At 41.2% G+C, this 72,089-nt stretch overlaps 1 protein-coding gene and 1 long non-coding RNA gene across 2 annotated transcripts; one reads left to right on the top strand and one right to left on the bottom strand.

The window, feature by feature from the left end:
* Positions 1-35,403: 35,403 nt before the first annotated feature.
* On the bottom strand, positions 35,404-45,465 carry LOC134401141 (uncharacterized). Its single transcript, XR_010025638.1, has 3 exons — positions 45,378-45,465; positions 37,102-37,125; positions 35,404-35,505 (listed from the first exon to the last, which is right to left on the bottom strand). It is a non-coding gene; the product is annotated as an uncharacterized LOC134401141 (long non-coding RNA).
* A 1,211-nt stretch (positions 45,466-46,676) lies between these two features.
* PEX2 (peroxisomal biogenesis factor 2) lies at positions 46,677-63,816 on the top strand. Its single transcript, XM_063129873.1, has 2 exons — positions 46,677-46,820; positions 62,642-63,816. The coding sequence occupies exon 2, from the start codon at positions 62,650-62,652 to the stop codon at positions 63,574-63,576; it is 927 nt and encodes a 308-aa protein (XP_062985943.1). The 5' UTR covers positions 46,677-46,820; positions 62,642-62,649; the 3' UTR covers positions 63,577-63,816.
* The last annotated feature ends 8,273 nt before the right edge of the window (positions 63,817-72,089 follow it).

The following is a 72,089-nucleotide window of genomic DNA, read 5'->3' as shown; positions in this document are numbered from 1 at the left end:
GCATGGCCACCCTGGAAGGCACACAAACCAAAGGCTCATTCACATCACATTAAAACCATATAGGTTAGGGTGAAGTGTAAATATCTCTTCTCCTAGTTGAGACTAGCAGGCTAGAGAGAATGGAGAAACAGATGAGCACTAGCAAGTCCAAGAGGGTTTCAAATGGTGCATAATGTACAATTAAACTACTTATTCATTCATTAATTTATTTAAACATTTACATACTGCCTTTCCATCAGAGACTCCTGAGGCTGGTTCAGTGCTTGAAGTGGGGAAAATAGGAAGCGGAATGGTCTCATTTCAAATTAAGCAAAATTCAATTTGGCCTGTGATCCATTCACCATCTTTATAACTGTGTAACCTATTTGTATAAATTAGTACATTCCCACCTTGAAATAATTGGAGGTATCAATCAATCAATCAATATCTATAAAATCAGAATAATCATAAAGTCACAGTGCAATTGCAATAACAATTGTAAAGTACTCAAAGAAAATAATATTCATTACTATTATTAGTAAAGAAGTTAGTATCCATTGCTTTTATTTACTGGTATAGCAAATACACAAACAGCTGTCCATTCAACCATGTTAACCCTACGCCCTTTTTTTTAACCAAAAAAACCCTGAAAAGTGGGAGGGAAAAAAGACATTTGCTTTGATGAAAAACTGGAGCAGGGAACACAATATTATACACCAGCTAGGAACAAGGTTACTACCTTTACCTGATACATTTCTTGACTCATAAATAAAACTTTCTGCAATTAAGTGTACCAAAGAGCACAAACCATGAGAAGTAGAAATACTTTTGAGAATAATTACATTAAACTTAATCAACATTTGTTATTATTTTTTGCTTAAGGCCAATATGTTTAGCGTCTTCCATGCATAAGAAATTGCATTAACTCCAGGCTAGTTCATGCTGTTTTGAAAGTAATTCACATGCTTTTCCCTTACAGCATGTACAAAAAAAAGGGGGGAAAGGAAAGGAAGTAATGGCCCAGGTTGAATTTGGCTAAGGCTGCAGTTCTGTGCACACTTACCTGGAAATAAGTACCATACAATTTAGTGAAAAATTCTTCAAATAAATGTACGTAAGATAGGGCTGTAAGGTTGTTGTTTTAATCCTTGAAAGTACACAACATTGTGTCCAGTGATAGTGTCAAGGGGCCCACTGACAAGAGAGCTCCCTGGAGTTGCTCCTCCTCTTCACCATGGCAACCAGTTTCTTCATCTACCTCTCACTTTGGACAAACAACAGTAGTGGTGAAGACAAAGAGCAGTAGATGCCCCTGACTACTTGTTCACTGGTTCTCTGCCTGTCAAGCAAGGAAGTAGCAGCAATGATGAGAAAAAGGAGGAGGAGGAGGAGGAGGAGGAGGAGGAGGAGGAGGAGCAATAACAGCTGGTGACCATGGTGGATCATGGAGAGTACCTTTCCCAGGGACCCTCAAAAGACTGGAGCTGGCACTGCCTGTGTCTACCAAAATGTCCCCTTTCAGAGTGACCTAGGGTGATTGGGGAAGAGAAATGAATCATGTTATCCTTGGACGAAAGTTGTGACTTCAGATGCTCAACATAAGTCTTTAAACCATACTTTGATTTCTTGCAAACCACAAAAGAACAAAACTTATGTTTGGCACCATATTTCTATGCCTGAAGTCATAAAATTACCCGCAAATATCCACAATTTTAGAGGACTCATAAATTAACTGAGTACTGTAGTCATATCATATGCACTCTGACCATAATCCTCCAGTATTTTACTACATAATTAAGTTGCACAAATGTTACCATTTAAATAATATCATGGACAGAACGTCTAAATGCTGGTTCGAAAATAGCTACTTGGAATGTATACTATTTAACCAACCGCGTTTGTTTTTAGCTATAATTGCATACAAACAAAATAAATGAACAAACACTTTTTTTTTGCTGATTCGGTATAAAAAGAAATGATCTGTCATGTGCTGTAAATCAAGGGTTACCACAGTGTTTGGTGTTGGGCAGAGGACACATTAAGAATACATCATAAGTTGGGAGAGCCAAAGTTAATTTGAGTGAGATCATATGATCCAGATAGCACCACCCTGAAAAGAGATGCAACGGCTGCATTTCGGTTAGCCATGTGTCCTACTTTTCAAAGGACAGTCCTCTGTTTGAAAGTGTCCTCTGTAGGAAGCGCTGTCCGGACAAAGTCTGGTTTAAAGCTAAAGATCCATGAGAGCAGAGGCTATGAAGATGCCCATCAACCTTAGCACCTGGTCAGCAACTGAGCAGGCACAAGGTCATGGTTTAACCCACTATTGTGAAATGTATTGCATTTGTCTTTAAGTGATAGTAATTATTTCTAAAATTATTTAGAAATCTATACATCTATACATATACATAAGAACATGCAAATTGTTTGCAAATCTGTGCCTTCTTTTGTCCTTTCTTTTGGTTATGCATTTCCTCATTTGGGGATGATACGTAAGCTGCCACATAATGTTGCACATGATGATGCTATGAGCCCTGCATATCCAGAAATGCAAAGAGCCAGGAGAGACTAGGTATTGATGGGAAGGCAGGTGGCAGTGATGGGCAGGTAGAAAGGGTTAGGGCGGTGTTGGCGGCAACTTATGCTCCTCTCCCTCAGCAGCAGTGGCGGCATATTCTCCTACCTCAGGAGTCAGGATGTCTTGCTCTGACCCTGCCAAGTTGTGAACCAAGTGAAGGTTTTGAAACATCTTCGGGTGCAGTTCAAGATACAACACATTTCAATACTGTATAGAAAGTGAGTTCCACTAAGAAGGCCACTTTTCAGTTAGACACCCAAAGGCCTGATCACCTGGATAAATTCAGTCTCCTATTGGTATGCAGGTTCATGTGGGTGAATGCAATTATATAGAAGAGAAATGGTCTTGCAGACCACAAGATATAGATCAATGATGGGTAGAAAGTAGATTTCCAGATGTTTTGGACTACAACTCCCACATTCCTGCCTATTGGCCATGCTGACAGGGGCTTCTGGAAGTTGAAGTCAAAAACATCTGGAGATCTACCTTCTGGTAGATACTGAGGAGTTATTTATTACAGTGCTGAGCCTTAACATCATCTAGTGGCTCAGGCACCATGGGATTGTGGGTTATCTGACCTGCATCCTTGGAAGAAGTGCGAGATCTGTACCAGTCTATGTTAAATCATTTCATGGATCCAATTGTAAATTTATTTGTATATTTGAAAACAGGAGGAAGAATCTCATAATTAAAAGGCACAAAGACTAACACTGGGAACTGAGGAAGAAACCAAATTTAAAGAGAAAGAAAGATGACAAAATAGCTTTGGTACAGAATATCCTGAAACCTCAACCTTAATTCAGACTTTTCAAATATATTCATTTTGTGATACAAAGAAACTGATTTCCAGTGGCATAAACTGATATTTTGGCACACATTCATCACCGCTCAAATATGACGTTGTTTTGCTCCCTCAGTATTCCCGGCTTCTTAAAAAGAAAGGGTTTCATTATGAAAATGCAGAAGCATTAACCAAAGCACTGCTTACAGGCCTCACTTTAATAAGGATTTCTCATCAACTCCTAGTTTATGCTGGATTAACATATGAGAGAGCTATTTAAACATTAAAATTAATACATCATAAAACAATAGCAATGCTTCATGCCGACATACTTTCATTTGAATCATAGCTACTAACAATGGCCATGAATATCCCCACTCAAATTGCTACCATGAATATTGTATAAAATTGAGAATAAACTAAAAGTAAAATTAGAATACATCTTTATAAATTACAATATGTCACGTTAACAAATGGTAGACTTGTCATATTGAGCAACTAAATGTCTAAATGATCAGTCAGCACTCATCGTGCAAGGGTGGGGGGGGGACACTAGCTTTGTTGGCTATAAAGCAGTTGCTCGATTTTTCATACTGTCATTCTGCTCTATTAGCAAAGCCTAACACAATTAGGTATGAATATGCAGTAATAACATGCAGATTGTTCCTTCACAATTGCCCCAAGGCAGCCTTCTCAGCCTTCTCGTGCCTGATTCCTTCTACATCATTACAGGCTTGGCATAATTCATCAGAGGGAGGCGGCGGGGGAAGGGGGAGGGAGGGAAATACCTCATCCTTTCTTGCATGTGGCCGGCTAGTAAAATCATTAGTTGTTGTTAACCATTCTCCCTCAGTAGGTTTGTTCGCGATGCTCCCCGGCTCCCCGCCACTCCTGCAGTTGTACGTGTTTCCCTTGGGTAATGTTAGACACTACATTTGAGCCTGCCAGAACAATTAACCCTACTGTTAATTAGAATGAAATGTCAGGCGCACAGATGGTACAAGCTGGCACCCTGCCATCCAGCCAACTGCTGCTGAAAGCAGCTACCCTACTGCTGACAGCTGTTCAGCCGTGTCCCAAACCAGCAGATGTCAGAACTTTCCAGCTGAGGAAAGCTTGGGAGGAGGGAGAAGAGAGAGAGAGAGAGAGAGAGAGAGAGAGAGGCAGGCAGGCAGGCAGAGAAGGAAAAGGAAAGAGGGTTCTAAGTCCCAGCAGTGATGATGACTGTTTTATCACCACTGTTATCTATTACCTGTTGTCATACTGTATCAGTCAAGCAGAGGTCTAACAAGCAGCATGATGCAAATTAAAAAGAATGACACTAATAGTCAGAACTAAAACAAACACACTGTGGCAGTAATTCTGCTGGAGCCTAACAAATGAAGACAACAATAAGTAAAAAAATACCAACCCTTCTAATCCCAGACCTTGCTCGCTATTTTGGGAAAATATGAGAAATCATTTTAAGACACAGGTTGTTTTGTTGCCAGAAACTCATCTGATTTTTTTTTATTATTATTATTTTTAATATGCTACACTGTTTGGCAAGACGTGGTAGTTCTTGTCCTTTTGGGGGATCTATTCTACAATCTTCAAGCAACAGCAGAAATGTTACAAGACAGTGGAATCCTGTGAACTTAATAAGTAATACTTGCTCAAACGACTACTGGTGCTTAGAAATTCCACTTTGGATGTATGTTGGGGATGGGGATGTTGTATTTATGCACTTGCTCTGCTTTTTAAAGTTGTTTTCTGAAGAAATGCTTCATTCCACCTCACAGACAAGGTGTAATTCTCCCTTTATAGCTCCAAATGGTATTTTAAAAATATGTGTGCATCTCAAAAGCACACCTACCAACCTTGATGGTGCGTCTCCTGCACAATTCCACAGGATTTCTATGAGTACCAAACCTCAGCACATCTTTAACAAGTAATCATGCTTATTTTTTATTACTCCTCAAACATACCAGACTTCTGTTTGCGAGCAGCCGAGATGAACTCATTGTAATTCAATGCATTTCACATCTGTATACCATATGGACCAGTGTGTTCCACACAATCTGTTTATATGCTGTAGGAAACTACCAGTAGTCTTAAGCTCCTATAGAACACAGTGTAAGCAAGCAAAAAATTCATCATCACAGAAGCATGTCTCTCACAAATAATGGGGAGTTCTGCAAATACCTGCAGCATACACATGTAAACCCATTGAAATCATTCATCACAGGTGGTATGTACCTATTTTATGGTGCAATCCTTTAGAGATCCACTCATATCCCATTGACTTCAGTAGGTCTTACTCCCATTTAAGCCAGTGTAAGTTTGCACCCTTAAATAAATAAAATAAATAAATATGCACAAGTCCCTGTTGAGTTTGATAGTATGTGATGAAGCAAGGGTAGCTATGTAAATCTGCCATAGCAAAAACAAAGTACCTTCAGATTGCAATGACATGCATAGTTTCCTGGGGGTAAGCCCCACTGAACGCAGCGGGATCTACTTTGCAGTAAATGGCCACAGGATCACTATGCTAAAGGCTAACAGGTATTGTTGCATTGCTGAGAAAATGCACCTGAAAACAGCAAATAATAATAATAATAATAATAATAATAATAATAATAATAATAATAAATGTTTATGATTATGATTATTAATAATAATTTCTCAACTGTATTTGTCATTGTTAGTACCAAGCTGGGACAATGGATGGGCACACCTGAAGGCATTAGCCAGCTTATAAACCCTGTGGCTGGATCCAGGGTTTTAACATGAAATACTTGAAAACTGGACTCTGAAAAAAACCGCCAGAAGGTACTGCTCTTAGGGTGGCTCCATGTCCTGCTTGACAGCGGACAGTCTTCCATTTGAAGTTCTCCTCTCTTTGAAGGCTAGAGAATCAGGAGCAGGGAGGCCAGGAGCCTTGAAGTTGCCAATCTATGATGAGCAGCTGGAGAGCAGACCGAGCAAGGCACACAGGTCACCTAGCCATGGTCATCCCCACTATGGTGAGATGTATTGCATTTCTATTTAAATTATGGTAATTCTAAATGTGCACCTCTATATATGCTGTAAGTCAACATCGGTAAATTTTATCTAGATCTATGTCACCCCACCCTTGTGCTCTTTTTAGGTGATGCCTAAGTGGCCATCCTAACTGCTTTGTTGACTAGACCAGAATTAAAAAAAACTAGGCTCAAAGTATTTTTTCCATGCCTAGCCAATCTAGAGGCTTCATGTTGCCCTCCAACAGCAGAGCCCAGTACTGCACACCCATATTCCACCCCATACCTAAAGGCCCAAGCATCCACAGTCCACTGTAGTTCATCACACTAGGTCTGCTGAGACCATGGCATTCCTACACTAGCGTTGGAATAGTCCCTCATTGTCATTATAATACAAAGTATTATATGAAAAAGTAATTTGCTTATTAAGCTAATTCAAAACCAGATTTGTATATCAGCCTGACATATCCCCAAAGAAGCACAGTATGGATGGAGATCACAATAATTAAAGATGAAGATCTCGTTTGCACTTAAACAAGCCATGGTAGCTTCTTTTTTTTTATCCATTTGCCTAATTACCCACCTGGGAGTGGCTTGCAGTGTATCCAAACCCGAGTGGCATGGCTTGTTTGAGGGTGAAACAGCCCTCACAAAATTCCAACAATAGACCATGGGTTATTGGTGGCTTGTTTCCCCCTCCAACAAGTCATGTTGCCTGGGTTCGCACAACAAGTCAAGCCATGCACAGGCATGTAATTCTGCAAGTGCCGCACAGCATAGGCCACAGCTTAAACAAACCAATATAGCTTGTTTAAGCTACTGTAATTGTGTGAACCAGAGGCATAGTTCACACAATTACAGCAGCTTAAACCTCATTGGGTAGAATCCAGTGCAATGCTAGAAGCTCTAATGTAAACTATGTTGCACTAGCATAAATGACTTCTAGCACAATGCCAATAGTGCTTGCTGGTGTGAAACGTTTTCTGGGAGAAACTGCTGCAGCAGCAAATACTATTGGTGTTGTGCTACTAGAGTTCATTTAGCCTAACGGAACTTAATTTATATGAGCAGCAGTGTCATACTGGGTTGTCCATGATCATTCCTTTGTCTGTTAAAGATTTAGTGATTTCAAAAGAAAGTTTGAACCATGTATGTCAAGGATTTTCTAAATGGAAGGGGGAAATAAATAAATATACATGTAAAATGTTCAGTAGTCTTATATGTCACCTATCATTTTAGTAATTACATTTTACATTAAATAGATTAGCAAGATACATCAGAACGACAGAAAAACTGCCATCGCTGTCTGAATGTAACACATGGAATCATAATTATCACTCGATAATCAGATTTCAGAATTCTAAAAAGGAAAGTTCAAGAGCAGATCAGTGATCTTTTATGAAACTGAATTGAATCACTCTTCAAAGATAAAGGGAAATACTGTTACCAGTTGGAAAAGAATTAAAACAACTGTGAAATTTGCAGTTTGTTCATTCAAAGCCATCTGCTCATTTCCTTCATCACAGAAAAATACTTAATATCAAGGAAAATGTCCTCCTCAAAAAGCAATCTGTTATCAAGATAAATTGTTTCAAGGACCATAATAATTCCACTCTAAGCATTAAATCGGTGTGCCACCCATAGAAAACACTGCTTCCTGAATCTCCAAATCTGCTCCAGTCAGTCCCATTGTGTTCAAGGGCAAAGTATATAGAGCCATTCCCACCATTTGCTAAAACTTTGGAATATTTGGAGGAACAATCAAAATAATATACCAATATTCATTCTGCAGCTATCTGGAAGGCAAGTGAGAGGAACCAGCCAATGCCAACGCAACCAGCAACTGTACGTTATCTTAAGAACAATCTACTGATAGAGGTTGTGAGTTCTCCATCTCTGGAGGTTTTTAAGAAGAGGCTAGGCAGCCTCCTCTCATGGATGGTTTAACTGGTTTTCCTGCACATTGCAGAGGGTTGGACTAGATGATCCTTGGGGTACCTTCCAAATCAAGGATTCTATGAGAACTGGACATGGACAGTGCTTCTAGGAAGTTGTTCATAACAGGAAACTACTGGGGCTGTAACTGAGGATAGACTATAGTATTGGGAGAGCTGAGCCAATAAACGCAGCGCATTCTGACTGAGTACTGCGTTGGCACAGGAACACGACAGCTTAACAGATAGCAAATTTAGCAGATAGAGGAATGTCCTGAGAGTCAGTGCAGACTGATACTAGCAGCAGGTGAAACAAGGAGCTAAGACACTTTCCGGCTGAGGAATCAGAGAATGGCCAATTCCATATGCGCTGGGCGTTCTGTTAAGTGCATTAGTTCATCCTTGGCCTTTTTTTAAATATTGAGTTTGTTCTGACTCTATACTGTTTAGCTTCACCCTACCCAGTGCCTGTTTACACTTCCCTGTGCCTGTTTGCATTCTCTTTCCCTCCTTATGGTTTACTACAACTTTATTAGATTGTAAGCCTATGCGGCAGGGTCTTGCTATTTACTGTGTAATCTGTACAGCACCATGTACATTGATGGTGCTATATAAATAAATTAATAATAATAATAATAATAATTAATCTGCAAAAGACAAGACTGCCAGATTCTGGATACTCATTTCCCAAAACCTTTAGCAGTAAAGAAGTGGTGGTTTCCATTTCTTATTTAAAAACAACTTTCTAGAACTGCTCACTCAGCTACAGGTGGCTTTTCTTTTTCATCCACCACCACCCCTGTTTCTCCAGTGGAGGGGTGCAGAATTTCTTTGAGCCTGAGGGCCGAATTCCATTCCAGAAAAGCGTTCAGGATTCACATTCCAGGGGTGGGCGGGGCCCAAGGCAAAAGGGGGTGGGGTCAAAAAATAACAGCATGTTTCAGCATAAAGCTCTTACTGTCAGCAACTAAGCCTTAGAAGAGGCATTTCGAGCTTTAAGAATGGAGAACAATTGCAGAAAAGCTGGGAAAACACTGAATGATAGGTGGTTAGAGGAAGGAGGTGGGGCCAGGGGAACCCTGAGGACCAGATTGGGACACCCATAAGGGCTGTGTTTGGCCCCAGGGTCTGAGCTTCTGCAACCATTCCAGCAGAATCAAACCCTGACTGCCATGATCAGTTTTTGAGGACTGGACCAGAAGCATCTGCCAAAGCAACAGAAATCTAGAAGTGTTTCTTTTGTGTTGTCAATACACCATCATCTTTGATATCCGGGGCATCACAAGAATATATTTTGGCCAAATTCCACCGAAGCCCGATTCATTTAATAGACTTTAGACCGTTTTTAACACATTCTTTGAAAGGGGGGAAATATTTCAATCCAGCAAATTTTATCCCACCTTTTACATGAAATGGCTTTGTAAAAAAAAACACTTCAATCACCATTAAGAAGAACATATTGAAGCCTCACAAAAAAAGTAGACCAAAAAGATGCAGCTGTACAACAGCTTTATTCTCTCTATTTTGAAGGACGAATAAATTGATTTTTAAAAAGGAGATACATTTTTCTTTCCCTGAACTAAGATACTTGAACTAGTGCCACCTCACAAACAACTGCAGGATGTTTCAAGCCCATATTAATCCTTGGGGCATTCAACACATTTATATGAATCAAGGACACTGGTTATGTGTCTTGGATTACAGGGCTGATTATATGCATACTGAATATATCTCAGACAAAAAGAATCTCATTTATGTTGTCAGGGCATACTGCTGCAGGCACAAAGCGAGGTATTTTCTCTGGGACAGCAGTCAATCTCCATAAACTCCCTGAAGTATAGTCTGATTTTGCAATGTATGTTCACTACATTTAAGTCGGTCTTCATGACTCTCACCAAAGTGTGTGCTTTGCTTCTGATCAAAGCACACACTTTGCAGCATGAAGACAGATGACTACATATAAATACAGAAGCCACCCTACAGAAGCCGTTTCAAACATGGTGCGATTCTCATGGCGGCAGTAGTCAGAGAAGATTAGTCATGCAATCCTCATTAATTACCATAGGGGTTTTTTCTTACCATGTGTGACACTTGTTAATTATCATGATTGAGTGGTTAATTGGGCAAACCATCAAAGCCAATGTTTTAGTTCAACACAGTGCCAACCACCCAATGCCAGACTACCATAGCAAAATGGCTCACAGTGATCCAAAAACATCATGTGTGACAAAACTGAGGATATTAAGCTGAAGCTACCAGGAGGGCTCATTAGGTCAGTCAGCAGCAAACCTGAACATTTTTAGAGTACCAGAAGGCAATGATTCCACTCCAGTCTCCTCTCCTGCAATACAAGAATAACAAGAACAATTTCTGCAATAATGTAGATGAAACATTTTGAATACTTCAACACATTTTGTATAAATGCTAAATATTATTATGTATGCCCTGTAATACCAGGAAATATAAAATGCAACTAAAGATAGATGGTGGAATCCCAATGTATTCATGGCAGTGGTGTAGTGGAGCGGGAACATGGGGAAACACAGCTCCGGGATTTTTTTCAGAGTAGGAGCCATGATGGTATCTGCCAGAGTGCCAGAGTATTTTTTTGCTCCAGCGAGTAAATGAGGTGATAACAAAGCTTTCCAGTTTTACAATTGTTTGTGACAGATTAGCATAGAGGAAGTCAGAAAATATGGAAAACAGCCAAGCAGACGTTTGAGCCTTCTTTCCTTTTCTTTGGTGGAGTCCCTACCTCATACAAGCAGTTTAAGTGATAACAGTTCTTTGCAGAAGTGTTTGCATTTCTAATTAAAAGCTAAAAGGTTGCTAAAAGATCTTTTGTAACAGCTCAGTGGGATTTACACGTTGAATGTAGAGTGCTATTTTTGGGCAGAAAGGTGGGATATAAATAAAATAAAACAAAACCTATGCAATGAATGAGGCATAAGCTCCACTGAGTTTGATGGAGCTTATTCCCAGGAAACTACACATAGGCATGCAGTTATGCTGATTCTAATAAACTGGACACTATGCTATGTACTGCTGTTCTTTAGGAGTGGGTGGGCGGGAGAAAAAGTTGTACATATAGCCTCATCCACAGTCATAAGATCCTGCACTTCAAAACTGATCACTGCACCACTGAATCAATATTTAATTGATAGCTAGGATATCATAAAAACATGCAGTGCTATTGCACCTGGGTTTTGATTTTCCCTTTTTCAAGATGGTGGTGGGTGGAATTACAATAACATGTCCTAGCTTAAACACTGAGATCATTCTTTGCTCGTGACTAGTGCCAACATTATGCTCAATTGCATAATGCAGATGGATGCAGGGTAGCTACATAGTATTGTTTCGGTAACATAGATCTAGTGTCCATTTTAGAACTATGCATTTTTTATTGGTACTATGTGGGGAGGAAAGATCAATCCCCCTTCCCACTCCCTGCACATTCCTGCTCAGATTCCTCCCATAGTTACCGTTTAAATAAATAAATAAATAAGCGAGATTCAAGCAAATATTTCACATATTGTCTACTTTGGCTCTTAGGTGAACCTCCAAAGGAGATATGAGTATTTGCTATAGGAGACAAGAGCCCTATGAGTCCAGCTTGTTCATGCCTCACTTGGGCTTACAATTGTTTCTGACTTATGTCACACACACACACACACACCACAAATATAGCATCTTTAAGGGTTCTTTTAATCATTTGATCCATGCAGATTCACCCCATTTCTTCCACTTTCCTGTATTATAAAATATTTCTAGAATTCACATTGAAGATGATAGGTGGCAACATCGACAAAAATGCACAATTGTATGCCTGCTGTGGTTCTTAAACTCAGGAGAGGGTGGGATGCGAATAAACTGTTCTCAATTCCCCGAAGTGGTGAATATCTCACAGAGAGAGAGAGAGAGAGAGAGAGAGAGAGAGAGAGAGAGAGAGAGAGAGAGAGAGAGAGAGATGTCAGGGCACAAACATTAAGCATGAAAAGCCATCCTTCTAAATAGTTGCCAGAAACGTGGATATAGCAGATTAGTGGCTAACTAGGAGCAAAGGAAAGGTACCATCTTCTTTATTATGCCCCACTTCCCAGTGATCTTGGCTTAAGAAGCAGGTATCACAAATCGCACAGGCAGTGGGAATAGAAGCACAGATAGACAGAAACAGGAAGATGCGTTGCCTTGTCGATAGCTTGGCATCAGAATATTTGCATACAGTCCCTGAAATATATTTTACTTTAGGCTTAAGCTAAATCATTCTTTTAGAGTGGCCTGATCTATTAGGTAAGGTTCAAGGTGCCACACAGCTACAGATGTAAGTATGACCTTATTGCTGACCTTACAATGCACTTACTATCTTGTTCGTCTCTAATAATGTCTCTTCCACTACAAACAATTTATTCTACCTCACGTTCATCAAGTGCTCATAAATCAACATTAGACCCCTTTTTACGGAGTTGCTGGTTTTTAACTTGCACAGACAGCAGCGGCGGTATTTGGATGTGAAGCCTAATATTGGCACACATATTGATTTTAATTAGTCTAATTAGTTCATTATGCCAAAAAATCAAACAGACCATTCATTACATTCCAAACTAATGGCATATGATCAAGGATTTCATATGATAATGAGTCAGATCAATTATCACTCATAAGGGAAGTCATTAACAAGTGTAAATACTGCCAAGCTTAATGCCATTGCAAATTATGAAGTCATGGCTTGGCTATTTGCATAAGTATACTAATTTTATATCCAGATAATTTTATTTTAAGATCTACCGTGTCTTTAATACTCATTAAAAAGATCTGTTTTTAAAGGAACCTGTTAAGCCCTAGATTTACTCCATAGCACTGTCTGTGATACAGAGATTTAAACCCAAATAGTGTTTATTCCAAAGCATTGTTTAAAAAGAAGTCAAGATTAATGCCCAGATTTTAGAATTCCATGAGCTGGAACACAACAGGCCCAGGGAAGTAAGACTGTTCCATAGTAGTATATTTTTAACTGTTTGCCAGTTGTTGTCACCACTTGATCTGCCTAGGCCTTTACAATCAAGGTAGAATCAAGGGATGAGCTGCAACCCTTCTGACACTTGGACAACTGGCAAAATAAAAAAACATGAACTTTCTGGTAAGAGTGGTACTCCAGTGTTGCTTTTCTGAACTCTTATATTCAAAAAGCTGCCTCGACAGCATTGCTCAGTTGTTATTGCCTACAATAATCTAGTCCCATCATTCCCTTTATATGTGAAGTCCATAGTTGAGTGTCAATCTTTATGTAACCAAAACAGCACCACTTACATACAAGAAATTGGTATCAGCAGACTCAGGGGGACCCCATAATTTGCAGAAGTATAAAAAAGGGGGGGGAAATTTGGGGTGCAATGCTATGCATATTTAGACAGAAAGAAGTCCTACAATTCTACAAAGTCCTACGATTTTATGATTCTATGAAGTCCTACAAAAGTCCTACAGTTGTAGGACTTTTTCTGTCTAAACCTGCATAGGATTGTATCCTTACGGGAAGAAAATACACCCAGAAGCAGCTCGATGAAGTGGCCAAAGAATGCTGACTAATTATGGAATGGAGAATCTTGGAAGAAAGCATGTCCTGCTGAGTGAAACGCTGAATCAGAGTAATCCAGAGTGCAACATTTTGTTGCAGATGCCACTTGGTATCATTTAGTTCCATAATAAACTCATGGCACATTCCACATATGGCGCAAATGCTTAGTAAAGACAACAGCTTAGACATTTGTATTACAGGGTAACAACTAAGGTTACTGTCAGGAGTGGGTAACATTTCTTTCATAACCCAGCTCAGACATGGATCTCAGATGAGGCAGCATTAGGCATCACCCACCACATCCATTCTGAAGATCCCAAAACTCTATCTGGACAATCTCATAGACTATGTTGGAAGAAATTCCAATGCTGAAACCTGATCATGATTTCAGGAATACAGACCAACAGTTGGAAAGAGCAGGGGGATGAACAGATCAGTCTATTTCTGCTCTGTGTCAATTTCACATGCATCCATTGGTGAGTTCATCCTGTACTATTTCCACATCAATGTGCAATTGTGTTGTTGTTATTTTAAAAAAATTGCACAAAAACTTGTATCTAAATATGCATTTAAATACAGTTTTCTAAATGTACCTTCTCTTGAAGTACACATTTCTAAATGTATTTTATCCTAAAAAATAAACATTTTTATATGGATTTTGGTACGTTCTTGAGCTGAGAACTGCATTGCATAATTCTAAGAAGTACAAGATCAAAAAGGCTAACTGTGTTCCAAGCTGCACATTAGTGCAAGATGGAGGATCAGGTCAGCTTGCTTCAAAATACAGACAAAATGAAACTGCTAAGTAATCCTACTTTACAGCGTGCCTCACTTTCTCCTTTTCTCAAGGTACCTCAAAACTAATCTATTTATTTATTTTCAACATTTATTGACCGCTCTATATCTAAACAAACGAATCCAAGTGGTGAACAGAAATAATAATAATAATAATAATAATAATAATAATAATAATAATAATAATAATAATAGCAAGAGTGCTGTAGGAATGCAAAACTCCAGGCCAGAATGCCTCAAGTTTTGTGCACTCTCTATTGAGTGCTAGCAGAGCTTGGGAATGTCACCAGGGCCTCGTCTCTGATGTAATACTTCAATTGTAGCTTATTAGAATAAATCATTCACTGCCCATGGAGTTGGTCAAGGCTTGGCAACTCCCGGTATCTGACCAAAGACTCTGACTGGGTTTGGACAACATGTTAACCCATGATGGGTTAAATAAACCATGATGGTTTGTTTAACTCACAATGGCTTAGCATATTTTCGGTGAGCTCTTTTCTCACCCATAGTGGGTTATTTTCCTCAAATAAGCCACCCTGGAAACCCACAGTCTGGGTGAGAGGGCCGCCTGCTGCGCCAGCATGGGTTACAGAGATTGCTTACAGAGCTGCTTGGCAAGGGCGGGCAAAAAATCTGCCATGGCTCTCCTCCTCTGTTTCCTTGCCACAATAAGCACCCCACGCATGGTTCCCAAATGGTTTCATGTGTGGATAAATCCTCACTTTTCCATGAAAATGCAAAGTCCCACATTTATTCAGTAGTTCATGTGGTTGCTTTCTTCCCATAAGGTGAACCTGTATATTAAATTTTGTTGCATTATTTATCCAATTGTCTGTCAGGGCACAAGAGGCTATTTGTAAAATAAACCACTCTGCATAGCTTCTAAGCCACCCTGGGTTAATATGATGTGTGACTAGGCTCTGTCTTTCTCCCCTCAGTATGTTCCCAGTGCTGACTCAACTGCCTTAAATAGGAACATTTCTACACCTAAGAACCACATGATGGAAGTTTCATATGGCAAAGATCCACAGGCAAACCTCTGTGCTTATTGCCATCCTCTGCAGTTCCTGGTCAGACAGAGTCATATTTGTTGCTCACCAAGCCAGGCTGCAATACCCAGGACACCGTACAAACCCACGACACATTAGCTTTTGTGAGATGGAATGTAGGAAGCTACCTAATACAGAGTCAGATCATTGCTCTATGTAGTTCAGTATTGTCTACACTGACTGGCAGCATCTCTCCAACAAGAATCTTTCCCATTTCTAGCTGGAGGCACTGGTGGTTGAACCTGGAACTTTAGGCACTCAAAGCATGTGTACTACCACTGAGTTGTATCCCCTCCCAATCCCTTGTCTGCCTAATTCTTCTTCTAGGCCCCATTGGGAGATTCAATCCCTGGCTTCCCTAGGTAGGCTAGGAAAGAATCCTGCCTGAAAACCTGCTGCCAGTCAGTGTTGACAGTACTGGCCTAGATTGACTGTTAACGTGACTCAATCTAAGGCCGCTTCCTATGTTCCTATGATCCCAGATTTAGGCCTTAGCTAGACCTAAGGATTATCCTAAGCAAATGGAGGGGTCGTCCCTGCCTGCTCCTGGAATCCTGTGTGTGTCATTTGCATGCACAGGGATGATCCTGGGATAATCCCGGGATATAGGCCTGGTCTAGCCATGGCCTTTGTCTACTATAAGAAACAGGGGGAGAAGATTGTGTCTATTGCACAATTGCACTGCAATGCACTAATGCTATTTTCTGTTAGATTTTCTTGGAACACCCAGTAGCTACATGTGGTTCAATTTGCCCATTCCAGCTGTACAATGCTTGCATTGGACAAAATGGATTTTCAGTAGAATTTCTGGCATGTACTCAATTAAAATCAACATTGTGCTGCGTTATAACTCTATAACATCCACCCAGTTTAGGATTCCAGATTACAAATCTTACATGGGTACAAATTCCATTGATTCTAAAGGGCCTAAAGGAGATTTTGCACATTTGGTTTAAGTAAAAGCCAACATATGTTAAGCTGCTCACATCCCAGTTTGGCTCCTCTTGCTGTCTGGCAGAATAAATGGCAGCGATCTGTGATCACTGAGCATGTGATAGGAAAATATATCAGGTGAATGCTACCATCATTAATAACTTAGACTAGGGGCTGGGCAACCTGGTGGACTACAAGCCCCACAATATATTACCAATGATCGTGCTGGTGGGGGGCTGATAGGATTTATAGTCCAAAACACCTAACTTACACTACTGGAATGTGCTCTACATGGAGCTACTCTTGAAGAATGTCTGGAAGTTTCAACTGGTGCAAAATGCAGCAGCTAGGCTGCTAATGGATGCATGGTATCAAGATCATATTAGTCCGTTCTCCCGCTCAGCCGGCACAGCTTGGGCAGGAAGAGCAGCTGTTGCTGGTGGGGAGGAGCAGAATAAAGGCCTCACGTATAGGCACACATGGGCCACGTGAGGCAAGGGTGGGGCCAAGCCTATAAAGGCTGTCCCCACCTGACCATCAGCCGCACCCAGCCATTTTGCCTTCCAGAGAGGATCTTGATAGGGCAGATGGGAATGGTATTTTCCTGCAGGATCTGCAGGTGGGTTTGCTGGACTTCTTCCAGAATTGGTGGGGGTAGGGCGCCTAAGCCAAGGCTTGGCACCCTCTGGTGGCTGAATGTGTGGGAATTTCCTTAGCAGAATAGTGGTGGTGGCCACTCTGGCACCTTTGGGTGATTGGCATAGCTGGAGGTCCTGCTCCTTGCTAGTTTTATGGCTCCCAGGCCAGGATATGGTATGCCTTTGGAGATCCTCCTGGCTCATCTACTCAGAGTTTTACAGCTTTGGGTGGGGATGACATGGGGCAGTCTCCCCACACTTTCAAGTGTCACATAAGAGAGGGGCCGGGCTTATCTGACTCCTGACTTAGGAGAGTAGCTCGCTCATAAAGACAGGCAAGTTGCCTGAGATAAGGCCATACAGATTCCCGCACTACATGTGGATCCAGGGATAAGCTGAATCTCCCTTGTTGTTTAAATAAAGAGGCCCTAGTTTATCCCAAGCTCTTGTGTCTGTGTCTTTATTCCATGCTTCCTTCTCCACTCACAACTCCAGTATTGAGAGATCTACACTGTTTACCAATTGTGTTCTGGGCTCAACCTAAGGGGTTGGTTTTAACCTTTAAAGCCCTAAACAGTTTATGATCTACACTGGTTACCAACTGTTTTCTCTTTTCTGTGCTCAATTCAAGGTGTTGGTTTAAACCTTTAATGCCCTAAACACCTTAAGGCCCAACTATCTAAGGAACTGCCTATCTTGCTATGAACCTGTTTGGTTATTAAGCTCTCCAGGAGAAACCCTTTTGAGGATGCCATCACTCACAGAGGCCTGCTTGGCCACCACACCTGGATGGCTTTCTCCTTGTTGCTCCCAAATTGTGGAATGCACTCCCTTCCAGAGCGACAATCGCTATTTAGAAAAGGTATCCAGATGCATCTTTTTAACTTGGAATTTGAAATGGTTTTTAGTGGTTTTTATTTTTGCTTTTAATGTTGTAATGATAGTTTTATTGCTTGTTTGAATTTTATGTTGTTTTTATAGTTTTGATTTGCTTGGTGGGTTGATTTTTTTAAAAGAATAGTGATATAAACATATTTTAGATAAATAAATACAAATTCACTTCCAAACCAAATATACCTGCCTCAGAGGTCAAGTAAATAGGTTAAAGAGAATGTTCAGAAAACATATAAACTCAAAAAGTAGAGTAGGCAGGAACAGTTGTAAGATAGATGACATGACTTGTACTTTGTGTCTAACTGTTTTGCCATTAAAGACATACAGCTCTGGCTATTTTCTGGCTGTTTTAATTCATAGCTTTTCAGAATGCAAGTAAGGACATTAGGAGTGCTCCCCCCACCCTCTTACTATATGCCTTTGTGGCAAATCAGCTTGGTTATTTTATTTTTAAGGGCATAACTGATCAATATATTAATAGATATTACTGGAAAATGAGCTTTGGGCCGACACCTCCACTAATGAATACTTTTTTTTCTGATTAGTAGATAGCATTCTTTTCCCCTTTAAAGTGATACCGTAGCAAAATGATTCCATTTTTTAAAAAATACAGTATTTTATCCTGACATTCACTGCTTGACAAAAAAAAAAGGCTTTTCTTCAAAAGAGTTGGCAAAATAGAAGGCCAAGGTCAGTCAGATCGCTTGCTGTTTCAGCAAATTGCTAAGAAGCTTCAAATTCTTGGGAGATTTTCCTCCACTGACTATAAGGGAAGCAGAGTAAGCACCCCAGCTTTTAAAGAAATACCTCTTAGATAGCCCTGATACTTGCTTTCAACAAAGTAGGCCAGGTCCGTGACTCATAATGGATGGCCAAAGGCAATGTTTTCTGATTTCACTGACCTCTCAACACTCTACAGACAGGAAATATAAATCTAGTGATTAAGTCACGGGCTTCTAGACCAGACATTAGAAGAATTCTTACAGGAAATAAAAAGCAGAAGAGGTGGTAAATACGTTTTGAAGGGGGGGATTGGTCCAAAGCTTTCCACACACTTAGATGATGATCTTAAATTTAAAAGGTATTGAATACTTTACATATTTTTGTCTTTTTCTTTTTTAAAAAAGGAATCCCAGCAATATCACACATTCCTTTTGTATTTTTCAAAGAGGATGATCATTGACGTATTTTGTGTTAGTGCTCAAATATGCATGTGTTGCAAAACGTTTTATCTTCCGATCATTAGTGCTATGCATATATAGACATAAGATTGGGGAACTGGAATTAACATTGTTCAACCTAGACTGTGACCTTGCTATATATAAAATCACCATTTCGTTTTGACTTCCTATCATTTTTTACCGACCCACCACTCCTATTGTGCTTTCATGTTTAATATGACTGCTATTTGCTATGTGGATAGATGGATGGCTGGAGAGATAGACTTTCCTTTTCTTCCTAATTAGGCTCCACTCTTCTCCTCTTCAGTTCCTTAGTGAGAAAGTGGGAGTGATCCTATCAGAAACTGCAAGTGATATCTGTTCAATACAGGGAACTGAAAATTAAACAGGATCAGTTCCAGCCACTGTGAAAGGCAAGTTCACACACTCCTGTTTTGTTACCTAAAGGCAGCAACACAAGGTGGTGTGACTTGCAAATGTGAAAGAGGCACCAGAGATCAAAGACCACAGGCAGAGTTTCCATATTGACACAGGTTACTCATACAATGTTCTTCAATGGACACGAATACACAAATTGACTGCAGGTCATAGTAATGTGCATGCACGTGTGAATTAGCCTAAAGAAGCACTTGCCTAGAAAGAGCAAGTGTCGACCAGTGGCTGGAGTCAGGGCAGTATATTTTATAAAAAGTACTGGTACCCTGATGTTCCAGTTGGATCAAAGGACAACAGTAATGTGTCTCCTTGAAGCCCCAGAATTTGAATCCAGCTTGAAATAAAACTTTGTAGGGGTATATTTTTAATATAGAGAGAAGGGTTTATGCATAAACTGACAGAAATACAACACAGATGGTAGCAGCAAAGAAATCCAGAGTAGGGTAGAAGCAGACCCTGAGGCACATCTTGGCATACGGGATGATGAGCATCTTCCCTGTCCAAAGTCCAGGTCTTTCAACTAAACCTACAATGCACTCTTCACAGCATCCCTCCCACCACAAACAAGCCTAGCTAAAGTATAGGATTTAAAGCCTGGGGTTATAATCCTAAATCAGCGATGCATCCTTGAGGTTTCTTTGAATCACTCTCAACCCCAATTCCTAAAGTGATTCAATGCAAAGGAGGACAGGGCTACAGTGCATTTAACAGGTGTGTAGAAGGTGCTGTATGGATGACAGAGGAGCACAAGTGTTGGTCACTGGAAACTGCTGTGCATATCAGTTCCCTGCCCATGGAGAGGCTGTTGCTCTGTGCACATATCAGAAAAGAGATCAGGATTTTTGGTTGTAGCATCCAATGACTTTTACAAGTTGGTCCCTGCCAACATAGGTAGTACTCTCAAGAGGATTTCCACCAGCTGCCACACACCTGATGGTTACCTATCCCTTTATGTTACCTTTACATACTTAGGTGAACTATCCCCAAGAAATGAAGGTGTGACCCCTATTATGACAAAACAATTCAGGGAATAAAGCAGAAGAGAAGTCTAAATAAAAGTAAGTGGTGGTGGGAGAAATATAGCAGTTCCCCCCAAATATCTGTTTCATTGATTACATTTTCACCTCCTTTCCTATTTTTCACTTAATGAATCTTGCCTCAATTGAAAACAAACTTAAAGCTATGGTTTATACATAAGGGAACATTTTTCTTTGTCCTCCAGATGACGTCAAAGACCAATTTTCTGTAACGACTGTCAGTAAAGTCAATACAGGAGAACAATGTCAACTCTTGCCCAAAGTTTTGAGATAATACCAGACAAGGAATGATCAATGTGTTAATTCTGATCAGTTATCATCAATATGCTGATTTCCTTTCAAATCTCTTAAGTGAAATGGAATAACCCAGGCATTAGATTGCAAATACTTTAGAAATCTAAGAATTTGTGCACATATTAAATGCTTTTTACCCCCAATTAATGTACCCAAAAGGTGACTGTGCCAGTTACAAGCCTCTTTCTAGGCAATTAAAAGTAATTTCACAAGACAGACTCTGACAGGGTCTACCTATATCTAGCGTAAAGGTAGGTAACGGGATAAGCTTTGAAGCAACAACTAGACCAATCCTTCATCAGAAGCACCGTCCAATGGCACCTGCACCATTGCAACAAAGCGTCCATTTCGCTCTCTGCTGTGCCTGCACCTCTGCAGAGCTAAAGATTCTGTCACTGCTCGGAAGCGCAGCAATTTCACAATTTCTCTCCAGCAAATATTTTAGCACTTCATTAGGAGTTATGAGTAACTACAGAATGTCTCACAGCAGCAGGGAGATAATGAGGAACTAACAAGCATTAATGTGGCACTTTGCCCAGAGCAGAGCAAGCTTCCATTTTGCTAGTCATCAAATGAAAGTATGCTTGTAGCATCAGATGTGACTGAGCCTCTACCCTTTGGTAATTTAAATTGCTAAGCATTTCTATCACCATTATTAAAGCATTGTAAGTTTTCTCACTCATGCTCTAAAAGTCCGATTTTATAACTTTTCCCACAAATAAGACCACGGCTATCTTTTATTTAATTGATTGTTTTGTTTTTTAAAAAAACAATTGGTATACATTTGGTTTTGCCAGAATTTGCCTTTACATGAGAAAGTTTGCCTTGTTGTATATGCAAAGAACCTTTATTTACATGGGGTTGAATTCAAAGAAGTTTCCTCAATCATAAGAAGTAGGGATGTGCTCCGCTTCTAATCGGACCGGTGAATTAGAAGCGGAGCGGGGTGCTTCGCCTCCCCTTAAGGCGGAGGCGAAGAGGATTGGGGGGCCGGCGGAGCGTGGCGAAGAGGATCGAGGTGAAGGCGGATCCTTCGCCTCGATCCGGAGCTCCGCCGGAAAGGTAAGTGGGGTTTACCGGGCCCTGCCGCTGTCGCCCATGCGGCGGCAGCGGCAGGGCCCGGTAAACCCCCCTCCTCTCCCTTACCTGCCTCCGTCCGCAGTCCCTCGGCTTCTTCAATTGAGCCCGCGGTTCAACCAGGAAGTCTAGGCCGCACTTGCGGCCAAGACTTCCTGGCTGAACCGTGGGCTCAATTGAAGAAGCCGACGGACCGCGGACGGAGGCAGGTAAGGCCCCCCTCCCCCTTGGTCCCTTACCGGGCTCTGCTGCCGTCGCCGCACGGGTGGTGACGGCAGCAGGGCCCGGTAACCCCCCCGCCCTCCTCTCCCGGCCTTACCTGGCACCACTCCCCTCCACTGCGGAGCTCCGATTCTGAGCCGGAGCTCCGCGGCGAAGAGGAGCGGAGTATGGGAGGAGCGGCGCGGAGCAGGCCGATCCGAAATTTTCGGATTGGCCCACGGGGCGGAGCGGGGGGTCCGTGCACACCCCTAATAAGAAGTACCTTCCTCCACAGAGATGTGCATTTGTTTAACATGAAAGAAAGACCAAAAAGCCCTATTGATATTTCATTAGGATTTAAAACATATACATTATTCCCAATTCAATGATTCCAAACCATTTTTTTATTATTTTGGATTTCCATTTTCATTATTATTAATAATAATAATAATTTACATTTGTGAATTAATTTGCTTCAGTTGTGCACGGGAAAAGTCCACCCCAGCAAGGTTCCTGTTGCCCCAAAGATCCTTGACAAAGATAGACATACCTTCACAGCAAATTTTGGATCTCTAGCCTTTCTTTCCTCATATAGAAATCAATGAAGCTGAACATCCATTGACATCAACGTTTTTAAAACCTAAAACAACTAAATCCAAGTGAACTAAACACAAGTTTTACTAAAGAAAGAATGAAAATTGTCTCCTTCCATATATATCTGTCCAGATGCTAAGATCATCCTCAGAGGCCCTTGAGGCTACTAAGAAGAGGACCTTTTCAGTGATGGCACCCATTTGTAAAATGACCTCCTTAGAGAGACTCACCTGGGACCTACAGTGGTTTGGGGGGGGGGGGTTGGATCCAGGTGAAGCCTGTTCTATTTTCCCAATATTTTTAACCCTTCAACTTTTAAATTTCTGTTAGTACATTTTTAGATCTTTGCATTGCTGCAGGCTTTTATCTTGATTACTAGTTTGGTTTTATTCTGTTTTAAACTTATGGTTTTCTATAACATTTTACTATGGTTTTGTATTTTATGGTTTTAATCTTTGTCTTATAAACCACGCAGAGAGCTCCAGCTAATGGGTAGTATAGAAATTAAATAACTAAATTTAAATCCACCCCTCCACCCACTTTTTTCCACTGCACATCCCTACTCATCTGTTGGAGGAAGCTCCGTCAATGGAGGATTCAACCCACGGTGCATGTTCCTAAATGGTCCGTTGCGGTATTCGTTTGGATAAATGAACCATGTATAGACATCATATGAGAATATCTCTTCTGTTTTATTTCGTTCTTTATAAAAGCATAATTATAAAGGAGCTTCAGCTATTGGGCGGTATAAAAATACAATAAATAATAATAATTACATGTTACACTAAACACTTGGTTAACACAGAAAATAGGCCAGCCACGTGTTTAATTCTGCTTTATTCTGTAATTTCTAGGAAAACTTTCAGGTCTGCCTAAATAAATAACTTCAAACATCTTCAAAAACTCCTCAGTCCTATAAATACTTTCTTTTTTTCCCCATTTCCAGCTATGGCTATAAAAAAGTAACAATTTCCCATTCCATTTTATTCTTCTACCCCTAACACTATGCTCATTTGGCTTCTATTTTATTTTGGAAGTGTGAGGAAGCCAATTTAAAATGTTTTAATTAATTGTTTCTGTACTGTGAATAATTTGAAAGCTATTTGTTTTGCATTGCTAAAAATAGCTTCTAAGACATTTTTCCCTTTTAGCTCTTTCCACCTCAACGGTTATTGATGAGTTCCTTTATTATGAGATATTAATGAGAACCTTGAGATAAAGCTTTCATTAAAGCTAAACAGATTTTGCCGTATGACTGTTTTAAAAATCTTGCTATCTAAAGGAACCCCTCGCCCCACCACAAATGCACACACACACACACCCCACTCCAATCCCTTAAAATTGACAGTTTGTCCCATGAGGGACACTGAAGTAATTGCTTGAATGCTTGAAGGGGTTACAGTTTACATGTGTGGCACTTCTCACATACAGAAAGTTTGTTAAAGAAAAACAGCCATCAACATAAAATTGCCTCTGATATCCAGGGACGCTGCAAACGTCTGTTTGGGGCTCAAAGCTTGGCAAAAAATTGTTGGCTGCCCACCCCCCGGATGTGGGTTCGTGGGCACCCATGCTTCCTGGCTTGACACCCACCAAGTTGGGCAAGTATGTGGGCGCACGCTCCCTAGCTGAGCTGCCTGTCCCTGCCACTGCCACTGCCATACCAGGGTCATGAGGAGAGGGAAGCACCTCCCTTCTCCTCCCCAGCTCCGCTACTGTGGCAGCCGCGAGGACAGTCTCCAGTTGTTCTTTGTAAGTGTCAGACACTTATGTAAAACAACTCGGGCCTGTCCTCACCGGTGGCACCACCACAGAAGGGAGGGGAGGGGGAGAAAGGAGGTGCTTTCAATGTTATCAATGGCTACTAGTCCTGACAGCTATATGCTACCCCCAGTAGCAGAGACAGTAAGCTTATGTACACCAGTTGCTGGAGAAAATAGATGGGAGGGTGCTGCTGCACTCGTGTCCTGCTTTTGAGTTCCTGGTCGGCAGGTAATTGGCCACTGTGTGAACAGAGTGCTGGACTAGATGGACCCTTCGTCTGATTCAGCACGGCTCTTAGGATCTTGTGTTCTGATTCAGAAATAAAGTTTAACACATAAGCAAAAACATAGGCAACAAAAGGGCAACTGCCTGACCTGGCCCCTCCTCTTTGAAACAGTATTCTGGTTCAGCACACCGAGCAGTGCTGGGTTGCTGGATGTAGCCACCATTTTAATTTTAAAATATAAATGCCAATGTACATAGGGGTAGATATTGTGTGAAGAAACTATGGTCTTGCGGCTCCCAGCAACACACTGGACACAAAAGGGGAAAGTGAGGGTGCCATCCTATTGAGATGCACATCAGCTTCCAAACTCAGAGGCCGATGGGCATCCTATGCAGAGCAGGAGGACCAGCGATGGACTGCGCTCCTGCTACTCTGCATTTTTGCTAGATGGTGTGTGTTTTTACCCATCTAGCTGGGAGAGGAGGAGGCTGGGAAGGCCGGAGGATCCTCAGTCCCTTCCCCACCCACAGAGCCACTCCTGTGTTCTTCTGCGGAGGGAAAGCAGAGGGGAGCTTGGATGCTTTCTGGGGCCATGGGATTGCTCCTCAGGCAAGTAGTTTCAAAAATCATGAGGGCATAGCGGAAGGGTGCAGACCCATGCAACAACAAAATAAAACACTCCTTTGAGGCCACATTTTTCTGCTCCACTAGCAACCCATCGCTACAACTCCTTGATTTCCTGACCATTGGCTGGGGCTGATGGGAGTTGAAGTTCAAAACATCTGGAAGGCAGAAGTTTGGGAAAGGCTGACTTATACTGAATCAGGCCATTGATACATGTAGCCCAGCATGGGCAGGACTACCCAGACCTGCTTTCGGGAGTCTTTTGAACTAGAGATGCCTGGGATTGAACCAGGGACTTGTTGCAAGCAATGCATTTGCTGCTACTATAGCCCACTGCCCAGAGTATCTCAGGGTAGGGAACAGGGTAGGGAACTTGCTGCACCATGTCACATTGTAAACTTGCAGCATGTGTTTTATATCTCATGTTTGATGTCACTAGAGGTGATCCTTGAGTGAATGGAAGGTATGCAGAACTGTCTGGGAGCATGGGACACATGGCAGGCAGCTTGAGAGAGTGGGATGCTAAACAGCCATGCCTCTACTATAATATCTAATTCCAGGCTTACACATAGGAATAGGGAAGACAGCCATCTCCTAGTACTAGTACATATTGCAGAACTATTCTACGTAGATGCGGGTTGAATAACTCCTGGTCATACAGCAACTAAAAATGAAGGCTAGACATAGTAAATGGATGAAGAATCATCACAGCAAATGTGGATTTGCCACATCTTTATCAAAATTGGGCAAATATTTGCCCACTCATCACTTCCAATTCCGTGAAAAAGCAGCAACTAAAAAGACAGATCACACAGGCATCCAGACTTAAAGAAATGCCATAAAAAATACTTTCTGTGTTTAAAATATGACAAAGGCAGCCACTATTTTAGCAACTAAATGTTCTAAAAGTGTGGAGACTCAGATGCTGTACACAACATACATCTCCAAGGGTGTTATTGAGCTACTCTTTCCTTCTGCACATACCTTCCTTGCTTTCAAAAACCAGCAGGACTAGGACAAGGATTTGTTAACCACAATTCTGTGCTTCCCTTAAAACAAAATGCAAATCAGGTAATTCTATCAAGCTTTCATAATATGCAAAGAGAGCCATAATCTACTAAAATACATAGCAAAAGTAAACATTTATTCAAACATCACATCAACTACAAGTGAATACAATGTAAATCCCCAAAGATTTGACTTAATATAACTTTGCTCTTATTAGCACTTATGAAGAGCCCAGGAAAGCAAAAACAAAAAAAAAACCCGGGGATTTCATATTGCTTTTTAAAATTACTTATTCCCAATTACAGCACACTGCTATTTTGTGCTCCAGGAATTATTTGGAGGAATCAGCACCCAGCAAGGGAGCAATGATGGCTTAGAAAGGAGGAGAAAGAAAAGGAATAAATATTTAAATATAATGTAGTTCCATTTTCACATAGAATAATCTAAGTACTAAGATTTAACTGGATTGAGTATTCAGCTGGGCGACATGCTCGGTTTTATAGGGCCTTATTTTCAATGTGACACTCCAGAGATTAACCAAATCCCAGCAATTATTAAATACTTGCAGAGGGCAATATTTGTAATTAATGTTACAGTTTTACATCTTTATTTTAAGGGATGCTCCCCCATTATAGTTCAGAGACAGAAGAGAGTCTCAAGAGAGTCACATCTGGGTCTACAGGAGCTCCTTCAGCAGACTGATGACCACAGTTTGACCTGCTGTGCACAACCAGGAGTGTGACAAACGTCCCAGAAATACCCTTGCAGTGAGTCTGACTATCTCCTGCCCTTCACCACCCCACATCTGGACTGGTGGTCCGGAAGGGCATTCCTGTTCACCAAAATAAGATTTGCATAGAGGAGCAACGACAAATGAAAAATGCACATATTATTGAATGTGCTGGTAGCTTGGGCAACATTTACTATTCAGTTTTGTTCGCTACAACACTTAGCTTACGTGTCCTTCTGTGCTTTATCACACCAGTGTTATACTGTGCAATCACTGCGAATTGCATGAAGTTTTCCAGTTTATAATCTGCTTTGACTGTGAAATACTCCCATACATCCTGGTTTAATTGTGCTATAAAGCCAAAAGACCTGACCTATTTTGATACTACCCTATTTCTTCGATTCTAAGACGCACTTTTTCCCCCATATAAACATCTCTAAAAATAGGGTGCGTCTTAGAATCACGGGTGTGTCTTAGGGTTGGTGGTTTGTTTTTGTTTTTCTGTTGGTGGTACTGAAATTAGTGTGTGTCTTACAATTGATGGCATCTTACAATCGAAGAAATATGGTAGTTTTGGAGCAAATCATTTGTTGTTTTCTGAGCGGCCACTGGGGGTGCAGGAGCAGGATTTGATACCTTTAAGCTTCAAATTAAACAAATGCTTACATCTGTGTAAGTTTTAAAGATGTAGACATCAAAATTGGCACAGTAATAGTTATTAAGGAGAGCTTTAAGCATACCAAATTTGAATCGGATTGGGTCATCCGTTGATTTTTATTGATTTTTTTTACATTTCCCCCCTTAAACTCTTTTACTGGTATGCAAAGGATCTTAGGAACGCTGCCGCCCGGGATGTGATTTAGCTAGCAACAACAACAATAATGATGACAGCTTAGCGCTGTAGGGGATAATTTGAGGGAAACAGGTATGTGGGATGAAGCTATAAGTCCTCAAATATATTGGCTCCAGACCAGGGACACCTCCTGATTTGAGGAGACCCTTGGCAAACTGCCTTCTGGTGGGCTCCTGAAGAGACTGCAGACCTAGCGGGCTTATCTGGCAGTAGCTGGCAACGAGAGTTGGACGAACAACCAATGTGTGAGAACCCCAGGATTTTCCTAACATCGGCTTGCCACTCAACTCATACCCAATTCCCGTTCGCATTTGCAATTGCTGCTCGCACTGTGCAAACAATAAAATTGTGCAAATTGATTGAACATGAAATTTCTGTAACTTTTGCCTGTTCGATTTGCACAAATTTCCTCCATAGACTAAAGCAGGGCTGATTCAGTCGGGGGGGGGATATGTGCAAATTGCAAAGTTTATTTATTTATTTATTTATTTATTACATTTTTATACCGCCCAATAGCCGAAGCTCTCTGGGCGGTTCACAAAAATTAAAACCATCATAAAACCATCATGTAAGTTTGCACAAATTACAAAATTTGCATAAATTTAGAAAACTTGCATAAATCAAATACAAGCACATGGTCAGCAATTTATGAACATTTTGTCAGTCACACCTTGCAAACAGAGCATGTTTGCATGTTTTGTGAGCAAAAATGAAATTCTCATATAGCCATACTGGCAACAGCAGTGTCCTAAATTTCTGATCAGCACAGGACAGATGAGTTGGGAAGCCCCCATTTTAAATTTCTTACCATGTCTTGGAGTGATGACACATTGGAAGCAGAATGGGAAATTAAAATGGCAGGTCCCAAACCAGCTGCCCAAACAGCTAGAAATTTTGTTCATGATAGGGATCTGGGAGAGTTTTTCTACATATGGTTGCTTGGACATCAGTATTATTGCAAATGTGATTTGATAGTTTCCCATGCCACACATTCTAATGTGTAGTAATGGTTGGTAGTGTTATGAAATGCCCAGGTTTTACCATTCATTAAGTTAGTAATCTGTAATCCAAGAGAGGTGACATAAAGTGGGGAAGTTTTTCACATTGGCTAGTGTAATTTTTTAAAGGGTGGCTTGGCTTCCCTGCCTTTCCTCCATACGTTTCAGATATTAAGTTCCCTGCCTTACAACTCCAGGCAGTTTTGGGTGATACAGATTTTCTAAACCCATTTCAAACTGGCTTAAGGGCAGGATACAAAGTTGAGACAGCTAAGGTTGCCTTAGTAGATGATCTACGCTTGAGTATGGACAAGGGGAGTGTGTCCCTGCTGGTGCTTTTAGACCTCTCAGTAGCTTTTGATACCATCGACCATGGTATCCTTCTGGAACGCCTGGGAGCTTTGGGAATTGGGGACACTGCTTCAGTGGTTCTGGTCCTACCTCTCAGGAAGGTTCCAGATGGTGATGCTTGAGGATGTCTGCTCCTCAAAGAAGGAGCTGTTGTATGGTGTACCACAAGGCACCATCCTATCCCCAATGCTGTTTAACATCTACATGAAATCGCTGGGAGAGATCATCCAGAGGCATGGGATGGGGTGCTATCAGTATGCTGATGACACCCAAATATATTTCTCTATGCCTTCAATAACAGCATCAGCTAAGGATAGTGTGTCTCCTCTGAATGAATGCTTGGAGGCAGTAATGGGCTGGATAAGGAAAAACAAACTGAAGCTGAATCCAGACAAGACAGAGGTGCTTGCTGTCAAAGTTTTTGTGAACCGCCCAGGGAGCTTCGGCTATTGGGCAGTATAAAAATGCAATTAATAATAATAATAATAATAATAATAATAATAATAATAACGGCCCCGATTTGGGTTTGGAGGTGTGTCAGCCAGTTCTGGATGGGGTTACACTCTCCCTGAAAGACTGCGTTCGCAGCTTGGGGGTGCTCCTGGATCCGTCACTCCAAATGACAGCTCAGATAGATGTGATGGCCAGGAGTGCCTACTATCAGCTTCGGCTGATACGCCAGCTGCGCCCCTTCTTAGAGTTGGAAGATGGTACCAATGTCCTGTAAAGAGTCTAAATGCACATTTCCTTAATACAATACATGCATATATTAAATGCGTTTGACTTGCCACACAGGCTGTGGTTTGCCTTCCTCCTCTTGTCATCTGCTTGCATACACTTTCTGTCTGTGGTACATTTGGGTCTGGATTTTCTTGGCCCTCTTGTAGCCCAGTAGACTTTGTCCCAAGGCTCATCCATTCATTCAGAGGAATGCCCTCATTTTCAGTTGTGAAATGTTGGAGAGTGTGCCATAAACTGAAGGTAAATTTTGGGAGTGGAGAAAACTAATTACAAAAATACACTTAGGGCACACTAAGGATGTTTGGACAGAAAAAAAAACACATCCTACAATTCTCAGCATGGAGGACATTCTTCTGTCTAAACATGCATAGGATTGCACCTTTAAGAACTATTGCATTGTTTTCAATGTTAACTGACTTTCAGCACAATTCTATGCATTTTTACTCAAACATCCCACTGTATTCAATGGAGCTTTCTCCAAGGAAAGTGTGCTTATGTCTGCAGCCTTTGTTAGCGAAGAGGAAACTGGAAACTGGATATAGCTAGTTTTCTTAACGCAGAAGAATCAATAGTTATAAAAGCTGTGGGGAAGGAAAATGTTATTTACTATTGTCGTATCCAAATTAATATAAGATTTACATGCGATAAAATAGTGCTTTGTAACATGCCACTATGGAAATCTCCACAGGAATCAAACTGACCTGAGACCAGTTATTTTTGTTGCCACAGTTGTGGGTGAAGGAGCTTTACATTTGAGTCACAATATCCTCAGAAATGCACAAAGACAGCAACGGTATTTTAAAAATAACTCTTCAAAACGCTAACAGTCCTAATACGCTGGCATCAAAGCCAAGAGAAAGAATGTAGGTCCTTTCCAAAGGACTACAGTCTATTCAAAGCAGAAGTCAAGGCATTGTGTGAAATCAGCATTGTGATGTATGGCTTGTCCAAGAGGAGGAAGTCCACTGACAAAATGAATGACTGTGGAGATATTCACACTCAGCCTTAAGAAGCCACATATGAATGCAGTGCCGTTGATCTTTCTCGGCCCCACTGTAATGTGGGTCACTGGCTACTCCTTTTAGATATATTTGTATTGAGGCACTTCCCTTTTAACAATGGGGCTATTAGGAACACAGGAAAGGTAACAAAGTACATTGTTGCCTGAACTGGGGAGGAAGGTGTTAGAGAGAGAAAGCGCTATTATTTAGCATTTCTGGTGGCCCATTCCTATGAGGTGTTGTCCTGCTAAACAGGATGGGATGTGAGAGCCTAGCCTATCAGGAAAATGTTTCTCACAGCAACATAGGGCTTTCCTAGGTGAGGCCCAGGCTCCCTGCTGTGCATGCAGATGACGCACAGGGGATCCCGGGGTCATGCCGGGCTAAACCCTCCCTTGGCCCGGGATAACTGGCACCACTTTGGGGCCGGTTTTTCCGCAGCCCCGGACTGAGAACGGGGATGCGGAAAGTCTAGCAGGTTCCGTGGCTTTTCCCGGCTGCTCGCTTACTCGCGAGTAGCCGGGAGAAGCTGAGCGCTGTGCCCATTGGGCCAGGGGCAAGGGAATCACGGGGGGGAGTGATGGGGCCAGGGGGGAAAGAGTGGACCCAGCAGGAGAGATGGGGGGAAGAGTGGAGCCAGGGTGGGGAGATTGCGGCCGGGGAGGGGTGGAGGGGTGGAGGGGGCATTGGACCTGGCGAGCGGGCGAGGCGAGCGGGCGAGGAAGCGGACAAGGAGGGCGAGCAGGCAAGCAAGCGGGTGAGGAGAGCAAGTGGGCAAGTGGGGGGCGAGCGGGGGGCAGATTGGCGAGCGGGGGCAGACTGGCAAGCGGGGGGCATCAGACACTGTCTGCAGGAAATCAGGGCAGGGGGGAGTGGGGAACCCTTTTTTTAAAAAAAACACCACTGCGCACACGGCCCCTTTAAGATTTATAAAAAATGGGCGACGTGACGGGGCTTTCCTTTCCCCGTCACGTCTGACGTCTGAATAGGCGCGACAGCCCATGCTAATTGTAGCACGGGCTCGCCGTGCCAATTGTAGCACGGGCTCGCCGTGCCTGAAGGCCGGATTCAAAGGTAGGTCTAGCAAAGCCCCTAATGTCTATAGAGCTTGTAGCCAAGAACATCATCCCCCAACAGCTATGCTGGCTGGGGATGATGAAACTTGTAGTCCAACATACCTGGAGGGCACTGGGTTGTCGAAAAGTCCCACTGAAGCAGCCCAAGAGCTCCACATTGCCTGACCTTCCTTAAATTCATTTTAATGGTAGCTGAAGGAATGATCTGAGCCTGCCCTTCCACTAAGATCATCACAGGGGGCCTGGTTCAAATGCCCTCACTTTCGGAGGTGAGGCCACCAGTGACAGGCAACAGGGCCTTCTCAGTGGTGGCATCCTGCTTCTAGAATGCTTTTGTCAGGAAAATTCAGTCAGCACCACCCCAGCATTATTTTAAATGGCAAAGTTAAAGTGTTTATTCCACCCCCCAATATTTCCTTGAGCGCTGCTGCCTAGCAGTGGGTTGCTCCCCGATTTAGTCCTGCTGTTTTGACACTGTTGACAGTATCAATTTTTATTTCTTTGTATTAATTACTGTTTTTAGTAGCCACCCTGAGCACTGAAAAATGGGAAAGTGGAGTACAACATAGTTTTCCCATCAAGCACTCAAATAATATATTCCGAACACTGCTAAAGAACATCTAAGGTTAATTATTTTTCTTGCCTTGAAAATAACAGCAGTATAAAAAGCTAAACTACTCCTGCCGATTCCCTTCCGGCTCACACTTCCATTGGGCAAACAGCCCCTGCCACTCGCACAACAGCAATTTAGCACTTCTGGGCCAGCCCGAAAAGAGCGGAAACAGCTCTCACTTCTGGAAGCGGCAGAAACAGCTCTCACTTCTGAAAGCGGCAGGTCAGCAGAACTCGTGGAAATGAGTTTTCCGCACATTTCGTGGCTTGCCTAGAAAGTCCTAAATCTCCCCTGCATAAGCACTGGGAACTACTTGCAAAACAGATTTGGCAGGACCCACCACTTGTGGGAGGGAATCAGCAGGACAGGAATGAACCGGCAGGGGTATAAGCACCACGATGGATTCTGCCCTGCATGTCCATCCTCCAGCCAAAATACAGAACAGTAAGAATTCAATAAGAGTTTCATTTACTCACATCCAATTGTTGAGATCAGCACCAGGTTTGGGGAGGCTACTGGGCAAGATGTTCGGCGGATCACTTCCTTGTCACTCACACTTCCCTCTGGCGTCAATTGGCCCAATCACATCGAGGAAGAGCTCAAGGCAAATGCAGGAACCTCCCGCATCTCCTCCTCCCCCCTGCTTTCAGACTTGGAGAAGGCAGGTGAGCAAGCAGCAGCAGCCCAGAAGAGGAGGGCTAGAAGGCTCACCACTGATGCCCCTAACAGCAGTCTGGGCCTTGCCAGGTACTTGATGACAATACTGCCCCGGCCATGCCAGCCCTGTCCGTAAATCAAAATGTGCACGGTCTCCACTGGCTTTCCTGCAAATTCCAAGTGCTCTACAGATGGCTGAGTTCTCCCAGGTTCGCTTTTTGACCCAAGGAAGTTGACTTTCCCCCACCACCATCCTTGGTTTTTGCCCCTACAACCTTGTCCCCCTCCTCCCACTACCATTGAATTCTCCACCACCATCTGCACTCTGCTTCCACTCCCCAGAGATCCTGACACAGAGTGTGCTTTCCCTGCTGCTAGCAATGATAAAACAGCACTCTGTATCAGAATTGCTCATCTCTCACTGGCTAAGTTCAGATGACACACTAATCAACGGGGGAACAAAATGGAAATCAACCAATGATTAGCGTGTCGTTCGAATTCAGCCTCTGTGTGTGTGTGTGCGCGCGCGCACGCACCCGCATGTACACACTTGTGTATGGATGTGTGCATGCATGGCCGTGCACATCTGTGTGTGCATGTGGCCTCCAAGCTAGCCACATGCAGCCCTCGGGACTGAAAAGGTTGTGCACACCTTTGACTTTCCACTACTGAATGTAAAGGTGTGATGTGTCTTCATTACATGGAAAAGGGGGAAATACAGGCTACTTTCAATAGGAGCCATCCTTTGTAGGTCCTCCATGGGGAAGGCGCTTCCCCCCCCACACACACACATCCTCCTGAGGTCTCTTAATTTTCTCCTGTTGAATTTCATTGAACAGTGCAGCTCCATTACATGAAATTGCTTTGCTCAAAGAGGTTTCAGGGGCAAAATCTGAGGAGGAGGGAAGAAGCCCATCTCTTCCAGGTTGACCGTGAAACATGGGCTTTTCCCCCACCCCGCCCGCTTGCAACCTTTTGTGTGTGTATTTTTTCTCCTGGGGAGCCAGGCTCAGAAGGATTTTGCCGACACCTTTAGAAATGACTTTCACTGCAAACACTTAAGAATGAATTAAAGGAACTCTTTTCGAGTTGCCATTTTTCAAATTAAAAATATATTAAATGTGATGCAAATGAATGCAAACCTGAAGCCACTTCTCCAAAATATTCCATTTAGTGTTCAATGTATCTCAGAAAAGATGTGTTGTCCTTCACTGGCCATTAAATACTTAAAAGCTCTCACGTTACCATCTGCAACCATAGGGTACTTGACATTACTTAACAGTATTGGATTAATTGTCACAACCCATAGGATTTTTTTCAAGCCTTACACTACTGTGTGTGTGTGTGTTCTCTACATAATACAGCTTGCGCAGAACTGCCTGTACCACAATGAGAGTCATTTACAGTATATAAGGTAGAAATTGTACCATTGTTAAACTGCCACTCAAAGATCTTGTTATACATGAATAGCACATCACATCCATATATAACAGCCTTTTCTGTCAATCAAATATGTCACTCTGTGCAGATCTAACATCAAATTTGATTATTAAATTGGCAGAGGCTATAAAACATTGTTCTGATGTGGTATCAATCTGATCCGAGATGCAGCTGAAGCCCGAATAAGAAAAGAGCTTCCCCCACTGTATCTCCAAGCATTTATCTTAATCATGTGTCAATTACATACAATTAGAAAAATATTTTTGCATTAGCGAAGGTTAAAAATATACTAGTAGAGCACCTGTGGGATTGGAGACTTATGGCAGATGATCGAGGGAGAAGACGATCCTTATGTTGCCAGCCAGCATCCCCCCACCTTTCACATGGAGACAGGTGCTGCACAGAGTGGAGAAACTGCCTTCATCCCAACTTCCTGGCAGCTCAGATGCCTTGTGTCATGGAGATGAAGGATGCAGATTAAGAAGAAGGGGAAAAGGGCTGTCAGTAACACTGCAACAGTTGGGTATGGTGTATGTAAGAACATAAGAAGAGCAATGCTAGATAGGACTAAGGGTCCACCTAGACCAGCATTCGGGTCACACAGTGGACCATGGTTTGGCAACCAGGAACCCACAAGCAGGACACAGTGCAACACCCCCCTCCCACTGGTGTTTCCCAGCAACTGGTACATACAGACTTACTGCGTCTGATACTGGTGGTAGCACATAACCAATAGGGCTAGTAGCTGCTGATAACCTTCTCCTCCAGGAATTTCTCCAACCCCCTTTTAAAGCCATTCAAATTGGTGGCCATCACTTCATCTTGTGGTAGTGAATTCCATAATTCCTATTATCTGTCCTGAATCTCCCACCAATCAGCTTCATGGGATGACCCCGGGTTCTAGTATTATGAAAGAAGGAGGAAAATGTCTCTGATGTGGGTGGTGCAATACTTTTTGGAGTGGAGTTATTTGTGCCTAGGGTGACCATATGAAAAGGAGGACAGGGCTCCTGTATCTTTAATAGTTGTATAGAAAAGGGAATTTCAGCAGGTGTTATTTGTATGCCTGCAGCACTTGGTGAAATTCCCTTTTCAGCCCAGGAGTTAAAGCTGCAGGAGCCAGATAAAAAAAAGAGGGCAGGGCTCCTGCAACTTTAACTGTGGTTATGAAGGGGGAATTTCACCTGTTGAAATTTCCTTTTCTATAGAACTGTTAAAGATACATGAGCCCTGTCCTCCTTTTCATATGGCCACCCTAAGCACAAATAACTCCACTCCAAAAAGTATTGCACCACTCACATCAGAGACATTTTTCTTCCTCTTTCATAATACTAGAACATAGGGTCATCCCATGCAGTTATTTGTGCCAGTGGGGTGGTCTTATGGGAAGCCAACTTTTGAAACACATAAAAAAGGAAAGAAAGAAGAAACCATGGCCCTGGTAAGCACCTATGCCTCAAAATAAACAAGCCAGTTTGTTGCCCCACTGCGCTGGGGGGAAAAATGGCTGCCCCATGTTGTCTCCTGTAAACTGGGGTGGTGAGCTGATTGTAAAATCACCCTTATAGACAATAATGTCACATCTTAGGTAACTAGAAATATCCCTTTCAAAATGTTTGAGTCTTTCTTCAGTTTTCAGATATCTTTATTATTATTATATCTGAAAATTGAAGAATTATTATTATTATTAATAATCATATCTCATTTATATACAAAATACCGAACTGGTACCTGCACAAGTATATGTAAAATACAGGTCAACAGCAAGAACATTAAAGACAAACCTGAATAATGAAAAGATTAAAATGTTCCAGAATTAATCACAATGGTCCTGAAATGTCCACAGACAATGAGGAAAGAAATTTCTCCGTATTCTTACTGTCCTATAAAAGTTTTGAAGCAAGGACTTCCTGTTGCTATGACATATATTGCAATGAAGTAAATTTCACATTTAACTTATCATTTCTTAAAATTAAATGCAAGGTTAATACTTAAAATTTCCGGTCACCGAGATATAGCATTAAGGGAACAACTACTTTTCTTACCAGACATGGAGGGAACCAGTCTTCCTAAACAAGAAAAAGAACAGAAATTAGACTAAATTAAAAGATAAGACTCATACGAGTATGACTTTGATCAAAACACTGCACAGTAGCGCACCTTTTGTACAAGAGAGTCTACAGAAAAGTACTAAAGTTACAAAAGCCATTGAAGAAGGTTTCATGGGGCCTTGACAGATCACATGCTGACAGTGCTACTGCTGGAGTCTCAGTGGAAATCTGGTTCAGTATAATTAACAAAAGGACTTGAACTACACAAAGACAAGAGTAATTTTTTAAAATAATAAAAAAAGCAGAGAGGCTCCAGAGATTTCCATTAACCAAAATGACTGATCACGAATGTAAAGTTTAGCTCATAAAAGGAGGGACAGAGGAAGCTGAACTACATGATAAATTTATATGACACTTTTGTTAGCTGTGGGTGGTAAATTACAATGAACTTTCCGTAGGAGTGAATTATCCTCACCACACATTACTAAAATTGCTAGCTGTCAGATGCAGCTCTTGTAGTTTAGGGAGAAGACATCCGTAGTTTTCAAGAGGTCTACTAGTGACTTAAATTAGTAAGCATGCCTGATCTGAAAGCTAGTATGCTGGTCCCTTGGCATTTCCCTCCTTTGAACAGAGTTTTGACCTACTGCAAGCTTGAAAATTAAGGACATGGCAGCCCCCATATGAGATGCTCGGGAGCTGCTGGGGAAACTACGTGGAAGCTCTCGTGCTAAAAGAATAAAACTACGTGGAGGCTCTCATGATAAAAGAATAAATCTCAGGTTTCTGCTTCAATCCCACTTCAAATCTAAATAAGCTTGGGACCAATCTTTTGCTTTTTGGGATGAGGCGAGGAATGTAATTATAATAACTTTCTTGTTTCCATATTCATTTTTTTTCCAGGTAACAACTCCCAAATTTACTTACAACGTGATTTATTTAGACTCGAGATGGGGAGCTTTCTTCAGCCCAGGGGCCAGACTCAATCTTAGGGAAGCTCTTTGGAGCCCCACTCCAGGGGTGGACTGAGCTGAAGACAAAAGGGGTGGGGCCAGAAATACAAAAAACAACAACAAAAAACCAGCATATTGTAGATTAGGAACATAAGAAGAGCCATGCTGCATCAAAGCAAGGGTCCATCCCTCACTGTTTTTTTTCTTCCTGATGTACTTAGGGTGCAGTACTATATGATCCACCCTGGGTATCAGTAAGCCTCCAAAATCTGAACCCCTCCTACGTATGCCACTGTCTCATCCCTGCATTGACACTCCTCAGCTTTGCCTGTCTAGCTGTCCTGTGCATAGAATAGGCAGCATTTCACAGAATGACACCCTCCTTCCTCAAGACCCCCCATCCTCTGTGACAGCAGCGGAGTCTCACCCACCAACCTCTCTCAGCTTCTCCAGGTCAGTAACCTTGGCTTCAAGGGAACAAACTTGTTCCGTGAGAGCCCGGAGCTCATTACACCGAGCATACGCCTCTGTGTTCTGTCTAGATGGAAGACAGGCATACACGTGGCACTCACTGCAGTATACTGGATAGACCCCACACCTCTGCTGGCTTTCTCCCTGTATAACTGATTTATTTTTATGGTGATGGTTCTGTTTACCTACCTGAAATACTAAGTTATTTACTAGGAGACAGAAGGGAAGAATCGATGTCCCTGGCTTTCTTATCCTGTTGTTAAACCCGCACAGGTGCTTCACTCACTTGTGTGCTCCTTTTTACCTTCTTACCTTGCTGGGGCTGAGACGCCCCATTTCCAGTTTTTAATATGGGGTTTGACCCTGGATGGCTTCGCAATGGCGGCTGTGTCATGTAGATGACCTGACGCTACTGCGAATTCACCCCACGGCAAACTCTTCATCAAGACAAGCCCTTGGATTTGTGTGTTCTGCATTACATGGGCTTGTTGTAGAGTAGCACCGCTACTTTAACAATCCACCATTCTTCTATTTTTGATTGCCAGGCTTGGTACAGCCAGCTGAACATAGGCACTTTGCCACTGCTTTCAGCCTGTTCTGTTCACCATTGCCACACACACACACATACAACAGGTCCGATTATCAATGTGCACAATTGTTTGCACACACTGAATAAAATATAGAATAAAAGAAGAATATTGATATGATGTGCGTATGTGTACGTAAGGAACAACATGAACGAACCAAAGAAACTGACACCTGTGGCAAACTGAGTACATGTGCCAATTCTGACTACATGTGCCAATTCTGGAATTAATTTAGAAATTCTCTGTGTTAAAACCAGAAGTAAGGCAGAATGGAGCATGGAGCAGACACAACTCAATAATAAAATAGGGTAGGAGAAAATAATTCATAACAATTCTTAAACTGAATTCAGAAAAGTATATGCTGAAACACCTCAATCAGTTCCTAAATCGTTGCAGCTACCAAGGGCCTTACTAGACCTGCCGGCTTACGCCGGCAGGGAGGCGGGGCCGAGGCGCACTAACATTAGTGCGCCTCCCCTGGGCTTCCAGACGCAGGGAAGCCCTGCGTCGTCCGCCATTTTTTGTTTTTGTTTAAAGGGGCCGCGGGTGGCCCGAAGACAGCGGACAAGGTAAGGTTTTTTTTAACTTTTTTTTAAAAAACGGGGGGGGTGAAGGATGGCAGGGTGGGTGGCGTGGGGGAGATCGCGCCGCGCGCCGCCTGAGCAAGCAGCCGAGCGGCGCTTGCCCGGGCAAGCGCCGCTCAGCTGCTTGCTCGGGCAGCGCGATCTCCCCCTCCCTCCCCCGTGCCACCCACCCTGCCATCCTTCCCCCTCCCCTCTCTTCCCCCCCCCCCCCCGCCGATGGGCACAGCGCTCCTATGAGTGCTGTGCCAGGCAGGTCCGTGGCTTTTCGCGGCTCCTCACGAGTGAGGAGCCGCGAAAAGCCACGGAACTCTCCACACTTTCCCCAGCCCCAGCCTGAGGCTGGAGCTGAGGAAAAAGCGCGCCATAAGCGCATTGGCTTATGGCGCGTTGGAGGAGGCCTCAGCGCGGCCTGCCTCCGGATTCCCCTGTGTGTCATCTGGACGCACAGCAGGGAAACCGGGTCAGAAGGCGCGCTAAGGCCTCGTCTAGTAAGGCCCTAAGAAGAACCTCTACCTGCCCAGGTAACAGAAAGGCATGGTGTGGTAGTAGCTAGGAGAGTTTTGCCCACAGTGCAACCTGGTTGGCCTAATCTAATTTATTTGTGAACATTGATGCCAGAAATTTAGAAAGTGATATAGGCATTTCGGGTCACCAGAGAAGCCTTCGGATTCAAGCACCCTACCAACCTGTTCCACTACTGAAGGATTTGTATTTTATGTGGTGCGCTTGCTACTGTATTTGTGGAATTGTGGATTCCTCCCACCCATTTCTCTTCCCTTCAATTTTCCCAAGCTACAGCACACCACCTCTGCAATTAGGAGATCATTAATACCACACATTGTAACAGAGTCTTTCAAAGTATTTTCTAACCTTTAGGCATACACATAGACCCCATTAGCTTTAATGTGAATCATGTGTGTGCATCAAGGGGCGAATGGGCCAATTAGAGCCAGTAAAACATATCTATTAATCTTCAGGGTCATACTCAAGGTCATGTAGTCCAAAATAATGTTTATGAAAATGAGTTCCTATACAAGCACAGGGAATAAGCTGGGCGATTGTTAAAACCGTGTGAGTGAATTGTAATGACTGCATTTTTATTTGTATTAATGCAAGTGTACAGAGATATTAAGAACAAAAGAAGAACAATGTAAATCAGACCAAGGGTCCATCAAGTCCAGCACTCTGTTCACACAGTGGCCAACCAGCTGTTGACCAGGTACCCACAAGCGCAGATGTTTAGCTTGGTTGAAATCAGAGGGTATCAGGAGTTTCCCCGATATGCATGTTCTGTAGCATACTAGCTAAAAAACAACACGTTAGTAGTTCAGAAGAGACCTGGTCTATGACCGAAATAAACAAACTTTGTAACTTTGTAGTTCAGAAGAGACCTTTCTCCAAGCAGATGCGATTGAAAATAGAATAGGGACCAAACTGTGACTGAGATTTTGAAATGAAGGGCAGGTTTGGAGTCTGAATCTCCTTTGGGTTGCATGATGACAGGCATAGACTCCTCAAGGACGTTACTGGTGCCACCGGTGAACATTCTCTCCATCACTGTCATGTGTGGGAGAGATCCCCACTTCATTGGATTTTCAGTAAAAACACCTTTCACTCCCATTTATTAATAGACCTAGAATACTAGCAGATAACCACAAACCTGTCACACTTCCTGATCATGAATACGGTGCAGCTTCTTCAGACCCCTTTTAATTCACTTTCTTCTCTTCCCTTTTCTTCACATATTCATTCTTCACATTGTTCTTTCTCAAACCATTATGGTTCTTCAAGCACCCTTCCTTCAGTTTCTTTGCCTCTGGGTTCCCTATCTCCCAGCTTCCCTACATCCCAGGACCTCTTCCTCTCCACAGCCATTCCATGCATGGAGTTTTAATCCCATCCAAACTGACAATATCCCCTTTGTTGCCTGAGCAACGGAACATTCCAAACCATTCACACCAGGCTAGCCAGCGCCAGTCTCGTGAGTGCCACAAATGCAATACAGTAGAGACAATCTTCCCCTCTAAATGCATCTGGCTGGGGCATGCTGGGAATTGTAGTCCGACACACCTGGAGGGCATTAGGTTGGGGAAGACATATAGATTACCTAGGTTCTAGACAAAAGATCAAACCTACTGCCAACATTGCAGCAAATTAGTTCAAGGCTGGGTATTTAATGCTTCTTTTAGGACTGATCAGGTGAAGCCAGCTATGGACAATGGATGTCAAAGGTACAGGGAGAAATGCTGCAACTCCTTGACCTCTGAGGAGCTAAAGCAGATCATTGTGGTGTGTGTGTGTGTGGCCAGGGGGTGGGGGTGGGGAGAGATAGAGAGAATAACCAACAACTTTCAAGGCATATCAAATGCAGCAATAAAATATCAAGGTCTCAAAGATGTGAGGAGTAAGGACCATTTTTATCTTATTCAATGTTAGGATGGAAGAAACAAGTTCCAGTTGTTCAGCTTGTGAGAATTATATTTCATAGACACACCTTTCTTTTTTCAAAATAAAATGAAACAATACATTCTACCTGGTGCAACAATTATATTTGTTTGGTTGGGTTGTTGTTGTTGTAAAGATATAGATCTATTATTCTTTTTTTAAAAAGAAGTGTGTGTGTGTGTGTTTTAAAAAATCTTGAGTTTGTGTTTGTAACCACCCAGTACAGGTATCAAGGAGAGTGATGGTGACAAATTCCAAGAGGGGAAAGGCAATATCAGGAATTTCAATAAGGCAGGTGTTGACAGAACTAGAAACGAGCATAACAATATTCCAGGAGCGTCTCTCTGTCTGAAAGCTCAGGGGAAGACTGAAGTTCCACAGATGTAGTTTTCTCCACCCCAGTATTGCAGGGGTGGGGATACCTATTCCTGCTGGATGTTTCTCTGCTTCAGAGCTCTTAAAAAACATGTCCTCATCCAGATGGAATAAACCACAAGTAGGCAAACTCCAATAATCCCTGACCATCTGGAGGGCCCAGGTTGAGTACCCCTGGAATATATTCTCAAACTCATCAGCAGAGGTGATTAGCTTCCACTCTCTGGCAGAATTTTGGTGTGCAAAACTTCAATAGCTTCAATAGCTGTGCAAATGTCAAAGGATGAAGCTCTTTCATCCCACCATGGGCATGAAATGACAGGGGAAGTTTCACCTTTATGATACAAGGTGTGTGAAGAGGTGGCAACCCCAGTTTGGACCACAAGAGAGAGTTCCCAGGTCAAGTGAAAAGAACATTAACTAGGGAAAGTGGCTGGTTATGGAATAATGACACGTAGGACATAACTTCACTGAACAGGCTGGATTTAGAGGCGGGGTTTCAGGACACAGGCTCCCGTCATGGACTATCCACTCAGTGCAAACAGTTTCACCTTTACTTTCAAGCTGGTGACATTGTAACATTGACATTCTTCCCTCTCTCTTTTTTGCATGTCAGTTCCCATTGCACAAATGGTGGGCATAAAAGCAATTATGAACGGATCCATATGCACAAATTTGCTTTATATGACAGACATAAATCATATGTGCAAACTCCATCAAATTCATGAAATGAATTTCATGAATTTGATGGAGTATCGCTACAAATGTATCGCTACAAATGCGATACAAACAAAAGACGATATTCAAAAGTTGAACAATTGGGGCAGGGTGTCATTTGGTCTAGGGTCAGCCCTGACAAAATCTTATATAAGAATATGGTGGTGTAAGGCTTATTACATCTACCAGACCAATTTTGCTCATTTTTGTTTTAACCTGAAGCTTGAGCAGTGTAGATGTGAAGAAAATTGTCAACGTTTGAAGAAGTTCAACGCTTTAGCTTTAAGATCAATTGATTTCCTCAGTGACAAACAGGCAGGGCAGCCCCTCCGCTAGCAGTATGATAGACAGCCCTGCTTGGGCAATTAGCATGGTGTAAAGGTGGGTCCCGGGAACTGGACAGGGGGAGTGTGTCCCTGTTGGTTCTGCTGGACCTCTCAGCAGCGTTCGATACCATCGACCATGGTATCCTTCTTGGCCACCTTGCTGGGATGAGACTGGGAAGCACTGTTTTACAGTAGGTCCATTCCTTCCTGGAGGGGTGGACCCAGAAGGTGGTGCTGGGGGATTCCTGTTTGACTCCTTGGCTGCTGGCCTGTGGAGTCCCTCAGGATTCTCTTTTGCCCCCCATGCTATTTAACATATACTGTACATGAAACTGTTGGGAGAGGTTGGCTGGAGTTTTGGGGTGCAGCACCATCACTACATTGATGACACCCAACTCTACTACTTCTTTCTACCCAATTCCAAGGAAGCTGTTTCGGTGCTAAGCCAGTGTCTGTTGGCAGTAATGGACTGGATGAGGGCAAACAAATTGAAGCTTAATCCAGACAAGACAGAGGTGCTCCTGATCAGTTGAAAGGCAGATCAGAGAATAGGGATTCAGCTTGTGCTGGATGGGGTTACGCTGCCCCTGAAGACGCAGGTCCGCAGCTTGGGTGTATGTCTGGATTCATCCCTGATGAATTATAGTTATAATTTTGTTGTGTATTTTAAACTATGTTTCCCTCCCCCCCCCCCATGTATGTTTTAAACTTTGTAAGGCCGCCTTGAGGCCCAGCATTGGGCAAAAGGCGGGATACAAATAAACAGAGGGACTTTTCTGCAGTGGCCCCACACCTCTGGAATAAATTGCCGTCTGAATCTGCCAAACCTATCATTGCAGGCTTTTAGGAATTTCCTGAAAATCTGCTCCCTTACTCTGCTCTTCCCGATTGTGTTTTATTATACTGGGTTGTAGCTGCACTTGTATGTGGCAGTTTTTGTTTTGTATGCTGCTGGTGTTTGTTGCTTTTTAGGATGTTTGCTGCTGTGGCTGTTTCATTACTGTATCAGTTTTTATTATGTGAGTTTTAGTGTTGTGCTGTTTTTATTGCTGTATTGTTTTTAATTATGTAAGGTTTGTCATATGCCTTGCCCTGAAAGGTGGACAAGAAATATTTTACATACATAAATGAAATAAATACATAAGAACTACAAAGATGCTTCAGAATTTTTTAATTATTATTACTTTTGGGGCAAAGACTAGATTTTGTAAAAGCTAAAACTCTCTACAGCAACTATTCAGTCCTACAAATATAATCCTTACATAAAAAAGGATGGGAAAACATGAGAGAGCTCTGTAACATTATGCATTGCATGAAGAAAACAGAGGGGGGGGATTCTGCTTCTCTCATTCCACTAGAACTTGGTCGCCTAATTAAATTGATTGGCAATAGATTTAGGATAGACAAGAGAAAGTTCTTCACAAAACACATTTTTTATTAATTATGTGTTCACTGCCACATGTGGCAATAATTATTGGCTTAGTTACCTTTAAAAAAGGATTGGACAATACTTTAGGGGAAAAACATGCCTTCAGCTCAGCCTTCCCCAACTTGGCACCCTCCAGGTGTTAAACTACAACCCCCATAATCCCCCAACCAGCTGATTATGGGAGTTGTAATCCAACCCATCTGGAGGGCAGCAAGTGGGAGAGGACTGACTTTAGCTGCTCACTGTTGGAAACCAGATAATACTGCAATATATCTATGTTGGCCTGATCCAGCAGGATTTTTCTGATATTCCCTGGGGAGGTCCCTCCCCCTCATGTCTCCTTAATAGCATGCTCGTTCTGAATCCAATGTCTCCAGGCATACCTCATTGGACAGTGTGTCGTTGCACCCCTGCCATGTGATTGGATCCATGTTCCGTTCGTCAAGCAGCTGAATCCGTCGAGTCGTGGCGCACATCGGAGTTTTCTCTCCAAGAACCTTGGCAAAACCACAGATTTAAAGGTAGAGTAGTTCATCTCATGATATCTGTACGGAATTTCCGGGTTTACACTGGAAGCTATTTTAAATCTCCCCCCCGAGCGGAAATGACAGTTCCCCATTAAAAACAAGGGAGAAAACCGAGTGCGATCTTTTTAAATCTTCCTGGACTGAGCGCTAAGTTCTCAACCCCAAAAGGTAGCAGCAAAGAAAGGAGTGAATCTTTCTAACTCAGATCTTATTCCGTTTGGGGGGAAATGTGTTTGTAAGCCTATGCGGCAGGGTCTTGCTATTTACTGTGTTATCTGTACAGCACCATGTACATTGATGGTGCTATATAAATAAATAATAATAATAATAATAATAATAATTAAAGCCAACACTTAAAATTAATAATTAATTATGAAATAGCCCTGCCAATGCATTATCAGAAATGTAATAAAAAGGGGGCTGAAAGAACAGTTATAACCATTCTAAATTGTAGATCCTTGTTAATATTGCAGATTGGAGATGAGCCTGAGATTCAAAGAGAGATTTACAACAACCCTGCAATGTAGGTTTCGCTGACGTTGAGTGTGGCGTACAACAACCCTGCACTGTAGTCCATTTTGGTTTGGAGTTCCACTTAAAAACAACAACCCCTATTCAGAAATGTACCAAATTTAGGGTGACCCTATGGGAAGGAGGACAGGGCTCTTGTATCTTTAACAGTTGCATAGAAAAGGGGATTTCAGCAGGTGTCATTTGTATGCCTGCAGCCCCTGGTGAAATTCCCTCTTCACCACAACAGCTACTCCTTTGTGGAGGTGGTACGTGTGAGAGAGAGACGAGGGGGTCACCTCTTGCCCAATCATACTTATGGTAAAATTGACATTTCTCCATTGTTTTGTATGGTCAGCTTCTCACTTCCGCCCCAAGGGAGAAAGTAAAAGGTCTGTTGAAAGCGGAAGCCTAGACAGCGTATCGCTCTTCCCTTTGCTTTGTCTCTATGGGCCGTACTGAGACCAGGAGCGATGATGCCGCGAGGGAGCCACTCTAGGAGATTTTACGGCGGAATCTCATTAGTATTTCCGGTTTCCTCTCTGGAGACGGTTTACCTTTGTCGGCTTCCCATAAAGCGCCATAGAGATGAGAAAAGCGGAATGAAGGAGGAGAAAGAAAGGACCCTCGGGCGCTCTAGGCATTTCGGAGCGAGAACTCGGTGCTCGATGTGAAATCCGGGTCACGCAGTTTTCTGGTCTCTTCCCCGCCCACTTTGGGTCGCGAGCCACCGGGGCCGGGGTGGCGACGCTTCCCGGAGGGGCCCCTCCCTCAGGAGAAGAGCGGCAGGTCAGTCTGTGAGGGGGGAGGAGGAGGAGGAGGAGGGATGGGCGAGCAGGGGGAGGGATTGGCTGGTTGCCCGAGGGGGTGAAGGGCAAGCGAGAGACGGGACTAGCTGGGAGCAACCCACAGTGGACGGGCCAGGTCCAGCCGGGGTTTCATCTGAGCCTCAGACCAACCTGAAGTAATAAGAAAGAGAAGAACATACGCACGCAGCCGTTTTCTTTTCCCTGACAGGGAGGCTGAGTTCGGACGACACGAAAACAACAACGGTTGTTTTCCGTGTTGTTCTTATTCCCCCCTCCCCCACCCCCCGTAGATTAGCGTGTCGTCCGAACTCAGCCGATTTCTCTGCTTTCAACAAATAGAAATGTAACGAGGGGCTCTCTTTCTCTCCCCACCCCCGCCCACGTTTTGTGGGGGGGACAGACAAAGGTTTACCTGTTTAATTTTTCCCATGCAGTTGTTGATGTTTGTTTGTTTTTAATTTCTTTGCATGTCTGTGCCAATGCGCTCCGTGATGTGACTGGTCCCCCCGCCCCCACAACCCACCAGCACTGGTTCTGTCTTTGCAATAACCCTTCAAAACAGGTTAAGCTTGAAAGAAAGAATGCTGGACCCAAGGAGTTGGATCCAATGTTAAATCTACTTAGAGTAGACTCATTTAAATGAATGGGACCCAAGTTAGACTAACATCGGGTACAGCCCATTGGATAAAGCCAAAGAGCATTATAGTAGGGTGGGGATTTGAACCAGGATCTCCCCAGTCCTAGTTCAACACTAACACTAATTTCTGATAGGGGGCAGGTCAGCGGTGCTCCCTAGTGCAAGCTCTGCCAACCTGCCTCCTTCCAGAAACAAGTGTTTCTTCTTATTTTAGCTTGCCTCCACAAACGCTACATCACAGTCCTGTAAGTAGTAGGGGCCGCTTGCGAACAAAGTGGTGGTGATGGCTGCACACGCAAGGGCAGTGATGGATTCTGCCCCACATTCTTGACAATTGAAACATTTACCACAAATTAAAATGCCTGGGCGATCAAGAACCTGCTAAAAGACTGAAGTAAGCACTAGGTGAGCCTCTTGAGGGAGGCAATTCCATAGCCTTCCTGAGAAAGCCCTTTCCTTTGTTATGTAACATACCCCAGACAAAGGGGACACCTGGAGAAAGGCCTCAGTAGAAAAGTTCAATAGATATGTAGGCTGATCTGGGAAGAGGTGCTTCTTCATACTGGTACTTTCTGCACATGCATGATATAAGAGGATCTGAAGATTCGAACACAAGTGCAGTTCACAGGTAAGTATGAAGCCCTGTCCCTGCACTCTTTTCTTTTTTTTAGAAGTTAAGCATTGATAAAATACACATGCATCAAAAGATAAATAAAAACAAATGAAAAGCCCAAAATGAATGAATTTCGTCACCAGTTCTCCAAGTAGCCAAAACAACACTATCTACATACAAGAAGGAGGTATCAGTATGCTTGAGATAGACTCTAGATCTACTGAAGTACAAAAAAAATCTTTAGGGGGAAAATGTAAGATTACCTGAAAGACTGCATTCTCACATACAAGCCTGTCTGGGTTTTAAGATCTTCAGGAAGGGTCCTTCTCTCCGTCCTGCCAATGTCTGAGGAATATTTGGTTAAAACATGAGGCAGAGCCTTCTCCGTGGCTGATCCAAGGCTCTGGAATCCTTGCCAGAGGAAGCTAGATTTGCCTTGTCTCTGATTTTCCATTGGCTCACAAATACATTTTTATTTTGGGCCTTTGGCCCAGAAGTTGACTAAAAATATGATACAGTTGGATTTAACTAGTTCCTTTTATTCATGTTAGTGATTTTACTACCCTTGGTTTTCTTTTCTTTTTTTACATTGTGTTACTGCTGTTTTATTGCTTTTTATTATTTGTATTTTTGTTGGAAAGGTGAGATACAAACACATAAGTAAGTATGGTTGAAAATTATGCTTCTTGATATTTCAGATTCAAAGAGAGTTGGAGACACTCACAAGGAGATTGAATTGCTTCAGTCATTTAGGCTGTAATCCTATGCCCAGTGAACTTCATGAAATAAATGGAAATTACTTCTGTGTAGATATATATAGGATTGTGCTGTTAAAGCTTTTTGCCCCTTAGGCAACAACTGGGTTCACACAATAAACTAACCCATAATGGTTTACTTTCTGGAACAACCCATGATGGGTTAGCATTGTGGGGTGTTTTCCTTTCCCCCACTCCACCCCAGTGGGTTATTTCCCCCAAATAAACAATCCTGAGAACACATAGTCTTCAGTAAGGGTTGTTTTACCTGTGATGGGTTGTCTGTCGTGCAGCATGGGTTATGGAGGTAGTCTAAAGAGCTGTTCAGCAAGAGTGGTCAAAAACGTTGCTGCCACTCTGCTCCTCTCAAGTGCTCTCTATTCCCTCCACAAAGGGAGCTGGGATACCTGCACAACTGGACAGGAAAACTACAGGACGAGTGGGAGGGTGAAATAAGCTACTCTGTGTAGCTTGTTTGCCTCATCATCTGACAGGAGCATGGTAGGTTGTTCACATAACCTGGCCAGTTTAGCTTACCACCCACCACGGGTTAGCATGATGTATGAACCCAGTCAATGTCTATAAAAGATCTTGTTGATGTTCTTGCAAAGGATCTGTGATCTTTTGGGTTTTTAAAATCTTGATTGAAGTTTGTGCATAGCAAACAGCTTGTGTGTGAGATTTCTGCTTACCGCCCTAGATCATGGTTAGAAGTGCCTCAGTAAATGCTCCAAAACCAGATTGAACAGTGGTATGGACATTTGAGGGACATCTTGTGCAATCCACTTCCTTACAGCAAACATCAATCCTGGCTGGGAAAATACATGTGTGTGCATGCATTCATTAGTCTTGCAAAAGAGGCCTCAGATAGTTCAATTAGGCTTGCCACTGGTTGTTTTATTTGTTTGTTTTTTCTAAAGCAAAAGTGAATCTGGAGGATCTTGCTCATGCGGGTAAAAGGAATGTTGAAAAGATTAATGAAATGTTCTCAGGTACGATTCCATATATCATTTTTTCCTAATACATTGAAGCTGCATCTTCAACAGGAGCAAGATTGCCTTTGCTGACCTTATTTCCTTTGAAGACCTTGTTCAAAATCTGAATTTGCTACACATGCAACATAACACCACTAATATGGTGACTAGACTATATAGTGAATACTATTACTTATGGTGTTGAGTAGAATTTTGCAGAAATCAGTTAATACAGTTTGGGCGCTCAAATTCCAACGGCATTGCAATTACTAGGATGCATCATTAAAATTGTGATGATACCCAAAGAGACAATCTCCCTATGATATGTGTGTATGTTACACACTCATTTCGTTCATTCCTTGGAAGGAATATCTCAGACCTCTTAAATGTGGTAACATATGCGAGAAAGGAAATATCAGTTTGAAATCACATATTCAAAGCATGCCCGCTGCACAGTGCTCAGACTTGATCCAAGCAAAATTGCTATAAGGAAATTAATGCTACATTAGCAGACACATTTTAATTTCCTTTCAAAGCTCATGGTACCTCCCTTAAATTATTTCCTTAAGATAAAGTGAGCTAAAAAGTGCATAGTATAAGCCTTCTCATAAGCCCTGTTATCCTTATTAAAAATGGTGGTGGTGGTGGGGAATTAAGCACATCATTCTTCCTTTTTGTCAGTCATGGAAATTGTCATTTTGTGCACATCTCTAAGTTTGAATAAAAATGTTAAGACATTTACAATTTTGTTGCTATGAACAACTTTCCAATATTTTCATTTGGCTTGAGTAGTGCTATAGGAATATTTGTTTTTTTACACAAGATAGATGAAATGTTAGGAAGATAAGGTTTTGGTAGCTAGTAGATTTCATGGGAGTTTCATGCCCAAATCATACAGAAAATTGTCATTTGAACAGCCTCCCCCGCATCATTGAAGTTTTTAAACTGCCCAGATTGCTTCGGCTATGGGGCAGTATATAAATGTAATAAAATAAATAAATAAATAAACTCAGGAATAGTCAAGAGATTAGGGGTGATTCGTTTATCAGTGGGCAGTATCCAATGTAATGCTGGTTTCAGACCTTTCAGAATGAAATATCTCAGAAGGTGATGCTGGGGAACATCTACTCCACCCTAATGCCCATTGACCGATGTTGTGCCGCAGCGTTCCATCTTGTCACCTGTGCTTTTCAACATCTATATGAAACTGCTGGGAGGAGTTTGGGCTGAAATGTCACCAATATGCAGATAACACCCTGCTCTACCTCTCATTTCCATCTAATGATCCTAGAGATGCCGTTGAACTCCAGGACTAGTTCCTGGAGGACGTTTGGGAATGGATAAGGGCAAACAAGCTGAGACTTGGGTAGGGAAATTGGCTGATCTGGTTAGAGGATTACATGTGGTTCTAGATGGGCTTGCACTCCCCATGAGGGGCGAAATGTGCAGTTTGGGTATGCTCCTGGACTTGTGCTAACTGGGAAAGCTCAGGTGGTAGCAGTGGCCAGAAGTACTTTTTACCAGCCTAGGCTGGTATAGCGCTTGTGACCAGCTTAAGGAAAGATCTTGCCTCAGGTATCTATGCATTAGTGATATCCAAGCCAGACTACTGTAATGTGCTGTATGTGGGGCAGCCTTTGAAGATTATTCAGAAACTTCAGTTGGTGAAGAATGTGGGGGCAAGGTAGTCAGGTCATGTGACACTATGGCAATTCCATTTTTATGGATTTTATTAAAACATGTTTGTAATTGATTTTTTTATTCACATCATATAGTTTTATCTTGAATGCTGCCTTGAGAGGGTTCCACCCTTAAGGGTAGCCTAGAAATAATTTTTAGACGGATAAAAACTACTGCTAACGTCATGTTGCACTAGTGTAAGTGACCTCTAGTGCAACTCCAATAGTGTTTGTTGGTACAATGGGTTTTCAGGGCTAATCCATCATATCATCAGATGCTATTGTCATTACTTTAGATGTCATTGGTTTTAGCACAACTTAATTTATATTAGAGACAGTATCACACTGAATACTGTCACATTTATTTATCGTTCCTTCTACTTTTACAGTTTTCTCTATAAGGCCAAACTCTTACGGAGTTTAATCAAACTTCAGAATTCAGTGAAACTGCTAATGTAAAACAGAAAACTGGGAGCATAACCCACCATCATCTACAAAAGTCCAAATTTGCCGTGGAAGTTAAGTAGTATATTTGTGTACAAAATGCTATTTTTGATTTCTTTGTTCTCAATATTGCTGTGATGTTTGTAGATTTTCTTAGCTGAAGGCCCAGACTTAACCTTTAGTGTATTAGGTTCTGAACTTCTTGGAATATTTATTGAGAAATGTATCAATAATATGCAGTGCTTCTTGACAGTACAAATAAGGTAAGCCTCTGAAGCTACTTCAGCATCTGTTAAAGCATTCTCACAAGTCTTCATACTGAATATCATAATGATTCATTCAGAGACTTCTCTATATAGCATGGTAGAAGTGCTTTCAAACATTCTCCTGATCTTAACTTCTATCACCTGTGTTGTGTTATAAATTAAGAGAAATGCTTAATCTTCCAGAACTTTGTAAAATCAGTTTACACTGTGTTTTGCTTTAAATCAAGCTCTTTCATAATCCATATATTTCCTCAGCAAAAATTGCTGTAACAGTTTAAACATTCTGGTTTGCAGCTAAATAGAGCCTTTGTAATTATTGGTCATTCCACCCACATGTGATTTGCACTGCAAAATTCTATGGGCTTTAAAGTTGGGGGAGGGTTGGGCTATGAAATTAATGCATTTCTCTTTGGCTCTCTACGCAAAAGGAAGCATGTTGAACAAATTCATATATTTGAAGACAAGGCCACCATCCATTACAGACTTTGGCTCTGCAGGGCTTGTAGGCTAAGTAACTAGAACTTTCAGACACCAGGCTTATAATTACTGAGCAAAATGGTGTTTTCTTGATGAGGTGAAAAGTAATGTCCATGCTATATGATTGATGATCATAAATATTTATGATCATGGAAAATTATGAATACAGTGCATGGCTTGTATAATATTTTTATTGCTTGACTCCTGAAAAAAAACACCTCTTTTCTTTAAATAGAAAACAGAATTTAATTCAATATATTTGAAGGCAGCCCTAAATTTATTTATTTTTTAAAAAACTAAGGTATTGGATGTTTGTATTAAATTCAAATTTAATTTTAATCATTGACCCTTAATATAAACAATTTTAAGTCCAAGTAATAATCTTTTATTGGTGGCAAACTAAGGAAGAAAACAGAAAACTGCTCAACCTTATTGCCAGGCAGTGAAACTAAAATCATGAGACAGAATGAGAAAAATGTAAAATAAAATTAATCATAATACTTCATTTATATCCCTATGTTTCTTTTAAAAAATAGTATTACATTTTCATTAAACAGCCCTACCACACTAATTGTGATTTCTAAACATCCTTAAGAGACTCATTCCAAAGCACAAGAAGAAAATTTGGTATTACAGCTATACTGTTAAGCCTCCTTAAACTAAACAAGCATGTCTATTTGATACAGCTGAACCAAAAGTAGTGGTTCATATAAAATTATTCAGTCTGAGCTGCTTCTGCATTAAGAAAACAAGGCCTACGTGATTTCAAAAGGCCTATGCAAAAACGAGATTCACATCTTATAGCAGCAAGCTATACTGTAATGGTCAAGTCAGTCTTTACGTGTCTTCAATCTCTATCTGAAATGAGAATTACAGGACAGACTTGGAATAAGTATTGTCAAGTTACTTGGATTCAATTCAATTTCCGCAGTATCTCTCTTGCTCCTGTGCAGGAGTTTCCTCCTACAAATAAAGAGCTGTACTCATGGAGGGCTATATGTGCCTAACAATACATGTAAGGGAGTGATTGGATCAGGTCTTAACCATATTTAAAAAGTGCTATGAACATCTCTTAACTAAAACTTTTTAAAGATACAATCAGAAGTGATTTTTAAAAATCATGGTGAAGATTTTACAATTCTGTCTTTGAAATTCTGGAATGTGATTACAACAAATGTCAAATGATTACTTGCACTGTACATACCAATGTGTTTTATCCTTCCCCATGCTTCTGGCAAAGTTTCAGGGTACTTTTATACTGCATGACAATTTCCTGAATCACTATCCTAAGACTCTCATGTATTGCAGATGTGACTTTCATAGTGCCGTTTATCAGTGACATCTTTTCTCCCTCTTCCCCTCGCCCCCATCTTTGAGGGGTCAGGGTGAAATCTAGCCTGAAGAAGAATTTTGTGAAACTTGAAAGCTATCCTTACTACTTTGTGACTTTAGTTTGTCTTATATAGGCATTATGCTACTTCCGCTCTTGGAATTTTTTTACTAACAGAACAATACCACTGCATTAGGGGTATGCAAAGTGGGTCTTCTTCGCCTCGAAATTTGAGCCAGAGCTCTGTTGAGGCGATTATCTACCCCGATTTTGGAGCGGCTCCCCTTACTCCGCCCCATCGGATTACCCATCGGAGAACCACCCCTTTTTGGAGAACCACTCTAATCAATGGAAATTAATCAAATGCTTACAGCTCCGTCATTTTTAAAGATAAAGAGATAAAACTTGTCACACTGATAGATCTTAAGGAGGGTTTAGCCCTGCCATGTTTGAATCAGATTGGTTCATGCTTTGATTTTTAGAATTTTTAAAAATGGAAATTAACAAAAATGTTTAAATCTGCATAATTTTTATAGATAAAGAGATGAAACACGGCGAGGTGATAGCTCTTAAGGAAGGCTTTAGCCATGCCAAGTTTGAATCAGACGCATTCATGCCTTGATTTTTTAAGGATTTTTCTTTAAAATCCCCACTCTAGACTTCTCCAACCTGGTGCTCTCCAAATCTATTGGATGGATACCCCCTCCCCTGCCTTGCACTGGAAGCCCAGCCACTGAAATAAGGAGCCTGCCTGTGCCTGACTCAGGTGTAGAAGCTTTCTCACTCACAATGGTAACCAGCTCAGAAGCACTTTCACACTGTGGAAATGTAGATGATTGACTTCTATGAGTCTGAGCAGAAACACGCTCCTTCTCCCCTCGACAGCCAGAACCAGAAGCCAGTTAGTGTCCCACCCTCCGAACACTGAGATTGGAGGAGAATGTGGTCACGGACACCGCTGTGGTTAGCCACAGAAGTCAATATCAAAGTTACCCCTCATCTCACTCTACATCTTCCAAATATGGAAATATTCGATTTAGACACACACACACACACACACACACACAGAGAGAGAAGAATAGTTTCAGAGACTTTAGAAGCTCCAATTGGGCATGTCTCCACTTTAATATTAATCAACTGGTTTGGAAACGGCCAATCTCTGCTCTGGAAGATCGAATGCTCCACGGATGTTTGCAGTTACCAGATAATTCCAGGGCGGAGTTCACACCACTATATATTGATTGGTTGTAAACTTGGTCACTTTATTGGCAAAGATAAAAAGATAGCTAGTTCTTAGCTATAAGTATTTGTAACAAAGCCAGTATTTTCATCACGTTGCAGTTTGAGGCCTGGATTTTACTTTGGATATAGCTGCCAATTAAGTCCAGCACGGCAAGATGCAGCTTGCCACTTTTCAAGATTAAAAGATGAGAGGGGCTGGTGTTATCAAAGTAACATTTCCCATATCTAGATATTTCCCTTAGGTTTCCAAAAGGTATTTATCTCTTTTTTTTTCTTAATCTCCAGGGAAGAACCTTCATATAAGTAACTAAAATTCTAGCTAAAAGATTATGTGAATGTAGGAAAATGAGTACATTTTATTTCTCCTTCCACCCCTTTCCCCAAATTTAGATGCAGTAGATATATGTTCTGAAGTCCTCTTTTCCACTTGTAAAATAAAGATAAAGAAATGTCTCACATGAGTAACATGAAAATAATCCGTTAATATTTTCAGAGATTCAAACATGGGAAGTTTTATAAATGTTAAGTATTATTAGCTATGCAGAGTGGTTAGAGAACCTAAGTCTATATTATTCTTTCAAACGATAGTAGGCACTTAATTGAAGAGTATAGAAATTCAAAATGTAATATGAAATTAATCTTTTCTAAGGTTATTTAAGCTAATGGCATAGTAATGACAAACTAATTTTACAGTGATTAAGAGATAATATACTCAAGACTTCTAGTGAGGTTTCTTGTTGAGGTAACATACCTATCATTGATGAGACTGAAGTTGTAAAAATACATTGTAAAATGTGGGTCTCTAAGATTCTGTGTTGTGGTTTAGGTTAAAACCCATAGATCTGAGGCAGCCTAAAGACAGTTACTGTGGTCCCATTTTTTATTTTTTAAAAATCTTATATATCTATCTTTTCTGTAGCTTTGATAATGATCTTCTTACCTGGCAGTCAAATTCTAATGTAACTGTATTCATCAAATGCTCCTTGGGTTCCATGGAAAAGTATGCAAGGACTGTGGGAATTACTGCAAGAAATTATCACTCCTACAAATAATATTTATTTATTACATTTATATCCCTCTTTGTCTGTGATGGAACTCAATGCACACAGCATTCCCAGGTGATCTCCCATTAAGGCATTGATTAGACTTAGACCTGCTTGTTTTCAGCAAGGTTGCTGCAGTGTGTGCCTTCCGGGTTTGTCCTAGGATCAGAAACTGGATCTGGGATAAAAGCTATAAATGCAAGTGATCTGTACCTGTTTTTTTGTTTGTTTCTGTTTTTAGTTTGTTGACTTGGTCTAGTTTAATTTCATAACTTGTAATGCAAACTTTTTACACCTTATTCCATAAAATGCATACAACACATTAGGATATCAGAACCTTCCTTAATATTAGGGTTGCATCAGTACCCCACCCTTTTTTAAAAATTTATTTATTTATTTTTAATACATCCAAATAATACAATATAAAACAATACCACATAAAACACAATAATATAAAGTTAACAATTTAATAAACATATGTTCTAGCTTAGTTCCCTTTAACATAATCATAATTAACATAAATGTGTTCCCCTCAACCTCGGGATCTTATTCATATTTCCAGAATCTCATTACTTCTTCTGGGGGTGTTTTCCCTCTCCCTTTTAATAATACAAATTCTAGAAACTGTTTCCATATTCCCTCAAAATCATTCGTTTTTATCATTCCTCTTCTAACTTTTGTATTACATGTTAATTTATCATTAATAGCAATATCCCATATTTCTTTGTACCAATCTTCTGTATGATAATCCCCTTGAACCTTCCAGTTCCTAGATATCATTAATCTTGCTGCTGTTAGCAAATTCGTTATCAATTCTTTTGTCTCTTGTTCACAATTCAATTCTCCATACACTGATAACAATGCCACTATAGGTGTCTCTTCAACCTCCATTCCTAAAATTTCTTTTATCTCTTTAAACACCATTTTCCATAATTTTTGTACAAATTCACATTCCCACCACATATGTAAATACGTTCCTTTCTCCTGACAACCTCTCCAACATGTTTCTGAATTCATCTTATTTATTTTATTTTATTTCACAGGGGTTAGGTACCAGCTCCAGACAGGCTTGTAATATTTTTCTTTTATCCTCACAGACATATTTCTCAACACTCGTTGTTTCCATATCCCTTTCCAACTCTGTTGCCCTATTTGTTCCTTCAAGTCAGTTTCCCATACCGTCTTACCTACACTTTCCGTCTCTCCCTTTTCCACTAATATTCTATATATTTCACTCGTGAAGTGAAATAATATTCTGTATATTTCACTAATATACCACTAATATTCTATATATTTCACTCGTGAAGTACCCCACTCTTGTAGAATGGGATCACATGTGCTGGAAAATTAGCACTTCTGAACCGCCATCCCCTTTTTTGTATGCCCTGTTTGTTACTACCTATGATGGCATCAAAGTTATATCCCAGTTGGTAATATTGGACCTACTTTCAATGCAGAGGTAAGCTCCATATACTAACCTATATTAATCTTGTTAAAAAGAGCTTTCAGGATGGAAAATGTCTTTAGGTACTGCAATGGAATAGGCACAGGAATAGGTCATAAATGGAAACCAAAACCATATTCCTAAGCCCTCCAAACATCTTGTCTAGATTTCACAAAACATTTCTGCAAGACAATGTACAGTAACGAACAAGATGCAGCATTGATTGGCTGCTGAGATGCATTTTACTCTGTGATGAGTATCTAACTGATTATTGGCTGCATATTACAATTCTAGCTCATTGATGTAAATGGCCTTGGGAACTAAGACACTTGGATAATAAGAAGTTAGAATCAATTGGAATATTATTTACAGAGAGGATCACTAATAACATGCTGCATACAAACTGAATGCAATTAAGGGATTTCAATAGTGAAATTTCTTATAATAGGGGTTTAGCCCATTATTTTCTTTTTTGTTAAGCTTCAGATCCCGAAGATATGCAAGGCCAGCCTACATAAGCATTAGAGAGTGTGACCCTCCATTATGAAAATAATGTTTGTTTTCTGCTAATTATGCTTTTCTTTAATAAAGAGAAAGAGAGAGAGTGGAAGAGTGGATGTGAGATGACAATGACATTGGATTGGCATAAATTAGTTTATTACAGCAGAATAACCGGGGGGATGGGGGAATGACACCCTAGAGATTACTTGAACTCATACATTTCTGCTGCCAAAGTTTACAGGCCTGTAAATTTAAATGTAGAATTTTTGTAGGCAGAATGCATTGACAAATATGCCTAATGGTAATACATCTAGTTCTGAGCCTCAGAACAGGTCAATAATAATGCTTATATTGATAGCAGCAATGTAGGAGATGTTATTTGGTATTAAAGCTAAAATCCATGTTATCCCCTTAATCATAATTACATTAATATTGACAGGCCCTTGACAATACCCACTTTACTATTGATAGATTTCTGTCAATAATGCATTTCTAAATAAAATATATCCATTCATAATTTGTACAATACTCAGTAAGCAATGCTTATATTGAAAGAAATACCTATTTTATTGGTGATATACAGCAATTTGTTTTCTTACAGTGTGTGTTTTGCAAGAGGGACTCCTGATTTTAGTAAAATAAAAATGGACAATGCATTAGCTTATTTAAAAGAATTATGAGACAGAAAAACATGATTTACAGTTTATTTTCTAGAAAGGAAAGCAGTGTGATGTTGCAATAAAATGCTGGTTAGTTTTAAGATGTCAACCACATCGTCTTTAAACCTCTCTTTTTTACCATAAGTATGCTAATATGTCTCTGGCTTGTAATTTTGTCTTAAGGATCCATTTTATATTTATTTGATCATGCAGAGCATTGTTATTGACAATTTTATGAGTTTTTATTTGGGCATAATATTCTAGTTATATGAATTATCAATGATCTGAATAAGGTACTGGAAAACAGTTGCTGCATTTCTTCCACTTTCATAGAATATTCCTCATTCCAGAATACATGTAGTTTCAAGTTAGGACATAAGACAACAAAAACTACTACTATACTATTTGTAAGAGTATGAGTCAGAAGTTACTGATTCGAATCTCAGCAACAAACCTTTCTTCGTTCAGCCTGAGACCCATGAAAGTAGAGAAGGAACACAGTCATATGATAACATTTATGTATGAACTCCTTGATTCAGGTTGCAGTTCTAGGCCCACTTACATGGAAGAAAGTCTCATTGAATTAAGTGGAACCAATATTCCTGTGTAGACATATGTAGGATTGTGCTGTAATAACACATTAAGTGTGCAATCCTGTGCATGTTTAGACAAAAAGAAATCATACAACTCCATGGCTTGCTGGGGAATACTGGAAGTTGTGGGTCTTCTTTTCTGTCTAAGCATGCATAGGATTGTGCCCTAAAACACACAAACAGCATAGCTGGTAAAAGAAGACTTAATATCAACAGATCTTTTTAAAAAAGAGTTTCACCTGATGTCGAGAAATATCAAGCTTAGTTTCAGGTAAACTGGCTTTGGGAGGGTGTTCTAGTACTAGGGCACCATCACAAAACAAGCTTTATCTCTGGTTATTAGTATCTTTCTATGTTCTTAGACATGTTGGAATTAAAATAATGAAACTGGCCATTCCAACATGCTACTGGGCATACAGAGCACCTGTTTAGTGGTTTTCATTCTCATCTTCAAATCTTCAGTTAATGGTACATTGTAAGAACCTCATTTTACTTCTCAAGATCCAACCAACAATTTGCCCTTGGTCAGATGCATAACCAAGAACTGCAGGCTGGAATCTGATGCTGGCTCCTCTTATAATTGGATCCAGAATCTGTACACAACAGTGCTTTATAAAGGGAGAGGCCTTGTAAGCCTGCTTGCCTTTCAGTGTTCTTTGAAATGTTGAGTATGCATTGCAAAAGTATCCATATTTTTAGCTGTTTGCCAAACTTAATAATTTAATACTTAGTAGTTTGCTTAGAACTTTAAAGCATCCCACAAACTTTAAAGCATCCCACAAACATCTTAGCAATACTTACAAACCCCTGTAAGATAGACCTGATGGAGAGCTGAGGCGGAGATAACAATGTCCCTCAGCCCTCTCTAGTGAATTCCTGGTTTGGTGACATTCGTTCAGGAAATCTGGTCCACACATTCCTCCCCTTTATCTCTCCATTCTTATATCTTGATGCATCCCTGTCCACAGCCTTCACTCCACCATCTAAACATCTACTACTCACTCCCTTGCTGCTCCATATGCTTTGAACACCAGAGTGATGCACCTTTCTTAGTTACCTTAAATCCTTCCTCAAACCCCACTTTGAGCTTCGGCTATTGGGCAGTATAAAAATGCAATAAATAAAGTCTGTGTGCCACAAGTCCTAGTTTGATACCATAATGTAACTAAACTTGTAGTCGATTGAATATTGTTTTCCTTGTTTAGCTTGCCCCTCCCACAGTAGTTTCCCCTGTCTCAAATTTTAGATTGTAACCTCAAGGAGGTAACTGCACTCTTACACTACAATGTTCCTTCTAAGACCATGGGGGAATTAATGAGACTGATTGCCAGCTGACAGCAGGAGGTTGTACGTATGACACAAAGGAAAAATCGGAGACAGCTGCCTAAAATGTACACCCTCTAGACAGAGTTGAAAGGGTGAAACTAGGGTACTACAAGGTCACCAGCTGTCCATCACCTGACGATAAATTTGACTAACACAGACTGAACCATCATGGAATCGGTACCGTGCAACAGTGTCCTGTTTTCAAAGAAACTAATCACTAGAATGCAACAATACAGCCTAGCTGCTGTTGCATCATAAATCCTCTAGTCCTCAATGTATATTGCAGGGAACTCTTGGGATTCTTCAGAACATTTGCAGGTGCTCCTCAATGAGATGACTGGTAATAGAGGACAATATTGCTTGAGAGATAGCTTGCATAATGTTAGCTTCCTGGTTAACCACTGTGTGAACAGAATGCTGGACTAGATGGACCCTAGTCCATCTTCTTACATTAGTGATTCTCTTACAATGTATAAGAGCTTCGGCTATTGGGCTGTATAGAAATGCAATAAATAAATGTACAGCTACAGAGGAGCATTGGGTGTGTTCACAGATCATACTGGGGAAAGGTGATGCCCAGTAGCATTCAGAAACTTCCAATGAGGGTGGATTCCACTGATATGGGAAAAGATTCATGTAAGGCTCATTAAAGATGTAATACTCCAATATATGTTTGCGTCCTCTCTGCACCCTCCCCCCCCCCACTCAAACAGACAACACCATTTAGGAAACACTTGGAAGGCAGTAACTTTGGTATGAATGCTGGTTTTAGTTAAGTAAAACTAGAGTCACTAAAATGTTGAGCATGGGCCCTACTACAATGTCTTATATTAATTTAGCATGTCTACATTCTCTTGTGCATGGTTCTCATTCCTTCTTTCACTTAATTCTGTACAGTAAGTGCTTATGTGGCAAGGGTTTCTTCATTATCCACATATTTCTACTTAATATACCCAGCTGACACATTTAAGGTCTATTAACTATCTTAACTATGATACTATTCTTTCTTTTTAACGTCCTCTTAGTTTTCACATTTGATCATTAATTCAGCAATAGCTAGTACTGCAATCTTACCATGGAACACTTACTCCTCTGAAATAGCTTTAGTTTATTCCAACTTTTAAAAAATGCTATCACTTTTTTCTGCAACCTCTGCTGTCCTTCCACTTGCCAGCAAAGACCGCTTTATTCACGAAGGCCTTTGGCATGTAAGTGGATCTGCTGGCTTAGATGCTATTTTTATTCTGTTGTTGCTGTGTTTCTATTGTGTTTTAAAACATGGTTTTTAATTGTTTTAATCACATTTTATTTATGATTGTAAGCCACCTTGAGTGCTATTTTTCCTGGTAGAAAGGCAGGGTATACATCAAATAAATAAATAATAAACAGTTTGGGTGGAGGGCAAATAGTTGAGACTGAGGTAGAAATATATTTCAAAATACGGTAGGAGTGGGGGGAATGATCAACCTGTTGTACCAAACTTAGCCAAACACTCAATTGTTTTAGGCTTAATTGTTAGATTACACATTGTGACTTGAAATTGGCATGCTAATGTTAGCAATAGAGGATGAAAATTATGAGTGTCACTATTGCTCAGTGACCATATGCAGTGTGTGCATTTGGAGAACGGGTGTGTGAAGGCAGAGCGCCCAGGGTTCAAACCTTTGTTTGCCACTGGGTGACCTTGAAGTAAGTCACTTTCTCTGTCTTGAATGATCTAGCTCACAAAGTTGTCATTAAAATGAATGGAATAAATTCTCTAAAATGCAAAGAAGTGTAATAGAAATTGTACTGATAGAACTACTTTTTTTGTCATAGAAAACTTCATGTTGACAATGGCATCCAGGGACAACAATGGCAAGAAAGTGACCCCTGTGCTCAGAATAAGTCAGCTTGATGCCCTTGAACTAAACAAAGCCCTGGAGCAGCTGGTGTGGTCCCAGTTCACTCGCTGTTTTCATGGGTTTAAACCTGGACTTTTGGCTCGCTTTGAACCAGAGGTGAAAGCATTTCTGTGGCTTTTTCTGTGGCGATTCACCATCTATTCCAAGAATGCAACAGTCGGACAGGACATTCTGAACATTCAGTACAAAAATGATTTATCTCAGATACAGAATTATCAGACATTGAGCAAGCAGCAGAAATTATGGTATCTTATTTGCACCGTTGGTGGGAAATGGCTAGAAGAAAGGTGTTATGATTTATTTAGTAATCGTCCATTGGAGTCATTCCAGAAGACAAAGTATTTCATTAACTTAGTTGTTGGGCTTCTCAAACTTGGTGAATTACTGAACTTCTTAGTTTTTCTTCAAAGGGGAAAGTTTGCTACACTTACAGAACGTATTTTAGGAATCAGGTCGGTGTTCTGCCAGCCTCAGGGGGTCCGTCAAATTGGATTTGAATACATGAATAGGGAACTCTTGTGGCATGGATTTGCTGAATTCCTGATTTTTCTTTTACCACTTATTAACATGCAAAAGCTCAAACTCAGAGTTTCTTCTTGGTCATTACCTATTGCAAGATGTTCCAATATTGATAATGCTTCAGTACCATGTTCTAAGGAATGTTCTCTGTGTGGGGAATGGCCCACTATGCCTCATACCATAGGCTGTATACATGTTTTTTGTTACTATTGTATTAAAAGTAACTACTTGCTTGATATGTATTTTACCTGTCCTAAATGTGGATCAGAGGTGCAAGATCTTCAGCCATTAAAATATAAGATAGAAATGAAAGAGGTATATATGCAGTAGACGTGTTTAGATTTTCCTCAAATCTGTAACTGATTATATTTTTGAAATCTCCAGAACTTCTTTACAGGGATATTTAACATATAATTTATGTATAATTTTGACACGTTCATTCTATAATTCTCTTGGTTATTGCTATTTTTGTAAGTTGCTTTACTGTAAAATGCTCTGCAACTCTAAAGAAACCATGATTTAAAAAAATAAACTTAATAAAGTATAATTAAAAAATAAATAAAACCAGGATTAATGTTGTCCCATTTTATTTATACCATTAAACATGACAATGTGGAGAGGACCTTAAACTACTAACATAAAGGTCCCTGTGTGCCCCTGCAGAAATCTGAGCAAGATCTCTTGCGTACAATCCACAGGTGAGCACAGCATTTATATCATTATACAGGAGGTGCAACAGATGTTTCTTGACAGTTCTAACCAGGTGCTCCAGGTTTTATGATGCTCTTTACTGCCCATGATCAGGCATGGATTAAAACTAAGCATTTCAGAAAAGACCAGGAACGACGGCAGATGCTGAGCAATGCAACATAGAGCAACAAAAAGTCCTTATCTATAAAGGACTGGGGAAAGGATTCCGAAAGTCAACCACATTTCACACTAGAGTTAATTATCAGCTTGGTTTCCTAGATATTGCATTGAGTCTAGTCCCAAATAATAGTCTTAACTATACTGGTGTAGTGTTTCCCATTAGTCTAATCATGATCAAATGTTATTTCAATAATTTTTGATGCTTATCTTTCAGAATGCCAGTATGTTATGCATTATCTTTAATTGAAAACCAGTATTGCTGTCAGTTTCTTTTTAAAAAAATATTGTATCCTTGTTTTCGCAGACGACGATAAATTTGGTCTCAGTTTATCTTTCTTTACCACACTAGCCTCATTGGTTAGCAATCCAGCTCTTGTAGTTAATTGCCTCTGTGAGAGTGCTACAGCAAACATTATAGGTCATAAATAAATTAGAACACTTTAGCTATGAGCTTTTCTCTTCAAGAGTCATTTCTCCCAAAAGTAATATTTTTAAGAGCTGAAATTTTAGTTTTTGAAAACTTCCTTTCTATCTCTGTTAAATTTGACTTAAATAGAATCTTAATTGCTACTATGTATTGCATCCCAGAAATTGACAATGTACATCTTGCCTACCAATCTGAAGTGGAATCCATAAGAGTTGATGAGTGAAATGAAGGATGATTTAACAAAATGCTTCTTTACAGATGAAACCTTACTTTAGGCTTTGCATTCTCGTCTCTCGGCTGTACACAATAAAGAATGGGAGACAAAACCAAAGCTCACAAGCTGTTTACAGCACATTTCTAAAGTTTGACTGCAATTCAATTTCAATTGTTGAATTACAATTTGAGCTTGAACAGGTGAAATGTTTTAGGTTGATTTTAAACTGCCCCCCCCCCCCCGCCGCCGAAAGCAATAAAGCAATTTCTAGTGCTGTACCACTGGCAAAGGAGGGAGTTTGTCTTTGTGAAACATGAAAGGCAATTCATGCTACAGAAGGAGCATTCATGACATGTACCCCACTTGCTTTCCGGCTGACCTGCCCTTCTCCACTTCCAACTCAACATAGCCCAATACCGGGGGGGGGGGGGGCGGGGACAGACCTATGGCTGATCTTGGAGTCGTCACTCCTTTGGAGTAGTGCTCCTGCAAACAGCTGCATAGGTCCCAAGCTCAATGGTAGAGCACATGCTTTGAATGCAGAAGGTCACAGGTTCAGCTTGAAATCCTGGGGTGCTGCTGCTGCTCGTCAGTGCTGGCAATGTGGAGCCAGATGGACCAATGGCCTGACTTAGTATAAGGCAGCTTCCGATGCAGACCTCTATTTCCCTTAAGGTTGCAACTGTAGCTGTTCCTCCTGAGCTTTTTGACAGGGGCTGTGAATGGAGAGCCACCACTCTAGCCTTTTGATCTGAGAAGCTGGAAGGAAGTGGGGGGGGGGGAGACCCATGTGAGTCAGATGGGGAAAATAATGTACATATTATTTCACAGTTACTCTATTTTCGGGGTTAACAACCGAAGTCTTGGCCACAGCTTCTAATGCTGCAGAGACGGATGGAGCTGATCAGGCTGCCCCAAGCCTCATCAAGCCACTTGAAGAGCATTCATAGCATGAAGCTTTTCTTGGTTCTCACAGTATTTCCAGCAGTTGCATCTGCATTTTTTCCATTGCCATGTTTATCACTATGAAAATGGGGACATTGGCCAAATCACACATGAGATTCTTAGGCGTGGGGGGAAGAGAGATTGGAAATGATTCACATTGTGAACTGCCCAGAGAGCTTCAGCTGTTCGACTGTATAGAAATGTAATTAATTAATTGTCTGCTTAACAACAGGGGCACCATTGAAGGAGGAAATTCTGCTCTATTCTCCCCCTCCCTCCACCCCTGCAGTACTTTTGACCAAGTGATTATTTCTTGTATACAAGTCCTGAATATCTGGTTATTACAAAATATAACCATATTCTTTTGAAACACTCTGCTGTTTTGCAATTTAGTCTTGAATATCTCCAAATAGCAGGCTTTCCTGTGAATCTTGAGTCGTTCCCTCCACCTCCCCAAAAACTCTTGAAACAGTGCCCAGATTTTCATGCAACATTTCCTTACATGGATATTACTTTTGTGACACTAGGTGTAATCATCGTGGTTGAGCCCTCGTCTAAACACTCCAGTCCTGTGTTAAGTGCCGTGCTGTCGGTCACAAGCCATATCATTTAATGTGAAGCAGTTTGCCATCAGAAGGGTTTGCCATCGCAAGACTCTAAGAACCCCTGGTTGAGTTTCCCCATAAGCCAGGAGTGGCCCAACAGATGTTTTAGTTTGCAACTCCCATTATCCAAGATGATTAGGGCTGATGGGAATTTTAGGCCAAAACCTCTGGTGAGCCACATGTTGCCTACTCTGGCCATAAGCATTCCATACAGTATTCAGATCCACGATAGATTCAGTCACCAACTGTGGGCAATTGGGTTTTACAAAATATCTTTGGATGAAAGGTGCTTGTAGGTACAGAATACCCTACTTTAAGATAGGAAGTTGAGTTATTAACTATGGAATCTCTTGAGCATCTGCTTCTTATGTACCTACACTTGGTCATTCTAGGCAGTTATGCTGTCCATATTCATGCACATAGTTGCCAACTACTAGCTGCTTCATTTATGCTTGCATTGACTGGTGAAGAAAGGATAGGGAGCTATTAAGGTAATCCCTGCAGATCTCCCGCTGGCAAATAGTAGTTATATAGTTTTCTGCCAGAAACACACACACACACACAGTAAATAACAGTATATATCCAAAGTGCAAATTTAATGTATACAAAAGATAACTTTAGACTCCACATTGCATACACACCTCACAACCTAAGTGAGTTAATTTTCCCAAAGAGATTGCCAAATGAGGGCTAGAGTTACAGTTTGTACTCTGACAGGAATCCATGGGGGGTTGATATTAAGCACACAGAGGGTAATTAAGTTGTTGGAATCATTAGTTCAGCAGTCAGTTTGGCACAGAGCAACTGTCTCCCCACCTTAGCCACAAGCAAGAACATCAGTGAATTTCCGCTCCTATTTAAGGGTTGTTCTTCTGTCTTTAGAGGGAATGTAGGCAGTCCCCTTTACCTATTAGAATTTTGATAGTGTGGGGCATTTTTGTAGCTACCAAAATGAAAATATGTCGTTAAATTTCAACTTCCTTCAGCTATCATGAACCTAGCCTGTGGAGTTATTTAGGAGAGGAATCTCTGATTACAGAAAGCTTTTAGAACTTGCTTTTTGTTTTTAAAATAATTTTATTTTTTCAGAATGTTTTGGGAGACTGCTTTCCTTTTTCCAGGAGGAGGAAAAAAAAAACATTCTGGAATTCAGAAAACATGAATGCGGATCTACTTTCTGCTTTGAACTCAAATGTGCCTTCTGCCCCTTTTCATACCATTCCTTCCCCCTACTTAACTGTATGGATGAAAAAAAATAATGTCATTATAAGAGTAATGGGTCTGTTTGGGTGTTTGGTAGCAGATAGTGTTCTCGTGATTGTCTTTGCAATAATTCATTGCTTTGAATTTGGAATTCTATTATTTTACATCTCTGGCAGTTTAAAGTGTATTTTTTTAATATAAACAGCAAACTTCACCTCATAAAAATTCATTACATAAGGGCATAAACATGTATTTTTCCTTCCAGTCATTGGCAGTAAGTGATTCATCAGTTTTCCACAGAAAACCAATTTCATTGCAGATGTTCTGTAATTTCCACTCTTCTTGGGTTGTAGAATCATATCAACCAATCCCAATGTAGGCAATATAAGGTGTGTTTTTTAAGTGTGTGCGTGTGTGTGTGTGTGTGTGTGTGTATGTATGCTTAATCTTTTTAATAGGATTGACTATCATTTGCTGTCTCATCAGTTTTTCAAAATAACCATAAAGTAATCAGTCTGCCATTCTTTCCTTTGGTAAACAGGCTATCAATTTATTCAGTGCTTTGCTTCTATTGAAAGAGTACAAATGAATAATTGGCAGAAAAGCAAAATACTCCATGGTACACTCACCATGTGAAGAATAACATTTCCCTTTGGAAATCCTGTATATGCCTACTTAGTAGTAAGCCTCACTGAATTCAATAAGCCTTACACCCAGGTAAGTGGGTATGTGCATCTGCAGTGTCTTTGTGGACTGTGAAGTGTAGTGTGGTGAGTGAACTCATTTTCTCCTACATCAGTTCTTACAGCTGGTTTCTGTACTTACCAAACTGGAGATCCTCTATGTATGATGGGGGACTGGACAAAATACATAGATCCCTTGATGAAACAAGCTTTACATTGATCCATAGACTACCGAAGGGTGGATTCCTTTGGGGCTTTTATCATGATGGGCTGTGAGTTTGGCATACAGGTGCAACGTGCAGGGGAAATGGCCCTGTAACAAATTGCAGTAGAGGGTGAGATTGTTCGATTTTTCCTATCTTCTTCATAGAAGAGGGTCTTTGATGTGGAGACTAAACGTGTAAGGAAGGGTTTGGCCCTTGTTTCTCAATATCCACCTCACTCTCTCAGCGCAGAGTAACACCCCCCTGCCATGGTTTGCTCAGCAGTATCCCAGCCATTACTGCTGAACGTACACTTATTAAAAGAGCTTGGAATTAATTTACAGTATTAAAAATTAAATTAATTTTTACTTGCAGATATTAATGGAAATTCATTAGACTAAATGTGACTTTATTGAATGCCTTAAGGACTAGGCCAACTGGAATTGAATGTTAAATTTGGAGAAGGAAACTGATTCAGAACAAGAGCCAGTCAAGAACGGATTAAAGAATGTAGGTGATAAAATGTCTGACAGTTATACAATATCTTGCAGTGAAAGGCAACCCATTTTGACTGATAGCAACACTAGGCAAAAATGCATGTGACATTCAACCTTATTTTAGGTAAAGGACCATAACACAACATAACCAGAGGCTGTATGTTGGTTTGGAGGAAAATGGGAAATCAAACGAACAAACAAACAAAAAACCCTAGAATTTATCAGACAATCGTATTTGTCTATGGATCCCTTCGCACATGGGGTTCTCTTCTCAGCACTTGATCACTGCAGCATCAAATAGTAACTTACATACAATAATATCAATAACATTGTTCTATGGCCAAATGTGACATCAAACAATTTTACATACACATATATCTTTACAACAAGAAATGTGTTTTGTTTTTAAAAATGGTGGAAATTGTTTTGTTTTCTCTCGCACTGGTTACAATCTTCATAGTGCTAGTTTTGTCTTTGGCTAGCAAAGATATCATCGTTTATGTTATGTAGTTCAATACTGCAGCCAGGGGTGGGTAGAAGGTAAACCTGAATATTCTCATAGGTCCTGGGGTGATTTGCAGTAGATTGGTAAGGATTTCTGACTCCTATTTGAATGATCACAGGAACAAAATGTCTCCCTCATCTACCCTGCGTTATACTTCTGAAATGAATAGAATGTGGGGTAAATTGGAGTAGATTTTTGTGTGCAAGGATTATGAGCACCATGCAGTTCTGGTATTCAGATTTCTGGGCTCAGAATCCCATAATTATAAGTGTACATCTTGCACCAAGGTCCAAGTGGTGACTCTTGGTGTTCAAGGCAAAAAAGAAAAGTAGATCTCACAAGCCTTGCAATACTGAGTTTAATGCAATAAAATGAAACAATTGTTTCCTATAAATTCTAAAGCAACTTGCATGTGTGAATAAGCGGTCACAAATCAAAGACCACAGCTAGAGCCTCCCTATCTTAGTGCTGTGCATTTCGGTAGACCTCATTAATCTATCCAACAGCAAGTCACGAGATGAGTGATCAAGTGATTAGGAATCAGGTCATGTATGGGCAAGTCTGAACCAGACCTAGGTTTAAACAAAGAACCCTGTACCAGTGATAAGAAAGACAAGACCTCCACACTGCACCTGGCTTACCAAGTCTTTCCCCCGGTCTTCAGTCTCCAAGTGGGAGATCATTCTGTAAGGAAAGTGAAGGGTTTGTTTCCTGGGGAAAAGCAGTAACAGTTTTTATACATGATCCATAGCTACAACATTGCCCAACTATTAGGGCCAGAACCCTTCACCAGGAAAGTCTGTGTAGGGTCTTGGGTGGGTGGAGTGGTTACCCTTAAAGTCACTTAAGCCTGCAATCCTATACACCAGGGGAGGGGAACCTCTTTTTCTATTGAGAGCAGCATTCCCTTGGGGGTGGTCTGGCAGTGTGCATAGCCAAAGCCAGTGATGGGTAGGGCCAGAGCTAAAAGTGGATGGAGCCACCGCGTCCTTTTTCTTTTTCTGACATCCCCTTTTCATTCTCCAACCGCTGCCCAATGAGAGGACAGATAGCTCCTGCCAGAGATCTGAACTGCTTTTGCTCCCAGGGTGCTTTTGAAATGAGGCTGAGGGCTGCATGTAAGCTTGGCCGAGGGCCACGAGTCTCACGCTCCTGCTGTGCACACTTACATGGGCGCAAGTTCCAATGAAATCAGTGGGGCTTACTTCTTTGTAAATAGGCATAGGGTTGCGCTTATAGATTTCAATATAAGAATGTAACGGCATAAGAAGAGCCATGCTGGGTCACAGCATCGAGTGCAGCATTGTGTACACACAGTGGCCAACCAGCTGCCAGTGGGAAACCCACAAGTAGGACATGTGTGCAATAGGACTCTCCCGCTCATATTCCTCAGCCTCTGGTGTACACAGGCATACTGCCTCTGATACCAAAGGTAGCATATAGCCATCAGGACTAGTAGCTGTTGATAGCCTCCTCCTCCAGGAATTTCTCTAACCCCCTTTTAAAGCCATCCAAATTAGTGGCCATCACTACATCTTGTGGCAGTGAATTCCGTAGTTTAACTATGTGCTGTGTGAAGAAGTGCTTCCTTTTATCTGTCCTGAGTCTCCCACTAACCAGCTTCATGGGATGATCCCCGGGTTCTAGTATTATGAGAAAAGGAAGAAAATGTCTCCCTATCCACTTTCTCCACACCATGCATAATTGGGTACACCTCCATCATCCTTCTTCTTATTTGCCTTTGTTCTAACCTAAATGGCCCCAGATGCTGTAGTTTTTCCACACACAGGAGTTGCTCCAACTGCTGGATCATTTTGATTGCACTATGGGTACAAAGGGAATTTCCTTTTCCAGAGTCGACGGCATATTCCAGTTTAGCAAAAACGTGTTGGTCAAGAGCACAGAATATGTCCTCTTTCTATTCCTCCCTTATGCCTCTCTCTCTCTCTCTCTCTCTCTCTTTTTTTTTTCTTTTCTGTCCCCCACTTTTAGCTCTGCCAACAGGAGCCCAGTTGGGCATAGGAAGTGACAGTTCACCTGCCCTGTGCCCCCACCCCCAACCCGGATTGCTCTGTCAATGAAATACTCTACTGAGATTAACCAGAAAACAGAAGAGGAATTGAACCTTAGATCTGTAACTGGGAGGGTTCTCCTTCCTCAGCTAGCCTAGCTGAGACCGGTTGTGATGAATTGTCCTTAAACATACCATCCGTCACAATTTATATGTCAAGGAAATGTCTGCCCAATTGTTAGTGGCTGGTTTTTGTTGTGTGGAAATGTCTACAAACATGTGGAATAGAAGGCAGTCTATTAGCTCGCAGGATGGTAAAATAACAACCACCACTTTTCCATTACTGTTCTTCCAGTATATGTTTGAACTGCTGACCTAGGAGTGAAAGGAGAACTCCCAAGTAATTTTAAGGCTTGCTTTCAATCAGAGTTTTGAACATCTTACTAATTAGCCTTATCTAAATGCATTTATCTGCTTTTTCTAACATCTCTTCAGATTCATGGCAACATTGAATAATTACCCAATGGCTTACCTAGACCATTTTTTTAAAATGTCAAGCTAAACTCTGTCTTTAGCATTTGCAGGCTCATAAGCGGTAATCTAGCTCCATTTATTCAAGCTAGTGGTTAATAAGGCATGAAAAAGAACAGATTTTAGCTTGACATCACCCAGTTTCCTAC

Source organism: Elgaria multicarinata, chromosome 7 (assembly GCF_023053635.1).
Source record: "Elgaria multicarinata webbii isolate HBS135686 ecotype San Diego chromosome 7, rElgMul1.1.pri, whole genome shotgun sequence".
In the NCBI taxonomy this organism is placed as follows: Eukaryota; Metazoa; Chordata; class Lepidosauria; order Squamata; family Anguidae; genus Elgaria; species Elgaria multicarinata.
The sequence above is the reverse complement of the archived record's forward strand: the minus strand, read 5'-3'. Positions and strand labels throughout refer to the sequence as shown.

Bases quoted from the DNA above. Each gene is read 5' to 3' on its own strand.
- PEX2 (XM_063129873.1), top strand. From the start codon at position 62,650: ATGTTGACAATGGCATCCAGGGACAACAATGGCAAGAAAGTGACCCCT.